Genomic DNA, 72,089 nt, shown 5'->3' with positions numbered 1-72,089 from the left:
AAGTCATAAAGAAAATAATTCAACAACTCTCATAATACAAAATTTAAAGGCAACTCATCATAATCACTACTACACATAATATATTTAACCTCGAACTCGAAGTTGATTTAACCTTAATTACCAAGGTAAGGTAACGAAGGGCGTTATGAAAAGCTATCACTTTATCCATCGACTTTAGAATAATCGAGGGGATAGTTGAAATGGTCATTGGTTCAATCACCAACAATAATTTTTTTATATTTTCAAAACTAGCGTCATATACCTCTTGATTTACGAACAAAACCGAGGGAATTTTATATATATATATATATATATATATATATATATATATATATATATATATATATATATATATATATATATATATATAATACTCATTACATTCTTTACATAGAATATTCGTAAACTAATATGTTTACAAGCTACATTGTTTGCATAGAATATTACATTGTTTACACACGATATTAAAGTAAAAATGTTGAATTTGATTCATCGTCATTGTTATCGTTGAAGAACAAATATTGGATATTGTCGCTACGCAAAAAATACAGAGTCGCCATCGGTTTTTATTTATTCCAAAAGAAAGGGAAAATATCGAGAAAACCCCAAAGAATGGTCATCGCAACCATGAGCAGGTTCGGAAGTCAGCTATGCAAGGGGAAGGTATTAACACCCCTCACATCTATGGTACTCCATGGGAACCATCTAGGATGTTACGCCTGAGTGGGTGTCGTTATCGTAATGTTTGCTTGCCAAAGGTTCGCAACGTGGAGGTAGAGTTTAAATTAGTGTGCTCGCCAAGGATTTGGGTCCTCGTGCCTACGTATGCCCACTTGTTGAAGTGAAAAATCAGAGCCCCGTAGTTCGTGGATAGAAAATGTTGTTTGTTTTGTTAATTTTATACCTTGAAAAAGAGTTTTCGATGGTGACGCCCTAAGGCTCAAACAAAATGTTTGAATGTGTTGAAGTTGTTTTTAGGTTTTGAGAAATGCGTTATTGATTTCGGATTGCACTAAAGACTATGGATAAAGATGAGTACCTCAAACTACCAAGTCAAATGTCTTGTGTTCGAAGCATTCAGAACGAGTGTAGGAAAGCTCCATTCTCATCCCTTCTTTACCACTTAAGGCTCGTGGCATACAATCCTAATCGTATTTATTATGTTTTTGAGTTTGATTTGAAAAGAGACCGCTTGACGTTGGATCAAGGGTTTGTTTATTGATTGGGAAATAGTGAGCGTTTCTAATGCCTAATGAATAGTTATCAAGCAATAATAAAGAAAGCGGGTAAAAGCATACATCTAAAAGGGGATGGGGTACATGTAAAGTACAAGGGAGTGCAACAAATAAAAGGTCTCATTCTCAGGTAGCCCAAGAGAAAGTCTTGTGTGTGCAATTGTGTCATAAACTAACAATCGGACAATGGAAATACAAATCATGTATCCCTAAGGTAGTGTCATGAATGCTTTCCATTCTTGCAATAAAAGATTACAAGTCATCGGAAACTCCAGATTGCATAGGTCAATCACACATGTCCAAGTCCAAATGCAAGGGTACTAACAAGAAATTTCTAAGTCCATGGTCCATTCCATTCCATGCTTAGGAGTTATTGTCTTTTTGCATTTTTTAGATCTTTTCCATTTTCAGTCCATTTTCAAGATGAAGTGAAGAATGTACAATACGTAATATAAAGCAAAATAAAAGCAAAGTAAGTAAATGACAAAAATTAAATGTTAGAAGTTATGATGCGGAATTTAAAAATTAGAAGTTACGGTACGAAAATTAAAGAATTAGAAGTTAGATGTTAGGGGTTAGGATTAATCAAAACAAAATAATAGAATATATAACACTAATGTCAAATATTAGATCCAAATCAATATATAAGAATTAACCAAAGCAATTATCAAAATCAAGATAAAAATTCTAAAATCAATCAATATCAAAGTGAATATCAAATTAAAATTCTAAAGTCAAACAATATTAAAGTTAATATCAAGTTAATTCTAAAATCAAAATAATAATCAAAATTAAAATCCAATCAAAATTCTAATATCAAAACAAATATCAATCAAGGCTATGAATCCAAAAAAACAATGGAGATTGGGTCTAATCCAATCCTAAGCCTAAGCAGAGGGGTGTACTGCATTAGAGGGAGTGTGGTAATAGACGCTGAAGGATCGGACCTAAGGTCTAATCAATCCAATACAGCAGCAACGGGATGTACATCCCTCAAGTTCATCTTCCGGTGAGTGACTCCCATTCGAAAGAAACGCGACACACACCTAAACGACTCCGTCGTGCCGGAGCTTATCGCCGGCGACGGTGAAGCTCCTGAACGCCTCATGCTCACCTCGTCACTACCGTCTCAAACTCTCAATTCCAAATCCTCAGACAATATCTCCTAATTCCTCCCTAAACATACGAACCGAATCGAAATCTCTCACGAGTCTCAAACAAAAATTCACAATCCGATCCTCATATAAAGGTAATAGAGTCTACAAGTTTGGTATCATCGCTCATCTAATCAAGTCCTATATAACGGTAACAAATGCGAGTCAAAAATAGGAGAGTTTATATGCACCTTCGACGTCGACGATGAAGCACAGGGCGAACGGTGTTTGGATATTGTTCTGGTACGGAATACTCGCTGCTCTTCTCTCCTATTATTCTTCCGCTTCAATCTTCTTCGTTGCTTTTTTGCACTTAGGATTTTGATGCTCACGTGTTCCGAATCATCCGTGTGATTGGTGAAATCACGAAGCTTACTGATGTAATGTACGCCTCAGAATGAACCTTGAATTTCGATATGGATAAAAGTAGCCAACAGACTCGTCGGAGAAGACGATGGACGCAACGATGGCGTCAACAAACGCGGCTCTCAGGTATGCTCTAGGATATTCTTCTCCTATTTCATTCTTCTTCCCATTCCTTTTGTTATGGAGAGAATTTCATTCTCTTATCTCTTCTTCTCAATTGCTCTTCTTTCTCGGCTTTCCGTTTCCGTTTTTGTTTCAGTGAGCTCTTGAGATCGAAGGCGAGTGAAATGCAAAAAAAGGTTGGGTGATTTTGGTCTGAGTCTGAGAAGAACCGAGAGACTCAATCTCCGACGACTAATGGGCTTTATAGGCTTGAAGCTCTTAACAGAGTTTAACTCTGTTAGATTCACAGGGTTCAAGTTGGTTAGAGGTTACACATCCGTTAGCTAGTCTGTTAAATGGAATTTGAAATTGAAAAACAATTAACTAGTTTTAACTTTGGTTATTGGTAGGTTGTGGTGAACTGGTTCTGATAGTAATTTGAGGTAATTATTTGGAATGCGATTGTTATTATGTTGCTTTTTTGTTTTCATTTCCGTTGCATTTTGCTTATGCGTTTCGCTTATGATGCTTGTGCGTTTGGATTGCTGTTTCGCAACTCACGCTTTGCAGCTTGCTGCGTTTTGGTACTTGATGCGTTTGGCTCGGCTTAATGCATTTGGATGCAGTTGCTGTTTTGTTGTAGTTTTCATGTAGTTCATTTGGCTTGCTTTTTGCAACTTTTGCAATGCCGTTTTGATGCTGCTGCGGTTTACTGCTATGCTTGTACTCTCGTTCACTGTTGCACCTGCTATGGATTCATCACCTGATTTATTTTTATTTCTTTATGGATAAAGAATATGATGAAATTGTACATGGGTAAATTGTATAATGGCTAATAATGGGAATGGACACAATGGATATTGGTTATGACATTGGATTTGGTTAATTGATTATGAAATGAGATTTAAAAAAATGGATATGGGCTTGATAAAAATGTGGAATGAATGGCTTATTTAGATTCACTAACCATGGCCCATTAGTGAAAACCAAAAAAGACAATTCTAACAAAAAAATGGAATTCTAAAATCAATTTCGAAATTTAAAAGGTTAACAATTTCTAAAGTTAATTTGATAAAAGAAATGCAATGCCCTTTAAAATCAATTCGAATTTCAGAGGTCAACTTGAACCTCCAAAGGCCAATTTGGACACAAACCAATTTGAACCTCCGAGATTAATGTGAAATTAAAATCAACCTTGAAATTAAAATCAATTTGAAAAGGAGATATGGCACAATGATGAAATAATGAATGTAATGACACCATGTAATGAATTGATGAATCTCAATGACAATACCTGTAGATTGAATTGAACCATGATTGAAATGAATGAATGCACATATGCAATAAGAAACATGTAACCAAGGATTAAAATGGCCAATTTTGAATGATCATGGATCTAGGAGTGAAGTGAGGTATGAAACCAAATGATCACCTGGTCAACAGGGTATGTGCTAAACCTCAAAGATCAAGGCATGATCATGCTTTATCAAATGCCTCAAGATAAGTGATTTACCATGCAAATGAAATTGTCCATCAATGTTATAAACCAAGAGATGAGAGTTTGATTGCTTGATTCACCTCAAGTTGCTGATGAACCCTAGTATCCACTAGATGCAAGCACCAAGCCACAAATTCATGTCACATGTCTCCTTGTGTTGAACCATGCTTATGTAAATGAAATGAATGGATGAAGATGATATGCAAATGTTTAAGATTAGTGACCTATATGATCAATGTGAAGGGTATGCCCCTATTTAATCAAGGTGGGAGGGGATTAAATACTAGAATGTCGAGAAATTTTCCCACCAGGAATGAATGGAATGTAATGTGAAGATAGGTCACAGGGAGATCTCTTCACTGGGAAGGACTGAACAAACTTGTCTTTATGCAGGGCAGCTACTGAGAATTGGAATGTTATGTGGTGGATGGGTATATGAGATTAGATATGCATGCCATATGTAGTATGTTAATGCAGTATGATTGATGATTTTTCGTCTTTCTCTAAGCTTTTTCTTTTTTCTCTTATTCTTTCTTTTTTCATTTTCTGTTTTCATCTCTTTTTCATTTTCTTCTTCTTTCTTTTCTTCTTTCTTTTCTTTTATTGCCTCCCCTATCATGTTTCGGCATGTAACAGGTGATCGAGGTATTCCCGCAGGATTTCGTGAAGGTAAACGAGGTGTTCGCGAAAGGCAAGTACCGGTGGACAAAAAGAATTGAAATGAGATCCCTTGCAAAAGGCAAAGAGACATATTGCTAAAGGCAAGCAACTTAATTGAGAAGTGACCTTCTCTTGCAATAGACAACAACGGCTTCTTAGCAAGAGAAACAAAATCTTCAAATTCAGTTAAGAAAAAGGATAAACAGATTTCTCTCACAAAAGGTGATGAGAACTCCTTAACAAAAGGTCAAGAAGAAAATGGGAATGAGGGACAACCTCGCATGGGGAATATGATTTTCTCGCACAACAGGTAGCAACAACTCCTCTGCACAAGAAAAAGGAGTTTCCAGACAAAAGGTTAGGAAGAAAGATGGTCGACTTTCTCACACGAAAGGTAGTGAGAACTCCTTAACAAAAGTTTAAGAAGAAAAAAGGGAAAGAGATTCTCGTATAAAAGGTAACGGGAATTCTTAGACACGGGGTCTGCTGGGGATTCTCACACAAAAGGTAGTGAGAGCTTCTTAACGAAAGGTTTAAGAAGAAAGGTGGAAATGATTTCTCATACAAAGGTAATAAGAAACTTCTTAACAAAAGGTTAAGAAGAAAGGTGAAAAGGATTTCTCATACAAAGGGTAATGAGAAACTTCTTAAGAGAGGGTTAAGAAGAAAATAGGAAAGGATTTCTCATACGAAAGGTAATGAGAAACTTCTCAATAGAGGGTTAAGAAGAAAGGTGAAAGGATTTCTCATACGAAAGGGAATGAGAAACTTCTTAACATAGGGTTAAGAAGAAAGGTGGAGGGGATTTCTCATACGAAAGGTAATGAGAAACTTCTTAATAGAGGGTTAAGAAGAAAGCTGAAGGGGATTTCTCATACGAAAGATAATGAGAAACTTCTTAACAGAGGGTTAAGAAGAAAGGTGGAGGGGATTTCTCATACGAAAGGTAATGAGAAACTTCTTAACAAAGGGTTAAGAAGAAAGGTGGAGGGGATTTCTCATACGAAAGGTAATGAGAAACTTCTTAACAGAGGGTTAAGAAGGCGCATGAAGATGAATATGATTTCTCATACAAAAGGTAATGAGAAACTTCTCAACAGAGGGTTAAGAAGGCGCATGAAGCTGGATATGATTTCTTATACGAAAGGTAATGAGAAACTTCTTAATAAAGGGTTAAGAAGAAAGGTGAAGGGGATTTCTCATACGAAAGGTAATGAGAAACTTCTTAACAGAGGGTTAAGAAAGAAATGACAAGGATTTTTCATACGAAAGGTAATGAGAAACTTCTCAACAAAATGTTAAGAAGAAAACTGAAAGGATTTCTCATACGAAAGGTAATGAAAAACTTCTCAACATAGGGTTAAGAAGAAAACTGGAAAGAATTTCTCATACGAAAGATAGTGAGAAACTTATCAACAAAGGGTTAAGAAGAAAATTGGAAAGGATTTCTCATACGAAAGGTAATGAGAAACTTCTCAACAGAGGGTTAAGAAGAAAATTGGAACGAATTTCTCATACGAAAGGCAATGAGAAACTTCTCAACAGAGGGTTAAGAAGAAAATTGGAACGAATTTCTCATACAAAAGGTAATGAGAAACTTCTCAACATAAGGTTAAGAAGAAAGGGAAAAATGATTTCTCATACGAAAGGTAATGAGAAACTTCTCAACAAAAGGTTAAGAAGAAAGTTGGAAGGATGATCATCTCATACAAAAGGTAGTAACGACTTCTTTGCAGGAGAAGATTTTCAAGCAAAAGGCAAGGGTCACTTACAAAAGGTAGGTAAGTTCAAGAATATAAATGCTTGAGCAAAAGGCTGAGGAGACTTACAAAAGGTAAGCAGCTAAGGATAACAATCTTTATGCGAAAGGCACAAAGGCGACTCACAAAAGGTAAGCTAGAAGAGGAAGACCTCCCATGTAAAAGGCAGGGGTTACTTATGAAAGGTAAGTAAAGGACAAAAGGTTACAAATATTTGCACGAGCAAAACAAAGAGTGAGACACGACCTGCTAGGTAAAACCTAGACTCAAAGGGATCTTCGATAAGAATATGGGCTTTGGCACACTCTGATAGGTGGGGAACTTTGCAAATAGGTGTGAAAACCTTATATTGTCCCTCAAGCACAACGACATGGATGAAGTTCTCGAACAATGGCTACACAAACCCCGAGACTCACCAAACCTACATAAAGCGTTTACACAAATGGGAAGCAAAGATTTGACAAAGGTACCATACTCGTGCGAAAGGCATCGAGGGGGAGACGTGATTTCGTGCACAAAGCAACGAAATAAACTCACAAAGGCAAGTTATCTCAATTATCTTATCTAAGCGAAAGGCAATGAGGGATTGCAAACAACAAAAATAGAATAGACTCCCAAAGGAAATTACTTGAAGAAAGGTCACCAATACTCGTAAAGTTCTGAAGATATTTCACAAAGCAAAACCTGAATTCAGAGAATTGGTCAAACAAAATCTGGGCTTTGATACGCTATGTCAGGCGGGGACCTTGCAGTAGGCACGGAAACTCCATATCGTCCCTCAAGCACAACAGCGGGGATGAAGTTCTCGAAACAATGGTTACCAAACCCCCTGACTCATCAAACCTACATCAAGTGTTTAAACAAACGGGATGAAAATATCTGACAGAGGTACCCTAGTCGTGCAAAAGGCAACAAGAGGGAGACGTGATTTTATGCACAAAGCAACGAAATGAACTCACAAAGGTAAGTTATCTAAAATAATCTTCTCCAAGCGAAAGGCAATGAGAGATGGCACAAGGTCGAACGGGACTTACGAAAGGTAAGTGACTGATGAAAGATTCAAAAAGGTACTTGCAAAAGGCAACACGAAGGAGAAATATTTCGGGAAAAGCTGCGGGGAATACCACTCGAGAGTTTTTATGAGAATGTTCTCACCGGGGAGGAAGAACGTCTCAACGGAGGATTCTTTTATGCTTTCGAGAAATACTTTCATGTAGTTATGCATGTTACTCTTGCATGGCGTAATGCTCCATCTTGATGGAATGTGCTACGCGCTTCATTGTGCAATGTTATGTAAAGAATGATTATTTATGCAAAATGCTGATGCAGTTTATGTAGTGGTATGGATGTATTTAGGTACACCAAGTGTGGTTGGGTTTTTAGTAAGGACTTTTGTGGGGATTTAACTTTAAAGGTTTATGAGATAACAATTGTCCTCGTCAAAGAGTTGGCGAAAAAGGAATGTGATAACGTGAAAATACATCGTATATTTGCCTTGATTTACACTAAAAAATCGTACCACTTTCATTTATATTTCGATTATTCTGCAAGTGTTTGAGTTATTTTTGCAAGTATTTTAATTCCCATGCTTAAATGAGCAAAGTATAGAAAAGGAAGGAAAAGAAGAAGAAACTGAAGAGAAAACAGCAGAAAAGCAGAGAATACAAATTATGTGCATGTGACGACCGTCACAAAGCTTGTCACGACTGTCACACCCAGCCTGTCACGACCGTCACAGACCCATCACGAACGTCACGCGGCCAAAATCAACGCTTTGAATCTGTCAACAGAAGTGATCCATCAGGCCCTCATTTCTCATTCCTCAGCCACTTTCCCGTGGATTCCTCACTCAACCAAGTCATCCTTATTTCTCTCAACCGCCAAGACCTAATGGGGAATATAAAAGGATGGTAGTTGGAAACCTACGGGCACACTTAATTTTCCTCTCGGAAGCCAGCTTTCAAGACCTTCCTCTGCACTTTATTTTTCCACAGCAATTCTGTTTTTCTTTTATTTTTCTTCAGCAACATTATTTTCTTTTACCGTTTAGAGCTTTGATTTTCCCTTTTTCCTTTCCGTTTTTCATTTAGCCAAAGTAGTAGTTTCCTACACTGGGGAACTACTACAATTTATTTAATTTAGTTTAAGCAATTATTTTGAAGAAGCAGAATTCTACCGACTTGTGGATGACTGCTCAAGTACTTCAAGATTCGGCATATTTTATTAATCTAATTTCCAGATTTTTATCCAATTACTATTGTTATTGCTTTATTATTATTATAATCATGTTTGCTTTATTGTTGATCTGTTTATGTTCGTCTGCGTTTGCGTTATTTAACATGTCCGACTAAACTACCAGTATCGGTATGTAACAATTTAATTAGACGGGATTTAATAATAATCGGTGTAAAACTTCTTTCCTCAAACAATCCTTTTGGCTGTGGTTTTTAATTTAAATTTAATTAACTTTGTCACAAGAGTGAGAAGCTATTTAATACGATTTTGCCACGAGAGTGGGAAATTAACTGAGGTGAGAACCGACAATCGCGAGAGCATGAGGGTCGAACTGGATAGTAAAAACTAGGCATTGATTTTAAAAACAGCGAGAGCACTTTAAAAGCAATTAGAACTTATTTATTTTCAAAAAGTATTTTTAACTTTAAATTGGACATCGAGAGCGTACATTTTGACTTAAAGGTATAGTCAGAATCAACAATCACGAGAGTGTGAGATAAAGCCTTTTAAATAAGTATTTTCTACAGAAAGATATTTGGTGCTTAAATTATACACCGGTGACCTATCGAATCCTTGACGATTAATGTGTTGCATACTGATATCCTTCTATTAATATTTTCTTAAAACTCAACTTCCCTTAGATTTAATTTTTGTTCAACCAAACCTCTAAAATCACTTCCTTAGCTAAACATAGCAACGTCGGTAGCATTAGTTTGACCATTAGTCCCTGTGGGTTCGATATCTTTTAAAACTAAAACGACTAGACTGTGCACTTGCAATCAAGTACCCGATAGACTATATTCTATATACAGTCACGAGACGTATCAAGTTTTTGGCGCCATTGTCGGGGACCTAATTTAGTCAAATAGTGCGATTCTTTCGTTGCACAGTATAGACTAAGGTAAAAAACTAATCTCCTTTCCCTTATTTCCCCCGATTGTATGCCAAGTACTCGCTCACATGGCGACAACTTAGCACCACCAATCGCCGAATTAGAGCGTTTCTTATATTTAAGACGCCGAATACTAGAGTACCAACGAAGGTACAATATTCCGATATCTTCTTTCCTACTGCCGAACCAGTTGAAAAACCAACCATGACTATAGTGAAACCACTGAATTGTCCTCTTAAGTTCTACGCTACCCCGTCCCAATAAGAACCTCACAGCAGCATTGTTGCCCCTGCTATCGATCGAAATGATTTCGAGTTGAAACCCTCATTGTTATCAGTTGTCCAACAACATCAATTTGCTGGAAATCCTATGGACGACCCTAATGAACATTTGACCAAGTTTGTGTAGTACGCAGATACTGTTAAGGCGAATGGTGTATCTCAAGATGCGATAAGACTACGCCTCTTTCCTTTTTCTCTAAGAGACAGAGCTTGGGCTTGGTTGCAATCCTTGCCATCCAACTCAGTTACAACATGGGAAGAACTGAAGAACATTTTCTTATCCCGATATTTTCCGCCAAGCAAAACTGCTATGTTGAGAGCTCAAATAAATGGATTTCGACAAAAAGATGTAAAATCTCTCTACGACGCGTGGGAGATATACAAATACATGATGAGAATATGTCCACATCACGGTCTCGAAGACTGGGTGATCATTCACACATTTTATAATGGGCTTCTGTATAACACAAGACTGACAGTAGACGCTGCCATGGGCGGTGCACTTATGGACAAGCCATACAACGAAGCCTATCAACTCATTGAAAATATGGCCCAAAACCATTGGCAATGGGGAGGTGAAAGAAATCCAGTAGAAAAATCCCAAACAAAAGGTGGAATGTACGAAATTAGTAGCCTTGACCACGTCCATGCAAAGGTAGATGCCCTTGTTCAAAAGTTAGACAACTTGACCATACCACCCACAGCCACCGTGGCTGTCGTGACTCCAAACCGTGAGTTATGTGGAACTCCTGGACACACTGCACCAGAATGTCAGATATTGGCAGGAGTCCCAACCGATCAAGTGAATTACACACAAGGAAACCCTTATTCGAATACATACAACCCAGGATGGAAAAACCATCCCAACTTTTCGTATAAGAATAACAACGCCCTGTATGCACCTGGCCAAGCACCCGTTGTTCCGCCTGGATATCAAAAGCCAGCTAATAATGCTCCTAACATGCCTAGGAAGTCCAACCTTAAACTAATGATGGAAAGCTTTATAGCTACCCAAGCTCAAACAAATAAAGACTTCTTGAACCAAAACATACATATTAGTGAGCAACTTAAACAATTAGCGAGCAAAGTAGAAGCCTTAGCCACCCACAACAAAATGCTTAAAACACAGATTTCACAAGTGGCTCAACAACAAGCATCTACTGCCGCTCCCGCTGGCACATTTCATGGACAGCTGTAACCTAATCCAAAAGGACATGCAAATGCCGTTATATTGAGGAGTGGAAAAGAACTAGACGGACCCGTAGATCCAAGACTCCAAAATCCTGCCATGTACCAAAAACCAAACAAAACAACAACTGAGAAGGTAAGTGAAATGAAGGCGAAGGGAGATAATACCCGAGAGACTGAAGAGAAAGAAAAACCTTACGTGTCTCCACCACCTTATAAACCACCCATTATGTATCCTCAAAGACTCGCAAATTCGTTGAACTTCTGAAGCAACTAAACATTACAATTCCCTTTACATAAACCATCACAGAAATGCCCTCATATGCCAAATTTCTTAAAGAGATCTTATCCAATAAGAAAAAAATAGAGGATAATGAAACAGTTACACTTACCGTAGAGTGTAACGCAATAATCCAAAATAACATGCCTCCCAAACTAAAAGACCCATGTAGTTTCTCCATACCCTATGTCATTGGAAAGTTAGTCATAGATAAAGCTCTATACGACCTAGGAGCCAGCATTAGTGTAATGCCCTTAACCATCTGTAAAAGGCTCAACATGGGAGAACTAAGACCAACCAAGATGTCTGTTCAACTAGCTGACCGCTCAATCGAATATCCTGTCGGTATACTAGAGAATGTCTTAGTACGTGTAGGACAATTCTACATTCCTACAGACTTCATAATCATGGACATCAAAGAAGATGCCAGTACACCTATTATATTAGGAAGACCATTCTTATCCACTGTCGGAGCCATAATAGACGTGAAAAGAGGTAAGCTAACATTCGAAGTTGGAGAAGAAAAGGTTGAATTCATCTTGACACAATTCTTACAAGCGCCAGCTATAGACGATACATGTTATCTACTTGATGTCATAGACGAGTGCGTAAGAGAGATGGAGATGCAAGAAACCACATATTCTGATATAATGAAAATCCAAATCCCTCCAATCTTTGAAGGTGATAATTGGCGTGAACCATACCAAAATGATAGTATAAGCGAATGCTTAGCACTTACACCCAACCACATGCCATGCCCGAAGAAACCAGACTTGGAATTAAAAACACTACCAAAGAACCTAAGATACGAATTCCTAGACACTGAACTCAAAAGACCAGTAATAGTCAACGCTGAATTGGGACAGATGGAAACTGAAAAGTTACTAGATGTCTTAAGAAAATATCCAACTGCGTTAGGCTACAACATCGCCGACCAAAAAGGAATAAGTCCTTCTATCTGTATGCATCACATTATGCTAGAGGCAGATTGTAAAACCTCTAGAGAACACCGGAGAAGGATCAACCCAATCTTAAGTACTGTAGTCAAGGATGAAGTAAAAAAGTCATTAGATGCTGGAATCATATACCCGATTCCGATAGTCAATGGGTTAGCCCCGTCCATGTAATACCCAAGAAAGGGGGTGTTACAGTTGTTAAGAACAAGAAGGGTGAATCTATAACACAAAGAGTTGTGACTGGAAGTAGAATGTGCATCGATTATAGAAAACTAAACAAAGCCACTCGAAAGGATCATTTTCCTCTGCATTTCATTGATCAAATGCTTGAACGATTGGCTAAGCATTCCCACTTCTGCTATCTAGACGGTTATTCAGGATTCTTTCAAATTCCTATCCATCCTGACGACCAAGAGAAGACAACCTTCATATGCCCTTATGGTACATTCGCTTACCGACGAACGCCATTTGGATTATGCAACGCTCCCGCAACATTCCAAAGATGCATGATGTCAATCTTCGCTGACTTTATAGACGACATTATGGAAGTCTTTATGGACAATTTTTCTGTTTGTGGACAGAGCTTCGAAGGATGTCTATCAAACCTTGAAATGGTACTTGAAATATGCGTAAAGGTGAATCTCGTCTTGAACGGGGAGAAATTCCATTTCATGGTCCAACAAGGAATCGTGTTAGGACACGTAGTATCTGATAAAGGAATTGAAGTAGACAAAGCTAAGATCGAAATCATAGAGAATCTTCAACCTCCGAAAACCGTACGAGAAATACGAAGCTTTTTAGGACACGCCGGTTTCTATCGACGCTTTATCAAAGATTTCTCGAAAATCACCAAACCACTTATTGGTTTATTAATGAAAGACGCTGACTTTATCTTTGATGATAAATGTTTAACAGCGTTTGAGCAATTAAAAACATCTTTAATCACCGCACCTATGATGCAACCACCTGACTAGAGATTACCTTTCGAAATCATGTGTGATGCGAGTGATTATGCCGTAGGTGCAATGCTAGGACAAAGAAAGGATAAAAAACTTCATGTTATCTACTACACAAGTAGAACATTAGATCCTGCCCAAATGAACTACGCCACCACTGAAAAGGAACTTCTAGCCGTTGTGTTCGATTTAGACAAATTTTGTTCCTACTTAGTAGGAGCGAAAATCATTATCTATACTGACCACGCCGCTATTAGATATTTTCTAAGTAAGAAGGATGCCAAACCAAGACTCTTAAGATGGATCCTACTCTTACAAGAGTTTGACTTAGAGATAAAAGATAAGAAGGGTACTGAAAACGTAGTAGCATACCACTTATCACGAATCGAAGGGAATAAACCTGAACAAATTCCAATCAATGATGATTTCCCTTACAAACGACTTATAGCCCAAATGGAAAGCGACATGTCTGAACTAACCTTAAATGATACCGAAATAGAAGAATCCGTGGAAGAAATTCACGCGAATGCAACTCTGCCATGGTATGCTGATTTTGTCAACTACCTAGCTGTTGGAGTACTTCCACCGGACCTATCATACCAACAAAAGAAGAAATTCTTTCATGATCTAAAACAATACTACTGGGATGAACCTCTTCTTTTCAAAAGAGGTACCGACGGTATCTTCCGTCGATGTGTTCCTGAGGATGAAATAGATGACATAATCTCTCATTGCCATTCCTCCCCCTATGGTGGGCATGCAGGCACATCAAAAACTTGTGCTAAGATCTTACAATTGGGCCTCTTTTGGCCTACTCTATGGAAATATGTCCATAATACGGTTATAAATTGTGATCGGTGCCAACACACTGATAACGTTTCAAGACACGATGAAATGCCACAAACAGACAGCTTAGAAGTGGAAGTCTTTGATGCGTTAGGGATTGACTTCATGGGACCATTCCCGTCTTCTTTTGGTAATAAGTACATACTTGTAGTTGTCGATTACGTTTCGAAATGGATCGAGGCCGTAGCTTCTCCGACAAATGACACACGAGTAGTGATTAAGTTGTTCAAGAACATAATCTTTCCTAGATTCGGTGTGCCAAAACTAGTCATTAGTGACGGTGGCTCCCATTTCATATAGAATATCTTTGGAAAACTTCTTCTAAAGTATGGAGTCCGACACCGTGTAGCAACACCTTATCACCCACAAACCAGTGGGCAAGTCGAGGTTTCGAATAGAGAAATCAAACAAATTCTAGAAAAGACTGTCGGAATATCTAGAAAAGACTGGTCATCTAAACTAAACGAAGCTCTGTGGGCCTATAGGACAACTTACAAGACCCCAATAGGACCACACCCTTTAAATTAGTTTATGTTAAATCATGTCATCTCCCTGTGGAATTAGAACACAAAGCTTATTGGGAAATTAAGACCCTAAATCTAAATTATACTCCCGCAGGCGAAAAGCGAATTTTGGACATTCACGAATTGGAAGAACTTCGACTAGACGCCTATGAGATTACCAAGATATACAAAGAACAAACCAAAAAATGACACAATAAACGTATATCTAGGAAAGAGTTTAATGTCGGCGACATAGTGCTACTATTTAATTCGAGACTTAAGCTTTTTCCGGGAAAACTTAAATCTAGGTGGTCAGGCCCTTTCGAAATCAAATGATGATCTTTAAAAGCGGTGTGATAGAAATCAAAGGTCGAAATAGTGAATCGTTTATGGTAAACGGGCAGTGATTAAAACATTATCATAGTATTGACAACAAAGACTATTCAAATATTCTAAGACTTATAGAGCTGCCCGCTCAACCCCAAAACTAGTATATCGCAATGTTACTGTCGAACTTACGACATTAAACAAGGTGCTTAGTGGGAGACAACCCGCCTTTTCTTTTTAATTTGTTATCTTTGTTTTTAAGCGTTTCCCTTCTTTGACTTTTATCTGTATTTTGCTCCCTTTCATTGATTTTATGCAGTAATGTACTTGTTGCTTCTAGTTACTAACTTAGAAATATTGGATACTGATTAACAGGCGAAATATAACTAGTTAGTCATTAACTTTCATCATACAACCAGTAGATACAGTTTTCAGAGGCAGAGTTTAAAGAAGGCGTTATGATTACTTAGGTCAGAAGGATATGGCTTTATCCATATATTATGATGGACCTACCCTGGATAGGTTAGGTATCCGAGATAGCATCTTGTTTATGTTTAACCAGCTAGGATGGGAGAATGTTGCTATAAAGAGAAGGTTTGTCACATACCGTGAACTCACCCTAGAATTCCTTAGCTCCTTAGTTTACAACCCCGAGCATGGTTACGGACTCAACAAAGGGTTGATTTCCTTTAGGCTATTTAGTATGAACTTCACTTATAACCGTATAGACCTTGCTGACCTCCTAAGATTTCTTAGTGGCCCATTTGTTTTCACTACCCGCCAGGAGGAATTAATCAATGACATCGACCTAGATTACTTTTGGGGTAGTTTAAATGGAGACTACCACCCTAACCCAAACGACATGCACTCCCAAATGATACACAACCCTGCTACCCGCTACTTCCACAAAATACTAGCCCACACCCTGTTTGGAAAAGAAGCAAACAATACCATAGTGTCACGAGATGAACTTTTCATCTTACTCTGTGTCGACCAAGGTCGGCATGTCAATGTTGCGACATTTATGATGGAAAGATTCGTTCACCTAGCAAAGAACAATCGCACCCCAATCATAATAGGCGGCCTAGTAACCATGATAGCTGATGCCATTGGACTTAGACGCCCATTTTACGAGCATACACCTTTTGGACACATCCGACCCATGGATATTGAATTTTGCTTTAACCGTAGAATCATAGGAAACCTTGGTCCGGACACTTTTGATTACCTAATTAATAAAGAAGTTGTCCAGCTATTTACCTTACCAAACCATGAGAGAACAAGTGTTCATAACCGAAATAACTGGCTTTATAATTTAGATGAACACCACATTGCTCCACCATCACCTCCTGAGACACCGCATATATATGAGTATTTAGAGGACCCTATCTCTATTGATGAATCTGACCCTGAAACCCCTCTAAACTACTATAACATAGATGAACCGGAACTTCTATCCTATGCAGAAAATCTAACCATAATCCTTACCCGTCTGGATGGTTTCCACACTGACATTACCAATGTGAAAGATGAAATAAAGAGCATACGCCTTGATGTCTTAGGCTTAATGGATGTCGTCGTCGAACAGTTTGATCACTTGAACCAGGCTGTAGCTGCTTTGGGACAAAACCGTGGCTGATTACATCGACCGCTGACCTCTCCTACACACATTAAAGCAATGAGGACACTGATATGTTTTAATGTGGGGAGGAAGCACTTTTATTGCTATTATTTCTTTTAATGTTACATTTAACTTTAGTCTTTTAATTTAATTTAAATAACATTGTTATTTCTTTTTGCTTCTACAATAAATTTAATTTACCTCTGTCATTTTATTTTTTACTGCTGTTAATTCCATACTACTTTTATTTTATTTTATACTGTTGTCATACTGTTTTTCTGCTATCATTACTACTGTGTTACTACTGCTAAAATTCTTATACTTTTTGGCATGTTTTCCAAAAATTGTGAACATTGCATGTGACGACCGTCACATGTAGTGTTACGCCCGTCACAGAGGCGTGACGCCCGTCACAGATACGCTACACCCGTCACACATTAAGTACATGACCGTTACACACGACCATTGCAGATGATTGTTACGCAAGACCCTTACGTGTGACGACCGTAACATCCCTGTGACGATCGTCACGGATCCAGAAGGCGCGCCTATAAAAACAGACGCACTTCCTTTCTTCTTCCTCATCTAATCATTATACTTTCCTTAACCATCCCACTCGCACCACTCTTTTCTCCATTAACCCTTTCTTCATATCCTTTTAAGCAATAAACGTGTGAGTACCTTATAACTCACGAAATCCATCTCTCCCACTAAAACCTATATTTTCAAATTCGCACACTAAATGGCCCGTCAAGAGAGAGCTGCTCCCGACCTCTCAAATATCGTATTCAGAGAAGGAGAAACCGACGAGCGACAGAGAGACAACTACCTCAGGTTCTATCAACGCTCAGTCCAAGCTACGAGGTATGTTGATAACGACTGTCTGACGGAGCTGGGACTTTCAGATGGCGTAGAATGGATGCTGAATAACTCTAGTTTGACGCATCTTTGCACCAACCCGCAACCAACTTATGAGGCGCTGACCTTGGAATTACTAAGTTCATTCTCCTACATTACCCCTCCTGGTGCAACTCAGTTTCTCACGGAGCCGCCATATTTAGGATATTCGGTACCGAGTATTCCGTGAACCAAACTCAAATAGTGCGAATGCTTGGCTTCCGACATGGAGAGGGAGTTCACTACTGTATCCCTGACGGATGTTCAGAAATAGCACTTGGAGTGTGGCATAGCCTTACCAACATGAACGTCACAAGCTGGGATGCGCTCAACGCAACATACATCCACAACCCAGCTATAAGATATTTCCACCGAGTCTTAGAGCACACAGTTTTCGGAAGAGTCAACAATCACAAGGTAAACTCTAAGGAGCTCTTCTTTCTTCACTGTGTGTTCACCCCAGTGGCGTTCAATGCCACCCCATTCCTATTGGACAACATACAAGTTGCATGCATGAGAGGCAGTACAACATTATGTTTTGGAGGAATCATCACCTCCATAGCATTAGGCTTAAATCTGGGGGATAGGCTCGCCGACTTACCTGCCTTGCCAGTCGAGTTCCTCAACATCGACTATTGTCATTCCTCACACCTCATCAAGGCCAGAGACGACGGGAAGTACCATCCTGTGGTTAGGAACAAGATAATTCGAAGCATCATTATGCCCAACAAGAACCGTACAGATCCGCAGAATATGGCGAATTGGATTTTTGATCTGAATGCTCCTGAGCCCAACGAAGGAGATCCTAATAATGGAGCAGATGAAGTCGAAGAGGAACTTGACCGATAAATGCCATAACCACCTCCTGAGTATGCTGCAGAGACATCTTCCCGAGGGCAGCGAAGAAATGAGCGACGACCCGTCACCATGGAAGACATCTATGTTGAGATGCTGCGACACAACCAGAGGATGGAGGAGCACCAGACATAAATGATGCAAACGATCCAGTAGATACAGAGGGATCAACATGACTATGCGAATTGGCACGACCAGGGGATGGCGGAACTTTCCGAAGAGATGAGCGCCCTGACACATCGTGTTGATGTCATCCGGGAGTACACTAAGCATGTGGGGTTGGATCCTACCCAGCGTGGAAGAAGTGAGCGTGCACGAGCAAGAGCTAGAGTGCGTGAAGCCCAATGTCATGACGACGAGTAGTGATCTTCGTGTGTCTTCCCTTTTCTTTATATTGTCGTATTGAGGATAATGCTTAGTTTAAATGTGGGAGGAAATCCTTGTCTTTCCTTTACTTGTTTCTATTTTTAGCCATAACAATTTTTTTTTGTCTTTATCCAATCGTTCGTTCATTCATATCTAATTTGCCATAACACAATTTTTGTTTTTTTTAGTTAAATGCATACCCTACGAGTATATAGGTTGCCTTACAGAAGTTCTGTTGGGAAATTGAGAAAAATCTAACAAGATTGATATCGTCCTAACACCTTAGATCTCTCACTTTTACGAGATTAGTTTGAATACCCATTATACTGATATCTAAAGTCTCCATTCTAGATTAACCCCTAATAGTTTATACTAGCAGTCAGCATCATCTTAAACACAAACCATGTGAAGAGCCGATGAATATAAGTGATTGATGCCTACGAATTAAGAAGATTCTTCATACTTTTGCTATCAAGAAATTGAAAAATGCACCATATAAATGGTTGCAAGATGTACAAAAGAAAGGAATAAAAAAACCCGGCTGATTGGTTCAAAGGTACCTGGTACTGGACTTGGTAGGGCAAATTACGGTTCAATCCCCCACAACCTTCAAATGTGATATATAAAGGGTTACCACACTAGTGTACCAGACCCCGTGCTAAAAAAAAGGATAAAAGTCACTAACCGGCTGCTTCACTAAGTGCTTGTAAAGGCAAATGGCTTAATGTAATTGCGCTAGAATAAAATCGGGTGAAATAGGAACGAGAAGCATTAGGTTGAGCTATAATAGCATGATTCGAACTGGTTTGTATCAAAGGAAAGATCTACGTTAATGCTTATTGCTTGTGTCGTCACTGTATCTTTAGTGTTTTACTTGAGTATCTGTCATCTTAACGAAGTACCTAACAACCACGTACGAATTGGAAATGTGTTATGTATTCGTGTTTAACCAGTGTTTTCAAATTTTATTTGCTTGAGGACAAGCAAAGTTTCAAGTTTAGGGGAGTTTGATAATGATCGGTCACCATTTCCATGGAATTCCCACCTTTGATCCGATAGATTTTCATCACTTTGGTAAGATTTGTAGTTGTTTATAGTTGTTTTATAGTCAGTTATCATGTTTTGTTAGTTTATTATCGCATTTCATTTTGTTACAGGTTTGTGTCAAAAAGTCTCCTTTATGCTTCGATTTGGTAGTGTTATTGTTACAGATTGTTGCACAGGTTTAAAAAGACTAATAGTTGATTGTTAGATGCTCAGAAAGGAAAAAATATGAAGATACAGCAGGTCAACACGGGCCCCCGTGTGCATCAACACGGCCCGTGTTGTTTGTCAAGAAAAGAGACTTCAGAGAGGTAAAACAGAAGGTTAACACGGGCACCCGTGTGAATCCACACGGCTCGTGTTGATGCCCCTGTAGCCTGCTCTGAAAATACATATGTTGGAGAGCACACACGGGCACCCGTGTGAATCCACACGGCCCGTGTTGATGGGCGCGACTAAGAAACTTCACTTTTTGTCATGTGGATCTATTCTGCTCATTAAGGGTATTTTGGACTTTTTGCTGGGAGAAAATCCATCTGAAGTTATTAGAAGACTTGGGAGAGAAAGGGAAAGACACTTTTTGACGTACGAAAGAAACCATTGCACTAGAGAAGATAGCTACTACGGAGGATTCGAAGACGGCGAGCTTCAAGGGCATCAACCATTGAAGATCAAAATCTCCTAATTCTTTGTAATCCTTAATTTACACACTATGATTTCTTTGAATACTATGAGAGGCTAAACCCCCAATGTTAGGGGGGTGGTCCTGATTTTATCGTACGTTATGAATTCGAATAAATGATTTCCTTATTACAATGTTACGTATTTCAATTTAATTGTGTGATGTTATTATGCTTTTGTATCAGACAAATACAATTAGATCTATGACTATCAATAACAGGATTGTGATTGTTAGGGTTTTCACACAATTGGGGTTATAATTGCATCACCTAGGACTGAGAACTTTTGTAAATCACTGTAAACCTTGATATTGTTTATGATTAAAACCAATGATTAATTGAATGGACATTTGAGTAAGAATTGGTCGTTGTCATACCCCAAAATTTGCCCGGTGATATTACAAAGCATTCCTTAAGACCCTCCGACTTGTTTTGCAAGGCACTGACTCTAAAGGAACGAAAGCCCAGCTCACAACAGGCCCAATCCAAAGACGGCCCAAGATAGCTTGCTCGCTAGGCGAGCAATTCCTTCGCCTAGCGAACACTTCATCATGACACTCACCCAGCGAAGCACCAGATCCAGAAAAAAGCCCAGAATGGCTTGCTCGCTAGGCGAGCAATTCCTTCGCCTAGCGAAGCTGGCGAAAATCTGAAGTTTTGGACCTCATTTTAAGCCCATTAGGTCACCTCTACCACTATAAATACCAGCTCCTCAGCCACGAAAAAGACAGACCCAAAGGGAGAAACACAGACACAGACGGACGGACACCGAGACGGAGAGACCAAGACGAAGGACGGAAACCCTGGTGCAAAAACCCTGCTAACCTGAAGGCAGCCCCTCCGCGCCGAAACTACCGCCGCCTCCAAGCAATCAGTCCCTTTCAATATCGCAATCGCACACAGGTTTGCGTATCATCGCTGTTTTACGTTTCCAATTGATATTCTTTACACACATGATGCATTTCGATTAAAGTTTTGATATGTGATTTGATTTCGTATGTGAATCTAAGTATGAACATCCTGTATAATTGCCTATGCTATGCCTGTGATCAAATGCCATAAGAGTGCAGGTTTTCGGAAGTCATGCTGCTGTCAAATTCCAAACCCGTGGCCGCTCGCTAGCTCATCGCTAAGCGAGCCTGCAGCGAGCATTCGCTGAGCCTTCGCTAGGCGAAGCAGAGGCGAACGGGGCAGTGGCTGCTTTGTCTCTTTGCTGTTCTATCTTATGTTTATTTAATTGCGATTTTTGCATCACCTGGCCTGAACTCATAACTGTTATGTCTATTTTATGGTGCAATTGTCAAATCATATTTTATCTCAATGCTCTAACCCGTGTGTTGAATGGTGTAAAGGCTTCCATATCCTCAATGAAGCGGCCGGCTAAGTATTCCACTTTACGTGTGAGAGACCTTCGTGGAGATGGATTCTAAATTACTTCACTTTAATGTGAAGATTCATATTGATTGCCTAATTAATTTTAATGTATTAATTTTTAATGTATTGATTTTAATGTGTTGATTTTAATGTGTAGATTCATCATAATTACCTAATGAACGTTAAAATATGGACTTTAAATAAATGGTATCGGACCTCTCTTTGTTACCCCCCGATTACGTAATACGGTCATGTCCCGCGAATGTGGGGATACACTTAGCAATGGCCCTTCGATTAAATCATCATAAAATAAATCATGGTCCCTCGGATGTTGCCTTCAAAAATACGATTTTGTCCCTCGATGACCCTCCGGTGTAGCCTATGGCCAAATGATGATAGTCCCTTCGAATGCTAAGGTATCCTTATAACTGTTGCCTTCAATGACCTATTGATGACCCTACGATGACCCTTCTACATCCCAAGGATAAAACTACTTACTTCTCAATAGTAAGGACAGTTTTACCCTCACAAGGATAGAAAATGACGGTAAAGACCTCGGACAGGTATAACCCTTAATTGCTCATTCATACCCTAAAATATTTTTCCCACCTTACACATTTCAAACATCCCTTTCGGAAAATCACCACTTAGCATACATCCGTACTAGGATCACTGTTGAGTTATATTTTTCTAAATGACTTTCAAATCTAAATGAGATAACCACTTTGTATACATTCATGCAAGAATCATTACAAAGTTAAATTCTCCTTTCCCAAACATTTCCTACACATTTCTCAACCACCTTTTTTTTCAAACTAGGAAAACATAAATGATTGAGCAATTAAGAGCCCATGGATAACCATGGATACAAAGGGTGCTAACACCTTCCCTTTGTATAAACGTACCTCCCGAACCTAAGAATCTAAATTAAGGTCTTTCCTGTTCTTTTCCACCTTTCCTTATGGGATAAAAGAAAAGTCGGTGGCGACTCTTGCTAACCGCGACATTGCGACTAAAAACACATTAAGGTCAGTTCACCGTATGACAGAACTGGCGACTCTGCTGGGGACTTACAAAGAGAGGTCACCTTAAAAATCATTAATGTTTTAAACTGTTCCTTCTTTTGAGGGTATTTTATGCTTGAGTGAAAGATCCTACACCCGGATCTAGTGTACCTTAGGTAAGTAGCAATAGATCATCGCGACTATCCGGCGTATACTGGAATGGTTAAAATGATGGCTACGGTTAATGTGACACTTTGGATGTCCTGATGTTCCTCATGTTTACTTGAGGAAAAATTTGGCATTCACGTGGTGTCATCAAAGCATTAACCAGACCTTTAGAACCCTAATTGACTCATCCTAGCCATTAGAAAGTAGTGAGATAACTGACTTCGGTTCCGACTGGGGTTGGTTGAGACTCGATACTACACTCTTTGAGATTGGACTTTAGGGAAGCTTCGGTCAACCACTTGGTGTTGCACTGAAGTGGACTTAAAGAAAGGTCGATGATCTGAGATCCTTCTAGAACCCGGTTACTATTCTAGGACAGGTTGAACCGACCAAACTTCAGTGGGGAGGGTACTTACCTGTAGAACTCATGCAAGCCTTAAAACCTAGGAATGATTGTTGTGTGACATGTCTGTGCTTACATAACATCATAACATCATAACATCATAACATCATAACATCATAACATCATGGCATTATACTAACCGTTTCAAGGACTTAGGGATTTAGCTTTGCTCTGTTGCACAGGTTATGGCTTCCAGGAAGGCTATCCGGATTAATCTTGTAGCAATCCCTCCTCAACTCAAGGATTTAGTGTCAGAACTTCCCGATCATGCTCAGTTCAACAAGAAACATGGTCATCTCCTCAATTTGGTTACCACGGGTTTCAAAGAAGATATGATGAGAGTCCTATTCCAGTTCTTCGATCCTAAACATCACTGCTTCACTTTCCCAGATTATCAGTTGGTACCCACCTTGGAAGAGTTTTCCAAGCTGCTTGGGATACCTATCCTTGATCAAATACCTTTCAGTGGTCTGGAAAAGATTCCGAAGTCTGAAGAAGTTGCCGCAGCTTTACACATGACAAAGTCTGACATTGAGACCAATTGGATAACAAGGAGTGGAGTGAAGGGCTTACTTGCCAAATTTCTAATAAGTAAGGCCCGAGAGTTCCTAAAAGTTATGAATGTCCATGCTTCTGAAGATGTTCTAGCATTGCTAATCTATGGTTTGGTGTTATTCCCTAATCCAGACCAATTCATAGACATGAATGCTATTAAGATATTTCTCACTCATAACCCTGTACCTACCTTGCTGGGAGACATTTTGCATTCCTTCCACACTCGTACCATGAAGAAGCAAGGGACTCTCATGTGCTGCATACCTTTGTTGTCTAGGTGGTTTATTTCGCACCTTCCTCAATCAATCTTGAAGAATGATCAAAATCTGAAATGGTCTCAAAGGATAATAGCACTCTCCCATTCAGACATCCGGTGGTGTTCTAACCTCAGAGAAGATGTTATCATCATCGACCGTTATGGAGAATTCCCTAATGTACCACTCATGGGGATAAGAGGAGGTATTACTTATAATCCTGCCTTAGCCCTACGTCAGTTTGGGCATGCTCGAAGAGATGGTCCACATAAAATGATTATTCAAGGTATAGTGTTTGACTATGACAATGACTCTCAAGGTCTCCGCCAAAGGTTTGTGCGAGCTTGGGGCATGGTGAAAAGAAGCAATTTAGGAAAGAAAAATTCTATTCCTATGGAGCCCTATCTCAGATGGGTACGCGCCAGAGCTCGTGAACTTGTCATGCCATATCTTGCAGTCGGACCATTGATTGTTGAATCAGAGGTCGAAGGAGGTACTGCCCAGATCATTCCTTATCCAGATATGCCTACTGATGTTGAGGAATTGAAAAGATCCTGGACCCAGTTGAGAGAGGAGAGGGATACTTTCGAAACTCAGTTCAATGCAGAAAGGAAGAAAGTATTAGAGCTCACCAGTCAGCTTAATGAGGAACGAAGACTCAATGCATATCTTCGCCCAAAAAGAAGTCGCCCCTGGGAGACTTGAGCTTTCATTATACTTTACTATTATTCCTTTTGTAATGAACATTGATCAAAAAAAAATTAGCAATAAACATTTCTCTCTTGTTGGTGATTTACGCAAAGTTAAATTCCAAAAGTCCTTGAAAACATTTCATGCATTGCATCGCATAACATAACATTGCATAACAGGTATTCTAAAGGACTATATTCTCACGGTCTGCCTCTTACACAGAAAAATGGATCTCGAACAAACTGTCAAAGATCTCCAGACTCAGAATGCTCAATTCAAGGAGATGATGCTAAGCTTATCCAAGGGGCAGGAGGAACTGAAGGCTCTTTTGGTCGAAAAGAAGAAAGACAAGAAAGCTGTGAGTTTCATTAACCCAGGAAGAAGGCGTAAAGGACAGGCTACGGGACTCAAATTTGGAATCCCGAATGGCCCAGAAGAAGGGGCGGAGAATGATTCAGAGGAAGAGAATGCTGATTTCTCCAACCCTGAGGATGACGATGAAGAGTATGAAAATGAACAGTACTCTCCAAGAGATGATAAGTACAAATTGCTGGAAGAACGCATGCTAGCTATGGAGGGTCAGAAGGCGCCCGGTCTGGATTTCGAAAGTTTGGGTCTGGTCTCCGATGTGACCATTCCTCGCAAATTCAAAATCCCCACTTTCACTAAGTATGATGGTGCATCCTGTCCTCAGATGCATCTAAGGGCTTATGTGAGAAAGATTTAGCCGCATACCACTGATAGGAAGTTGTGGATTCATTTCTTCCAAGAGAGCCTGTCCGGCACACAGTTGGAATGGTATTATCAGCTCGAGAGTTCTGACATCCGCACCTGGACTGATTTAGCGACAGCTTTCTATAAACAGTACCAGTATAATTCTGAGCTAGCGCCTACTCGGTTACAGTTGCAGACTATGGCTATGGGATCTAAAGAAAGCTTCAAAGAGTATGCTCAGAAATGGAGAGATTTGGCCGGCAGGGTCAAACCCCCTATGACTAACCGAGAATTAGTAGACCTGTTCATGGGTACCCTGACTGGCCCATTCTACAGCCACCTACTGGGGAGTTCCTCATCAGGTTTCACTGAACTTATACTGACAGGTGAACGGGTGGAGAGCGGCATTCGAAGTGGAAAGTTACAGGCGGCTACTTCTACAAGCAGTAAAAAGTCCTACCATGGGAAGAATGAATCGAATGCTGTGTATGGTCAAAAGAATCATAATAAGAAAAATGGTGACCATGCCATTGGAGCAGTGACGATCGCAGCCCCGCCAGCTCAAAACTTCCAGCAAAGACAAGACAGACCAAGAAGGCAGTTTACCAAGCTCAATATGACTTTAGCACAAGCACTGCAAAGTATGCTAAAGGTAAACTTAATCACTCTCAGAGGTCCTCCTGCAAATGTCAACACTGCTTCGCCTCGTTATAATCCCAATGCCAGGTGTGCATATCACTCCGATAGCCCCGGGCATGATACAAACGATTGTTGGCTGTTAAAGAACAAAATTCAGGACATGATCGACGCTGGGGAAATTGAGTTCGAGCCTCCGGAGACTCCTAATGTCATCACTGCTCCTATGCCTAATCATGACAAGGCTGTTAATGCTCTCGATGACGATTCTCTCATCACTACTGTAGCGGACTTAACGTCTCCTCTCCCGACCATAAAGAAGAATTTATTGCAAGCTGGTTTATTTCCAGGTTGTACTGAAGATTGCAATCTCTGCATACTCTGGCCCGAGGACTGTTTGAAATTGAAGAATGGTATTCAACGGCTGATGGACGATCGTACAATTCTCTTTGAAAGGGTTTCTAAGGCGGAAAACCCTATTGAAGAAGTATCTGTGATTGCAAGGTCCAAGGTTCCAGTGAAGATTATTGCTCCCAGAGTACCTGTGAAGATTGTTGCTGAGCCCAAGGTAGCCCCCCTAATCATTACCGCACCTGGCCCAGTGCCGTATTCTTCAAGCAAAGCCATTCCGTGGAATTATGGAGGTGATGTTTACATCCATGGTGTAAAGCAAGTTGGTGATTCTGCTAATCCTAATGACATTGTTGGGACTAGTAAAGTTACTCGAAGCGGAAGGATCTTATCTCCAGAGATCTCACCTCCAGTTCCCGAGAACCGAGGAAAGGAACCAGTCAACCCTTCCCAGTCAGAGACACCGATCGAAGCTACTACTGAAGACGTTGCCAAACGAGAAATGGAAGAAGTGCTGAAAATCATCCGCAAGAGTGATTTCGATGTGGTAGAACAGTTGGGGCATACCCCGTCTAAGATCTCGATGTTGTCCTTGTTGTTATCTTCTGGATCTCACGCCAATGCCTTGATAAAATTCTTAAAGACTGCTCATGTACCTCAGGAAACATCCGTCGATCAGTTCGAGAACTATGTTGCTAACCTGACTGTTGACGATGGCCTAGGTTTTTCCAATGCGGACCTGACACCAGCAGGGAAGAATCACAATAAAGCCCTGCATATTTCTATTGAGTGTAAGGGAATCACCCTGTCTCGTGTGTTGATCGATAATGGCTCTTCTTTGAATGTGCTACCGAAAGCCGTGCTCGACAAACTTGACTGTAAAGGCATTGAATTGACGCCTAGTGACATTGTGGTACGTGCTTACGATGGTGCGAAGAGTGTTGTCCATGGCGAAGTGGTTCTCCCTATCAAGATAGGGCCTCAAGTCTTCAATACTACCTTTCATGTAATGAACATTCGCCCCGCCTATTCCTGCTTGCTGGGACGCCCTTGGATTCATAGGGCAGGCGCTGTAGCTTCGTCTCTCCATCAAAAGCTGAGATATCCAATAGAGGGTAAGATTGTCACTGTGGGTGGGGAAGAGGAGTATATCGTCAGTAGTGTGCATACCTTCAGATATGTTGAGATGGATGGTGAATTCTTCGAGACTCCGTCTCAGTCATTTGAGGTGGTTCCTCCGTCCAGTCCTGCCTTTAAGCCAACTCCCCTTGTGCCTGAGGTTATTCGAGCTCCTCCTGCCATGGTTTCCCTGAAGGACGCTCAAGCTGTGGTTGAAGATGGTGGCTGTACCGGCTGGGGTCAACTGATCAACATACCCTACAAGTCTGATAAATCTGGTCTGGGATTTAGCTCGGACAAGAGTCAAATTAATGCTGTAGAAGATGCTGACAGTGATTGCGACCTGGATAGTTGGATCTACCCAACAATTGGCGACGGACTCAATAATTGGAAGGCTGAAGACACTATCCCGATCTCCTTTAGTCAGGAGTAATTGTTATTGTTTATTTTAGTGTTGCAAATTTTTATTTTTCAATTGAACTTCTCCAAGCGTTGTGTCTATGCCCGGGGCACAATAGCTAAGTTGTTAAGGGTTTTGTCATTTCATAAGCATATTCATATTCAATAAATCAATGGACTTTGTTGCATTCAAATGTTGCGCTCTTTATCTTTCCTGTTGTCTTTCAAACAAGCTATGCTTTCTTACACACACTCACGTAACGCATTGCAGATCCGTGTCCACTCTGGATCCTATGGATAATAATTCCGCTACTGTTCATTATGACTTTGAAAATCCGATCTACCAAGCTGAAGATGGAAGTGAGGAAGATTGTGAAGTACCGGGAGAGCTTGCCAGACTGTTACTGCAAGAGGAAAGGACTATACAGCCGCATGAAGAGTCACTCGAAGTCGTAAATCTGGGTACTGAAGTAGACAAGAAAGAAGTCAAAATAGAAGCAGGCTTGGAAAACAGTATCAAAGAAAGATTGATTCAGATGTTACACGACTATGTAGAGATTTTTGCTTGGTCTTACGAAGACATGCCAGGACTGGATACTGATATAGTAGTGCATCGTTTGCCGATGAAGGAAGATTGTCATCCTGTTAAGCAAAAGGTTCGCCGCATGCGTCCTGAAATGTCTGAGAAAATCAAAGCCGAGGTTATGAAACAATTCAATGCCGGTTTTCTAGCCGTTACTTCTTATCCTCAATGGGTTGCTAATGTGGTACCAGTGCCAAAGAAGGATGGTAAGGTGCGAATGTGTGTAGATTACCGAGACCTGAATAAAGCAAGTCCCAAAGACGACTTTCCACTCCCGCACATCGATGTTCTGGTAGATAACACCGCTCAACACAAAGTATTCTCATTTATGGATGGTTTCTCAGGTTATAATCAAATTAAGATGGCGCCTGAAGACATGGAGAAGACTACGTTTGTGACGCAATGGGGCACTTTTTGTTACAAAGTAATGCCATTCGGTTTAAAGAACGTCGGGGCAACGTACCAGCGTGCTATGATGGTTTTGTTCCATGATATGATTCATCATGAAATAGAAGTATACGTGGATGACATGATAGCCAGATCTCATACTGAAAAAGAACATCTCGATCATTTATACAAACTGTTCGAGAGGTTGAAGAAGTACAAGTTGAGATTGAATCCGAATAAATGCACCTTTGGAGTAAGATCCGGTAAACTCTTGGGCTTTATTGTCAGTGGTAAAAGAATTGAGGTTGACCCGGCTAAAGTGAGAGCTATTCAAGAAATGCCAGTTCCCCGTACGGAGAAAGAGGTCAGAGGTTTCTTGGGATGCTTGAACTACATTGCCCGATTTATCTCCCACTTGACCGCTACCTGCAAACCCCTCTTCAGGCTACTGAGGAAAAATCAAGAGATGATATGGAATGAGGAATGTCAAGAAGCATTTGACAAAATCAAGAAGTATCTTCAAGAACCCCCAATTCTGATGCCACCGGTTGAAGGGAGACCTCTAATCATGTATTTAACCATGTTAGAAAGTTCAATGGGGTGCGTGTTGGGGCAACATGACGAGTCTGGTCGAAAAGAGCATGCCATATACTACCTTAGCAAAAAGTTTACCGACTGTGAAACAAGATACTCACTGCTCGAGAAAACTTGCTGTGCTTTGGCCTGGGCTGCTCGCCGACTAAGACAGTATATGTTGAATCATACCACTTTATTGATTTCTAAGATGGATCCTATCAAATACATGTTTGAGAAGCCCGCTCTCTCCGGGAGAATAGCAAGATGGCAGATGATTTTAACAGAATATGATATCCAGTATACTACCCAGAAAGCAATCAAAGGAAGCGTGCTTGCTGATCATTTGGCTCATCAAGCGGTGGATGATTACCAATCTATGAATTTTGAGTTCCCAGATGAGGATGTCATGCTTGTTACTGATTATGAAAAATCTGGACCGGATGAAGGACCCGAATTGGGATCCCGATGGACTATGGTCTTTGATGGATCTTCTAATGCATTGGGCCATGGTGTTGGGGTTGTAATCATTTCTCCCGGAGGTTACCATACACCTTTCACTGCTAGACTGTGCTTTCATTGTACCAATAATATGGCTGAGTATGAAGCATGTATTTTGGGACTCAAGGCTGCTATAGATCGGCGAATCAAGTTTTTGAGAGTGTACGGAGATTCGGCCTTGGTAATCAGTCAGATCAAAGGAGAATGGGACACCAAACACCCGAATCTCATCCCTTATCGAGAGCGGGTGATGACATTAATCCCATACTTTGAAGAGATTACATTTGAACATATTCCACGAGAGGAGAATCAGTTGGCAGACGCATTAGCTACCATGTCATCTATGTTCAGAGTCAGATGGGACGGGGAAGCTCCCAGGATTACCATTGAACGGTTAGATGAACCCGCATATTGCTACGAACTTAACACTGAGGGGGTACAGGAGAAACCTTGGTTCCACGACGTAAAAAGATATTTAGAAACTCAGGAGTACCCTGAGGGGGCATCTATCAATGATAGAAAATTCCTGAGGAAGTTCTCTGCTAAATTCTTTTTGAGTAATGGAGTATTATACAAACGTAATCATGACTCAACTTTGCTTCGCTGTGTGGATAAAAAGGAAGCAGAAGAGATTATGGAAGACATGCATAACGGTATTTTTGGGACTCATTCTAATGGACATACAATGGCCAAGAAGATTCTGAGATCAGGGTATTATTGGTCTACCATGGAAGCTGATTGCCACCATCACTCCAGAACCTGCCACAAGTGTCAGATCTATGCGGACAAAGTGCATCTGCCTCCTGCTCCATTGAACGTGTTGGCAGCTCCTTGGCCCTTTGCAATGTGGGGCGTCGATATGATTGGAGAGATTAAACCCACGGCTTCTAATGGACATCGCTTCATCCTTGTCGCTATTGATTACTTTACAAAGTGGGTAGAGGCCGCCTCATTTGCTTCTGTCACCAAGAATGTGGTGGCACGATTCATCAGGAATAATCTCATTTGTCGGTATGGCATCCCTGAAAGAATTATCACTGACAATGGTACTAATTTGAACAACGAGATGATTACTGAACTCTGCACGCGGTTCAAAATTAAACACCATAACTCTTCCCCGTACCGGCCAAAGATGAATGGCGCCGTAGAGGCTGCTAATAAGAACATCAAGAAGATCATACAAAAGATGACAGTAATGTGCAAAGACTGGCATGAGATGTTACCGTTTGCTCTCCATGGTTATCGCACTTCAGTACGCACTTCGACAGGGGCAACCCCTTTCTCTTTAGTCTACGGAATGGAAGCCGTCTTACCAGTGGAAGTTCAGATTCCCTCTCTAAGAATCATGAAAGAGGCGGGTTTAGGCGAGGATGAATGGATTCAGACCCGGCTCGATCAGATAAATTTGATTGATGAGAAGAGACTTGCGGCTGTTTGTCACGGGCAAATATATCAGAAGCGCATGACCCAGGCATTTAACAAAAGAGTCAAGAGACAGGTGTATCAAATTGGCGACTTGGTGATCAAGCGTATCATTCTACCACAAGGGGATCCCAGAGGCAAGTGGACTCCCACATACGAAGGGCCATTTGTGGTTAAGAAGGTATTCTCCGGTGGAGCCATGATACTTGCTACAATGGATGGCGAAGACTTCCCGCATCCTGTAAATGCGGACATAGTTAAAAAATACTACGCATAAAAAAGACCCGCTAGGTCGACGTACCTAGGCAAAAGTAAGGGCATCCCGGCGAACCAAAAGGGTTCGGGCAAAAATTAGGGATAAACATATAAAAATGTACACCCGGCAAGTCGAAAACCTGAAAAGGCGGCTTGGGCAAAAAAGGGTATCCCGGTGGACTGAAAACCTGAAAAGGCGGTCCAGGCAAAAGTTAGGGATTAAAGCGTATGACTACATCCCGTTCTCTGTCAGCTTCAACCAAGTTCAAGGGACTGAACAAACCAATCACTTCTATCCGACAGCAGGAGATGAGATGCTTGAAGACATAATGACAGTAGTGAAATTAGAATTGATAGGATTTTCTCCCGCATAGCTTTCTCTCTGTTTTCCTGGCAATGTCCTCTTACTAGGATGTCTGTCTCCTTGTACATAAGTTGCCTATTTGTAGGCCCTCTTTCAAAATCAATCCAATTTTATTCCCAAAAAGGTGCTTTTGTTTTACTTCCTCTGTTTTGATTGCATAAACGTCCATTGATTTAATTTGAATTGATATATGCATTTGAATATGATCAATGTTTATCAAAAATACATGCCTAAAATGGAAATTGCAACTACTACGAGACTTCAGGACCAAGGAGAAGGTCTAACCACGCTTTCCAATGAATCCGTTGCTAATTCGATTCCCCGGCAACGCCAATTATTTCCCAGAAGAGAGTGGCATTACTAGAAAAATGGGTCATCTCTTCCATCCCCAGCCAGGCTCTGTTCAGTGTTTCCATCGTCAGACAGAAATCAAGTATCCCTCAGCCGAGACAGGGTCATCAATACCAATGTCTCCGACCAGCAGACTGAGGTTTATCTCCCCAGTAGAGTTCCCGGGAGGAACATTTCAGACGCATAGTGCATTCATTACATCATTTTACATCACATACCGCATCATATACATTACATCATTTCGTAACATATACATGCATACAATGCTCGCATTTATTCCAGACGCCTAATTCACTCATCACATCATTTCACAGCATACGCATGCATACATCGTTCGCAGTTATTTTCGAAAGCATAAAACATCTCATACATCATGACATTGCATGAAACTAACTTTATTTTTCAGGCTAATTATCCTCCTGATCACATTCAAGATTCAAATACAGCTCTCAGATATAATCCATCTGACGAACGTTCTGACATCCTCCCAATGGTGGCATCTCTAAGCCCACCCCAGATATTCACTCCAAATACAACAAATATCATCAGATACAGCCTAACGTACAGGTCATTCTGATTCAGCCCAACATATGACTCTTTCAGCTCAGATACGGTCTAACGTATGATCCATTCTGACTTTCACCAACTCAAATCCTCAGATGCTGCCTAGCGTACGGTATATTCCGGGGTGTAGTCTAGCGTACGACTACTTTCTTCTTCAGATACAGCCTAACGTACGGCTCATTCTGCAACTCCAATACGGTCTAACGTACGACCCATTTGGACCTTCAGCTCGGATACGATCTAACGTACGATCCATTCTGATCTTCAACAACTCAGATATGGTTTAATGTACGACCAAGTTAGACCTTCATCTACTCAGATGCTACCTTAGGACAGGTACATTTCTGAATGGTAGTCTAGTATACGACTACTCCCTTTTAAGCAGATTCAGCCTAACGGACGGCTCATTCTGTTACTCAGATGCTACCTTAGGACAGGTACATTTCTGAATGGTAGTCTAGTATACGACTACTCCCTTTTCAGCAGATTCAGCCTAATGGACGGCTCATTCTGCTCAGATATGGTTTAATGTACGACCAAGTTAGACCTTCATCTGCTCAGATGCTACCTAGTGACAGGTACATTTCTGAATTGTAGTCTAGCGTACGACTACTTCCCTTGCATCGTCAGATTCAGCCTAATGGACGGCTCATTCTGCTCAGATACGGTTTAATGTACGACCAAGTTAAACCTTCATCTCCTCAGAGGCTACCTTGTGACAGGTACATTTCTGAATTGTAGTCTAGCGTACGACTACCCCCTTTCATCATCAGACACAGCCTAACGGACGGCTCATCCTGCAACTCCAATCCAGGCTATCATAAGACCCATTTGGGTCTTCAACTCAGAGACGATCTAGCGTACGATCCGTTCTGATTTTTCATCCTCGACAAAGTCATCCGCCTAACGAACAGCTCACTCTGGTATTCAGATACGGTCCAGCGTATGATCCATTCTGATCCCTTATCCCCAGCAGTATATAGCATACTCTGACTCCCCAGCGAAGTCAACAGCATGATGGATGATTCACTATACGGTCTAGCGTATGACCCGGTATGACATCCATGTCTTCAGATATCGTCTAACGTACGACACAACCTGAAGCTCCCATCACCAAACTTCCTGGATGGCATCTTTAAGGCCATCCCTATCAAGACTAATGGATAAGCGCAAATTTTCGGGGCATTCTAGTGTTCAATAATCTTTCACCTCCAGACCACGAACGACACATACCATTCTACTCTCTCGGTTCAAGAATATTGAACAGGGGCAGCTGTCATACCCCAAAATTTGCCCGGTGATATTACAAAGCATTCCTCAAGACCCTCCGACTTGTTTTGCAAGGCACTGACTCTAAAGGAACGAAAGCCCAACTCACAACAGGCCCAATCCAAAGACGGCCCAAGATAGCTTGCTCGCTAGGCGAGCAATTCCTTCGCCTAGCGAACACTTCATCATGACACTCGCCCAGCGAAGCACCAGATCCAGAAAAAAGCCCAGAATGGCTTGCTCGCTAGGCGAGCAATTCCTTTGCCTAGCGAAGCTGGCGAAAATCTGAAGTTTTGGACCTCATTTTAAGCCCATTAGGTCACCTCTACCACTATAAATACCAGCTCCTCAGCCACGAAAAAGACAGACCCAAAGGGAGAAACACAGACACAGACGGACGGACACCGAGACGGAGAGACCAAGACGAAGGACGGAAACCCTGGTGCAAAAACCCTGCTAACCTGAAGGCAGCCCCTCCGCGCCGAAACTACCGCCGCCTCCAAGCAATCAGTCCCTTTCAATATCGCAATCGCACACAGGTTTGCGTATCATCGCTGTTTTACGTTTCCAATTGATATTCTTTACACACATGATGCATTTCGATTAAAGTTTTGATATGTGATTTGATTTCATATGTGAATCTAAGTATGAACATCCTGTATAATTGCCTATGCTATGCCTGTGATCAAATGCCATAAGAGTGCAGGTTTTCGGAAGTCATGCTGCTGTCAAATTCCAAACCCGTGGCCGCTCGCTAGCTCATCGCTAAGCGAGCCTGCAGCGAGCATTCGCTGAGCCTTCGCTAGGCGAAGCAGAGGCGAACGGGGCAGTGGCTGCTTTGTCTCTTTGCTGTTCTATCTTATGTTTATTTAATTGCGATTTTTGCATCACCTGGCCTGAACTCATAACTGTTATGTCTATTTTATGGTGCAATTGTCAAATCATATTTTATCTCAATGCTCTAACCCGTGTGTTGAATGGTGTAAAGGCTTCCATATCCTCAATGAAGCGGCCGGCTAAGTATTCCACTTTACGTGTGGGAGACCTTCGTGGAGATGGATTCTAAATTACTTCACTTTAATGTGAAGATTCATATTGATTGCCTAATTAATTTTAATGTATTAATTTTTAATGTATTGATTTTAATGTGTTGATTTTAATGTGGAGATTCATCATAATTACCTAATGAACGTTAAAATATGGACTTTAAATAAATGGTATCGGACCTCTCTTTGTTACCCCCCGATTACGTAATACGGTCATGTCCCGCGAATGTGGGGATACACTTAGCAATGGCCCTTCGATTAAATCATCATAAAATAAATCATGGTCCCTCGGATGTTGCCTTCGAAAATACGATTTTGTCCCTCGATGACCCTCCGGTGTAGCCTATGGCCAAATGATGATAGTCCCTTCGAATGCTAAGGTATCCTTATAACTGTTGCCTTCAATGACCTATCGATGACCCTACGATGACCCTTCTACATCCCAAGGATAAAACTACTTACTTCTCAATAGTAAGGACAGTTTTACCCTCACAAGGATAGAAAATGACGGTAAAGACCTCGGACAGGTATAACCCTTAATTGCTCATTCATACCCTAAAATATTTTTCCCACCTTACACATTTCAAACATCCCTTTCGGAAAATCACCACTTAGCATACATCCGTACTAGGATCACTGCTGAGTTATATTTTTCTAAATGACTTTTAAATCTAAATGAGATAACCACTTTGTATACATTCATGCAAGAATCATTACAAAGTTAAATTCTCCTTTCCCAAACATTTCCTACACATTTCTCAACCACCTTTTTTTTCAAACTAGGAAAACATAAATGATTGAGCAATTAAGAGCCCATGGATAACCATGGATACAAAGGGTGCTAACACCTTCCCTTTGTATAAACGTACCTCCCGAACCTAAGAATCTAAATTAAGGTCTTTCCTATTCTTTTCCACCTTTCCTTATGGGATAAAAGAAAAGTCGGTGGCGACTCTTGCTAACCGCGACATTGCGATTAAAAACACATTAAGGTCAGTTCACCGTATGACAGTCGTTTAATAGTTTCTTCGTTAAGGACTTAAGGAAGAGCATTCTGAGGTTAGGTAATTGAATGTTTCATGTGTATTAAGGAAATCTGGACTGAATTCATAACTGGTTAAATTGACCACTCACCCTAACATGTTTTATCTTAATCGATTATTTTTACTATCTTTTTGAGTTTATTGTTATAAATTTCCAAAACCAACCAAACCATTATCTTTTTGTTCAAATAGAACCAGAAGTGAAATAAGTATTTCCTACGTAATCCCTGAGATCGATACTTGGAAATAAAACTCCTTATTACTACATCAGTAAAAATAATACACTTGCTATTTTTCCGATCAGATAACGTGAAAATACATCGTATATTTGCCTTGATTTACACTTAAAAATCGTACTACTTTCATTTATATTCTGATTATTCCGCAAGTGTTCGAGTTATTTTTGCAGGTATTTCAATTCCCATGCTTAAATGAGCAAAGTATAGAAAAGGAAGGAAAATAAGAAGAAACAGAAGAGAAAACAACAGAAAAGAATAGAATACAAATTATGTGCATGTGACGACCGTCACAAAGCCTGTCACGACCGTCACGCCCAGCCTGTCACGACCGTCATAGGCCCATCACGAACGTCACGCGGCCAAAATCAGCGCTTTGAATCTGTCAACATAAGTGATCCACCTTGTAACACCTCAAAATTCGCCCTCCTCTTTTGGGACCAGCATTAACATATTTGCATATCATTTTAGGACATTAGGCATTTCATATTGCATATCATGTGGTTACATAGTGCAAGCCATCTTCCCAAGTCTTAATCAGGAGATGAGGAAGTTCAAAGGTGCAAGCTAGGGTTTAATGACTGATCATGGGCCATCTGAGGATTGGGCTGTGAATTAGGGTTTTATGATCCTCTAGGGTATTGGTCTTCATATTGATTGAATTGATACATCATCATCATCATGGTTGGATGTCATCAGAAGATTGAAGAAGATTCCTTGAGATTAGGGTTTTGACCACTGGTCAACCCTAATCAGTTGTATTGGGCCAATCAGGGCTGGATCAGGAGATGGGATTTGTGCTGGATATGAGGTTCATTTTGTGATTATATGGTGATTATTGAGGCTAGGGTATCACCCTTGAGCCATTTCAGTTGAAGATTGGGGCTCAGTTTGATCTATGCATTGCCAGATTCATCTATCAGATGAAAAGTCAACTGTGGTCAACTGTACATGATCTGGTGGATTTGGAGGTGGAAATGAGTTAGACACACTTCATTCATGTTGGAACAAGTGTTATATGACATCTCAAAGCTTAAGAATGAAGAAAATCAAGTCAGGACAAAAACTGCCAAAAATAGAAAGTGACTTGTAGCTGAAGTTTCCAAAAATGGAAAGTTTTTGACCTCAAAAACAGAAGTCCAAGGAAGCTTCAAATGAAAAATTGTTCAACATGACAGATGTAGATCTTGTTCTCACCTTTCCAAAAAGTCCAAGAACTTGAAAATCCAATGTACGGTTTGCAAGATATGGCTCATTGAATTTCAGAAAAGACCGTAATCAGGAGGCCATAACTACCACATACTTTGTCCAAATTGCAAGTTCTTTATATGCACAAACTCCATTTGACATGTACTTTGAGGGTGCATCATTGGATTTTCCCAAAAATGGCCAAGGCAAAAAGTCACTTTTCAACTGGACAGCTGAATTGGACCAGGGGCAAAATCGTCCAAATGTCAAAATAATTGGAATTTTTGAATGGGACTTTTTCCAACACCTCAGGAATGGCATTTAGAGTGTGTTTGAATATTCATTTCATGGCTAAGGCATGAGAATTGGATTTTGGCTTGAAAAGTGAAATGATGAAAATTGGTCATTTTGCATACACATGGTGAGTTTGAGAAATACATGACCAATTGCAATGGGAATTGTTTCTACACTTCACATATGGTGTTTTGGACATGTTGGAACCAATTGTGAGCTGGCATGTGCTGTCATTGTGTATTGACCAATTTGCCCTCATTTGCAAAAATTACATTATCACTTAATTAAGCCAAATGCTAATTAACATGATTAGTAAAGGATTAAGACCACATATATATTCATAATCTTCTCCTAATCATAACAGAAAACTCATTCACCAAAAACCAGATCAAGAAACTCTTCATTCTCTCCAAACCCTCAAGAACACAAAAACCTTCATTTCCAAAATTCTCCATCAATTCTACACCAAAGTTCGAAATTCTTTTTGGTTTGAATTCACATAATCATCCTCTCAAGCTGTTTTGATGATTTGGAGGGAGAGGAGCATGAAATCGCAGCTGCATCTTCAAGTGTCATCCATGGTGAAATTGAATTTTGAGCATTAGGAGCAACATTGATCGAACCTGAGCTTCGCATCTTGCTTCCTCATCATTATTCAACAACTGTTTTGAAGAATCGAAGCTCAAGGACCTCACCATAACACTGCCATTTCCAGGTTTGAGGTTTTTTCGAATCTCATAATTTGCTGCAAGTTCATGTGCGTTTGGTAGTGCATGCTGTGTAGGTCACGAATATGCTTGTGGTTTATGAAATAGTGAACTGAGTAGGGAGAAATCTTGAATTGAAAGTATGAACACAAACCCTAAGTGAGTCGATTCGAGAGATTTAGGAACTTTTAGGATGTAATAGTATGATATTCATGTTCCTCTTGAAGAGACGGTTCGAACGGATATGACCATGTCCATTTTCGTTAACTTTTGATGTTCATCATTTTTCTCATTTTCTGGAAAATTCTGAGTTGAAAGTGATGATAGAAAGGCTGTTTGATCCAAAAAAGTGGTTTGAAAATTCAAATAGGGAGTTTCCCGCTCCCGCTCAAAATAATTACAAAAGTGCTATTGGTTTAATTAATTATTTCATTTAATTTCTAAAAATATTTTAACACATTAAAAAATTCATAAAAAATAGTAAAAAATTCCTAAAAATATGGAGATTTTTTCCTTGACTTTGTTGACTTGTGTAGGATTTTTTTGACCTATTGGTCAAAGTTGTGCTTGGCAAATATTTTATTTGGCATAGGCTTTTCTAATGTATGTCACATTTTGATACATTTTGGCAATTTGATCATGAAATACTCATATCATAAAATAAATGGCTGAAAATTTTTGTGGTGGTTCTTGACTCATTGAGGATTATTTATATGTAAATTTCATGAATTTTTGATACCTGGTTAGAGAGCAGCAAATTCTGGAACTTAGGTGTGACAATTTGTGTCACACCTCTTGATGTCAACTTGTTGAATTTAATTGGATGACCTATGCATGTTGGAATTGGCTGAAATTTTGCATGATGACTTGTTGACATGTTAGGATGCTTGATGAATTTTTGTAGGATTTTACATTGCATTTTCAATTTGATCATGATTTTTCATTTCTGGTGATTAAATTTGCGAGTCCATGTGACATAGGTTGGTAGATTGATTGGGAAATCCTCATATTGTATTGTATGGCCATGAAATTTGATATGCATGAACTAGACACATGTTAGGACCTCCCTGTTTTGGTCTCATCCATTTCTTTTTAGTTTCCAATGAGATATGAATTTTTGAAGTGGATGTATGCATTGATGGTGTGAATTGGAGCATGAAATTGTGTCTGTTTTTGTTGATTTTCATTGACATGGTTCCATTTGCCCAATTGAGCTCAAATTTGACATGGTAGACCTTGATTATCCCCTGTTTAGGTGTATTTAATTTGAGATTTTTTTGATGTGTTTTGGCATGGCTTTGAATGCAATACTTCTGTTTGTATATTTGGTGCTTCATTTGAACCAATATGGATTGTTTTGTGTATGAATTGAATATGATGGATGATATAAACATGAGACCAATGGTGTTTGCTCTTGTTTGATGTTAATTTGAGATTGGTTGGTGAATGCCTTGCTGTTTACCATTTTTTCTTGCTTTTGGACCCTAGGCTTGGCCTAGTGGTCTAGTTGCTAATGTTTGCTTGATTTTTCAGGATCAAAAAGCAATGCACATGGATAATGACCCAAATCAATTTTGATTGATGTTGTTGATGTTTGTATACTAACGTAACTTGGTTTTGTAGGTGTTGGAGCTTGGGCTTAAGCCTTGAGCTTGCTTTGTGTTGTATTGTTTAAACTGTTTGATTGTTTGCTGTACAATTTGTCTGATTGAATACTGACTGAGTTTGATTGTTTCCAGGTACTTTAGTTGCTCAGTTCCTTGTGAACTATTGCTTTGCTTTGCTTTGCATAAGCAATTTGCATTGAGGTAACCTACTAATCTTCATGTAGTCTGGAGACCCGGCTGTTACCGGGCCGGGCAAATTGTCTGAAGTCCTCCTTAAGAGGCAATGCTTGTGTATGTTTATTTTTAAGCCAAGCAGGAAAAGCCCTTCAAAGAAGGCAATTGGTGGAAGGTAGGGACAAGCAGTCTGTCCCCCACTATTCAGTGAGTCTTCTCCTTGCTCCCATTACATGGTTGTAGCATCGAGATCAAAAGCCCAAGATCCTGTGCAGTGCACATTGTGTCTGAGTCATCGAGTATAGAAGGGTTCCCCTATTCTGGACCCATGCTCATTTGTCAGCTCTCCCTGGTTAGGGATAAGAGCTGTGAGGTCTGATCCTCACTTCATCCTATCATCTTCTTCACCTTAGCCTCGTAATGGCAAGGTTAAGAGCAAACACAGCCTGTACAGACGATTGCTTAGGCAGTCAAACCTGATTGATTGAGCCCCTTGTTTGGCTATAGTGCGTGTTATGTGGATATCTGATTGACATGCTTGTTTGAGATACCTGTTCTCATTTGATGATATATGATTGTATGCTTGTGTGCTAGCTTCTTTCCTGGTTAGGTTAGTTTGCTTATGCAAGTAGGATAGAAAACCGAACTTAGGGTGACTTTGCATGACAACATTAGGCTCGAGTCTCAGCTCCCTAGTGTCGTGTTTTCCCCTCGGTTTCTGGTTAGCAATTTAGTCCCTTTCAGGGGAACTACATCGCCCTGATCCTCGTTCCAGACGAGGTATGTAGGCAGGTGGTCGTGCGAGACCGCTCCGGGCAACCTTTTTCTTTTTTGCGTGTGTTTGCATGTTATCTGACTGTGTATGTTTGGGTTCGGATGCCGACGTAAGCCCAGTGATTGGCTGTCGGGCTCCACGTTTGCCCCTTTTGAGTGCGTTTTGGTTCGGATGCCGACGTAATTCCATCCAGTGGTTGTCGGGCTCCATGTTTGCCACCCTTGCATGTTTGTGTTGTTTTGTGTTGTTTGGCGTGCGTAAGCCGAACTACAGAGGCTCTGATTCTTGTTCCAGACAAGATATGTAGGCATAAGGTGCGATACCTTATCGAGCCCGTTCCTCTTAACCCCACCTGCGTTCCCCGTGTGTGTGTGTGATGTTTAGCAACCTTTTCTTTTCTTAGAACGTGGATCCCTAGGAGTACCTAGGACGTGAGGGGTGCTAATACCTTCCCCTCGCGTAACCGACTCCCGAACCTTTTCTCTCTGGTCGCGAGACCATGTCTTTCCAGGTTTCTCTGAGCGTTTCCTTTCCCTATCTTGGGATAAATAACGTTTAGTGGCGGCTCTGTGTGTTTTTATTTTTTAGGCTCGCCGGTTGATTTTTCGCAGGATGCGACAGCTGGCGACTCTGCTGGGGACCCTGCTGATGTAGACCTATGCTGGTCCATCGTCCCTAAGCGAGTCCTTCCTAGCGTTCTAGGATTGGTTTTGGTTGCTTGTATTGTGTTATTTATTGCATTTATTATTCTAACCATTATCTATATTTGCATTAATGTCTGCATGCATCATACTATCATGTTGTTGCCATCTTCCTCTGCAGGTGGTTCTGTTACTTTGGGGTGGGTGTTCTGAGTGGGGCTAAAACCCAGGCCCGAGTATACACCTAGGATTAGCGTGGTCTCACGTCGCTCATGTGTCGGTTGGGCATATTGTTGCGACGTGACATACCACAAGTCGGACGAGGTTCATCTGAGAAGTGCTCTTCCAGTGGGGTTCTCCACTTTGGTTGGGTTATCTCTTTTGAGCTGTTGACTCTGGTGACCGATCATTTCCCGGATCTTTGGTTTAGACGATCTCAGGAGAGCTACAATGGCACACCCGAAAGGGCAAACCCATTGAGTATCTCTGCCCGATTGTCGAGACTATTATCCGCCTTAGGATGACCTGTTTAGAATTTACCTGTGAGGGGAGGGTGATTCTTTCAGATGCATAATCAGATGGTGACTTTTGTTCCGTGGGTCTTATTTATGAGTCGGATTTATGGCCGTTTATTTCAGAGACGCCGGAGTGCTGTCCGTGATTTATCAGCGGGGATCCGTTTATTTCAGGATTCCCCGGGCCGAGATATTTATCAGTGGGGATCCGTTTATTTCAGGATTCCCCGGGCCGTTTCAGATGATTGTGGGTGTCTGCTCAGAGACTGATGGTGATGATGATGGTGTATCTTTCTTCTGTTTATTTCGGAACCCGTGGGTCAGATTTGTGGTTACAGTTTCCTCAGATGGTTGTGATCAGTCCAGGGATCCGAGCTGTAGTTCAGAGCAACAGATGATCAGATGACTTGGAGGATGGCACTATGCATTGCACACATCTGCATCATTCTCATTTTGCATTCATCTGCACCAAACTCACGTCTAGCCATATGGGGAGTATTATGGATTGAGAATCTGGTTGAGAGACATCTGGATGTCAAAATGTTATTGGTGAAATATTATCTGTCTCAATGAAACCAGAATCGAAGGACAGAATTTTCCTCATATGGGTAGACGTTGCATTCATGCATATTAACCTGTTTGCTGTTTTGCAGGAATCATTGCTCGTGCTCGCAGAACTGTACCTTTGCACTCAACTCGTCCTCACAGATACTTCACCAGACGCAATACTCCTCGACTGATGGATCCTCCCAACGCCGACATCCTCGAACTGAAAGAGATGGTGAGGGATTTGGTCAGTGTTGTGCAAGGGCTTGTCTTGGGGCAGAAAGCTATGGCCGAGAGATTAGAAAGGATTGAGGGCTGGATGATCAAAGAGAAAGTTCAAGGAAAGGCTCCGTTATCTGAAGTAACAAATCCCTCTGGCTCTGTGGTGAAGAAATCCTTTGACAGTGGTCAGCCCAAGAAGAAGGTTGAATCAGGTGGTGCGCAGACTAAAAGAGAATGCGGTAAGGATCGTTATCACCCTTATGCTGCCACTGCAACCATTCCTGTTGGTGGTTCATCTGTACCACCGAGACATCCGTCGCCTCGCCCGGGAGCACAGAGAGCTGGGAACCAGGTAAGAGGAAAGGGGGTTGATCGTCAATTTGATAAGCCACCCATACCGTATGCTCTTCTGTTGAGGAAGTTGAAAGATCTCGGAATGGTACAATTGAGGACATTAGCTCCATTAGAACCTGATCAGAGGCCAACCAACTACGATGAGAATGCTAAGTGCGAATTCCATTCGGGGGCGTCTGGGCATAACATTGAGGGTTGTAGAGCTTTCAAGCATGCTGTCCAAGACCTGGTGGATTCCAAGGCCATTAATTTTGCACAATTTCCCAATGTTAATGCTAATCATATGCCCGCGCAGGGTGAGGTGGAGATGAATGCAATTTCTGAGGATAGGAAGACGATTGGGTTGGTGAATGGGGATCGGTTAAAAATGCCGAGGCCTGTGGTCCCAAGACCTCGGAGGAAAGAGGGAACTTTCCCTAGTGTTGATACTTGTTGTATGGCCGTCGCCACAGAGGGTGGTGTACCGATGGGGGATATGATCCAGAAGGTGAAGGAACTGGACGGTGGAGAATTTGAAACACCCAACCTGGCAGCTGAAACCGTCAAGGTGGAAAATGCCATTGGTGTTGAGAAAGAGAAAAAGCCGTTCATTTCTTCTTACAAGCAGGCATTGGAAGTGGTGAGAAATGGAGGGATCCCAGGCTGGGGACAGATCATAGGCATCGTGGTAAAGGCGGATATGTTTGGGATTGGTTATCGTCCAGGTCAAGACTCGTCTGAGCAGAACAGAGGACGTCGTCCGTCGTTCACTTTTGTCAGTGCCGGAATGCTAGATTCAGATCACGCCTGTACAGTGGGTAAAGAAACTGACAGTGACTGGGAGATTGATCAATGGATAAAATCGTGCGTACCAGGAAGCTGGAAGGCTTAAAAAGATCAACATTGTTACTCATCTGGAAGAGTATTATTTCTTGTTTTCAGTTTATATGCATGAAAGCCATACGTGTTGCCCGACACGTAATGGTTCATTGTAAGGGCCACCTCATGTTTAAATTTGCATTTCTGCATCATTAATAAATGGATGTTTTTCAGTCAAAAAGCGGTGTTCCCTGTTTTTCATTTATTTTTGCAGTTTAAAAACAAAATAAAAATGGCAATGTTTATTTTCTGTTTTTTCCTTTGTCTCGTCCCGACTTCAAAAAAAATTCTTCTCCGGATCTCATTGATAACAATTTGGTTACCTCTCATATGACTTCGACAAACCGATCTATCTTGCTGAAGAAGAAGACGAAGAAGATTGTGATCTGTTGGGATTGGCCAGATTGCTGAAAACAAGAGGAGAAGGTGATTCAGCCGCCTGTGGAGCAGATTGAGATTGTTATTCCACGCACCGCCGAGGTCAGGAAGGAATTGAAATTGGAGCCGCCTCAGAGGCAAGTCAAGAGCAGAATGGTAGCCCTGTTAAAAGAGCATGTGGATATTTTCGCTTGGTCGTGGCAGGATACGCCAGGGTCGAACACCGATATCGTTGCTCACAAGCTACCACGGAGAGAAGACTGTCCTCTTGAGAAGCAGGGCGCCGATGCCGCGTATCAGGGTGACTTTGTTTCATGATATGATTCATCATGGAATCAGATGCTATGACATGATAGCAAAGTCCCAAGCAGAAGAGGGGCATTTGGCGGACCAGGGTCAGTCGGTTGACCGGTTGAGATAATTCAAACTGAGGTTGAATTCAAATCAGGGCACTATCAGAGTGCGATCCGGTAAATCGGTGGGGTTCAATATAAGAGAGGAATCGAGGTTGCTCCTGCTTAAAAAAAAAAAAAAAAAAAAAATGCCTGAACCGAGAAAGAAAAAGAGAGGTTCGTGGTTTCTTAGAAAGATTGAACTACCTGTCATGGTTCACATTTCATCTAACAGCCACGTGTGAACCCATGTTCAAGAGGTAAAGAAAAAAGATCAAACGGTCAGGTGAAATAATGATTGCCAAGGGGCATTGAAAAATAAAAGAAAGTTGCAGGAACCTCGGATTCTGACATCTCCTTGTGGAGAGAGACTGTTAATCTGTGCTTGACGGCCTTCGAGGGGTCTACGAGGTGTATTGGGTCAGCATGACGCGTCTTGTCGAAAAGAGCATGCAATTTACCTTAGCAAAAAGTTTACCGACTGTGAAACAGTACATTCACTGTTCGAGAAAACTTGCTGTACTTTGGCATAGGCTGCTCGCCGACTGAGACAGTATATGCTGGTTCATACCACTTTGTGGATTTCCAAGATGGATCCGATCGAGTATGGGTTTGAGAATCCAGTATTGACCGGACGGGTTGCGAGAAGAGCAAAAGAATGTTGACTGATTTGTGATCCGCTCAGAAAGCGATCAAGGGGTGTATTGTCTGATTACATTGCTCCGCAACCTATTGAGGGTTATCAACCGAGGACGTTTGAGTTCCCTGATGAGGACATCTCGAGGTGCTCTAATCGAAAGATTGAGAGTAACCGATCCCGGAGGAGGGGCCTGACCCTGAATCCGAACGGATTATGATGTCTGATGGGGAGGTTAAGGTGAATGAGCTTTTGTTGCCCGGATAACGTTTGAATGCACCGACGGTGCGATTGTGTAGAAGATGGTGGTAACCTACAGAGACTGGCATGAGATGTTGCCGTTTGCATTGCATGGGTATCGAACGTCGGTACGCACATCTACTGGGGCAACTCCTTTCTCATTGGTATATGGAATGGAGGCTGTGTTACCTGTTGAGGTTCAGATTCCCTCGTTGAGAGTCCTGATGGACGTCAAGTTGCAAGAGGCTGAATGGGTAAGAACCCGGTATGAAGAGTTGAGCCTGATAGAAGAAAAGAGGCTAGCAGCCATCTGTCATGGGCAGTTGTATCAGCAGAGAATGAAGCGTGCTTTTGACAAGAAAGTACGACCTCGGGTATATCACGTGGGTGATATGGTGCTGAAAAGGATCCTTCCTCCTCAAAACGATCGAAGGGGCAAATGGACACCGAATTATGAAGGTCCATTCGTGGTCAAGAAGGTTTTCTCTGGAGGAGCCTTGTTGTTAACGACCATGGATGGCGGAGATTTTCCATCCCCTGTGAATGCGGACGCAGTTAAAAAATACTTCGTATAAATTGACCCGCTGGACGAAAAGAACAAAATAGTCCAGGCAAAAATGGGCATCCCGGCGAACCAAAAACAGAAAGAAAGGTTCGGGCAAAAATTAGGGATAAAAATGAAAAATGTACACCCGGCAAGTCGAAAACCTAAAAAGGCGACTTGGGCAAAAATGGGTATCCCGGTGGACTGAAAACCCGAAAGGGCGGTCCAGGCAAAAGAGGGATTGAAACGAACAACTGCGTCTAGCATGATCGTTTGTACTTTGGTTAAAGCATCATGGATAATACCCGGTGGGGATCAATCAGAATTGTCTTATTCAGAAGGCAGAAAGCACGAAGAGTCTGAGGACATATGGGGTGTAACCGAGTTGGAACTCGATGAGATTACGGGTTTCACATTGCCATTAGGATAGATTTTTCCTTTTGAGCGCAATTACCTCTTTTCAGGAATTGCTTCCTTTATATTGCTCAACTTGAGCCACCCATTTTCAAATCAATAAAATGCACATTCAGTCAAATAATTTTGTTTTTGTTTTTCATTACCGTTTTGATTGCAAGAACATCCAATTATTTTTGATAAAGAATCTTTGCATTTTAACACATACAGGTTCCTTTCGATGCATGTTTATAAGATTGAGAGCTTGAAATCTTATTTGGAAGGTTGAGTGACCCAAGTGTTGAAATCTTGACACGCCTGGGGCACGGTTTTATCTAACGATCTGTTTTGCAGGAACTGTTGGATATTCCTCACTCACTTGCAGGCTGTGATGTGGAAGCTTTGTCACAGATCCCCAGAGAGTCCGACCAGGAACGAATGAATGTGAAGGGATGACGAAAAACGTTGAGGCGTACGATGATCCTTGATGTTAATTAAGAAGACTCTTCAAAGTCGGAAGACTTGAAAGTGTGTAATTCCCCGCAGAGTTCGATCAGGGACGAAGGAGGAACGGTGGAGAGACGACGAGAGACGTCCGACGACCCTTGAAATTAATCAAGAAGACTCTTCAAAGTCGGAAAATTGAAATTTATGTATAAATCCCAGGAGTACGTCTCTCGTCGAGCACGGGGCAATTGGGAATACAAGATGATGGAGCAGAAAAGGTCCAGACGAGTCTGGAAATTCCTCAAAAGTGGAAAGCTGATGCGAGACTGGAAGGTAGATACCGTGGTTCGACGAGTCGACGGGTGTTCTGTACTAATTATTCTCATTTCCCAGCTAAGTCCCCAAGCAGAATCGTAGGACTAGCTCCCCAGCAGATCCAATGTCTGTGGACTTCTCCAGCCGAGTCAGGATGGTTGTCCCCGGCGGGTTTACGATGGTGTCTCCTCTGCGGCCAGGTCTGAAGGTTGTCCCCGAGTGGAGCGGGTTCAAAGAAATATATCTCCAGCAGTTCCCCGAGTGGAGCGGGTTCAAAGAAATATATCTCCAGCAGTTCCCCGAGTGGAGCGGGTTTCAATGAAATATATCTCCAACAGTGTTCATCCTACCTGTGGATCGGACAAGTTCCCGTAGCGGACGGATTTTTGCATCCCCAGCTGAGTTAATTCTAACTATGGATTGCGTGGGTTGTCCCCAGCGGAGTAGTATGCGGTTCCCTAGCAGGGTCAAGGAGGTTCTTCCCCAGCAGGTGATGTATTGATGTTCCCCCAGTTGAGCCTGGAGGTTGCTATTCCCCTAGCAGAGTCTCTGTGAGTGTTTCCCCAGCGGAGTCAGCAGGTATCTGTGAGGGTTTTCCCGAAGCGGAATCAGGATTGATATCCCCAGCAAGTCAAGATTGTTGTATCCCCACAGAGTGTTGGTGGTGCTTATCCCCAGCAGTTTCTCGAGCGGATTGGGTGCAAAGGAGGTTCTTCCCCGGCAAGGGTTGCCTTTTCCCAGCAGCAGTTTTATTCCCCAGCAGGGTGGAATTGGAGCGGTGACGAATTCCTCAGCAGAGGATCTCGTATTCCCCAGAGAAGTCCCTTGAGGGGGATGTTTTTGTTTTTATGCATTCATCATGTAGAGTAAGCATAGCATATTGCATAGAAAAAATAATAAATCGCGTAACATTTCCATAATTATGGAGCATTACGCAGAAAAAGATCATGCATCATTGTTGCAAGCATAGAGCTAGTCTCAAGCCGTGGTTACCGTTTGAGAGGTGGTTTTTGCCAGACAGCGAAGGTGTTATTCAGAGGAGTTTTAGCCTCAGGATTCGATCATCAATGTTCCCCAGTAGTGCGATACTGGAGGGTACTTTTTCCGTCGGGCAGAGATGGAAAGGTTACGCGATCAGCGTGATTCAAGTTGTGGTTACCGCTTGGGATTTGGCTTTGCCGGATAGTGAAGACGATACTCCGAGGAGTTCAGCAGCGGGATTTTGGAGCAACAGTATTTCCCAGTCATCAGTAAGTGTCTGGTCGAGCTTTCTTTGGTGTCAGTAAACATCATCATTCGATGTCCAGTAAACGTCGAGTTATTTCCCAGTCATTGTTTAATGTCTGGTCGGTCCTTATTTGATGTCCTGTCAACATCATTGTTTGATGTCTTGTCAACATCCTTGTTTGATGTCCTGTCAACATCATTGTTTGATGTCTTGTCAACATCCTTGTTTGATGTCCTGTCAACATCCTTGTTTGATGTCCTGTCAACATCCTTGTTTGATGTCCTGTCAACATCATTGTTTGATGTCCTGTCAACATCCTTATTTGATGTCCTGTCAACATCATTGTTTGATGTCCTGTCAACATCCTTGTTTGATGTCCTGTCAACATCCTTGTTTGATGTCCTGTCAACATCATTGTTCGATGTCCTGTCAACATCATTGTTCGATGTCTGTCAACATCATTGTTCGATGTCCTGTTAACATCATTGTTCGATGTCCAGTAAACGTCGAGTTTCTTCCCAGTCATCAGTCAGTGTCTGGTTGAAAGTGTTACTCTGAGGAGTGTGGTACCACGACGTCAGATCAGTAGTGTTCCCCAGTAGTGCGATATTGGAGGAAATGTTTCCGTCGGACAGAGATGGAAATGATATCAGAAGACGTTACGCGATCAGCGCGATTCCGGGGTTCAAATGGAGAAAAGGAGATGTTGCGACATTTTCTGGAGATCGGGGTTCGATCAGAGAAGAGTATATGCTGAGGCATGTTCCGGGGTTCAAATGGAGATAGAGTTGAAGATTATATCCAGGATGAGGTCCTTGGGATTATCTTCTGTTCATGTGTCACCTTAGACTTTGGCGGATGCCAGTGGAGGTCGTTACGGGTGTCTTCGGAAGAAGAGATGCACATGTTACCTTCCTTATGTGAAGGTGTACCCTCTGATATGTCGCCCTCAGAGTGGTTTGGTGTTATTTCCGTCATTGCCAGCGGAATTATCACGGGAGAATGGAGAAAAGGATATGCTGAGGCATTTTCCTGGGGTTCAAATGGAAAAAAGGAAATGTGGAGACATTTTCTGGAGATGGGGTTCAAATGGAGAAAGGGAGATGTTGCGGCATTTTCTGGAGAACGGGGTTCATATTGGCGATCGAGAGTTATCGTCAGGCGACTGGGGTTCAAACTGGAGATCGGGGTTCATTATGTTGGCAAAAAGGAGTGCTGAGGCATTTTCTGGGGTTCAAATGCAGAGGTCCGAGGATCGTTTGCGCAGAGAAAATTTCGGGGTTCAAGAAAATAAGAAAAAGAAGCAGAGAAACGTTCGGGGTTCAAGAAAATGAAAAAGAGATAAGAAAATTTCGGGGTCCAAGAAAAGCAGAGAAAAAAAGGGAGAGGATGATAATCCCGAGTGGATGTGTGGGGTTCAGACCATGGTTATCCCTGTGTTACCATTTATTTTGGTATCCAGGTCGACATTTCAAGAGTTTGTTTCTTCGCCGCTGCTGACAGGCGCTGTTAATTATTATCCCATCAGAGTGCAAATTGTTCGTCTGTTCTTGGTATTCAATCACTCTTCATCCTGATCATCCGAAAGCCGAGGCTATTTCGTATCGACAGGTTCACAGTGGATTGAATAGGGGCAGCTGTAACACCTCAAAATTCGCCCTCCTCTTTTGGGACCAGCATTAACATATTTGCATATCATTTTAGGACATTAGGCATTTCATATTGCATATCATGTGGTTACATAGTGCAAGCCATCTTCCCAAGTCTTAATCAGGAGATGAGGAAGTTCAAAGGTGCAAGCTAGGGTTTAATGACTGATCATGGGCCATCTGAGGATTGGGCTGTGAATTAGGGTTTTATGATCCTCTAGGGTATTGGTCTTCATATTGATTGAATTGATACATCATCATCATCATGGTTGGATGTCATCAGAAGATTGAAGAAGATTCCTTGAGATTAGGGTTTTGACCACTGGTCAACCCTAATCAGTTGTATTGGGCCAATCAGGGCTGGATCAGGAGATGGGATTTGTGCTGGATATGAGGTTCATTTTGTGATTATATGGTGATTATTGAGGCTAGGGTATCACCCTTGAGCCATTTCAGTTGAAGATTGGGGCTCAGTTTGATCTATGCATTGCCAGATTCATCTATCAGATGAAAAGTCAACTGTGGTCAACTGTACATGATCTGGTGGATTTGGAGGTGGAAATGAGTTAGACACACTTCATTCATGTTGGAACAAGTGTTATATGACATCTCAAAGCTTAAGAATGAAGAAAATCAAGTCAGGACAAAAACTGCCAAAAATAGAAAGTGACTTGTAGCTGAAGTTTCCAAAAATGGAAAGTTTTTGACCTCAAAAACAGAAGTCCAAGGAAGCTTCAAATGAAAAATTGTTCAACATGACAGATGTAGATCTTGTTCTCACCTTTCCAAAAAGTCCAAGAACTTGAAAATCCAATGTACGGTTTGTAAGATATGGCTCATTGAATTTCAGAAAAGACCGTAATCAGGAGGCCATAACTACCACATACTTTGTCCAAATTGCAAGTTCTTTATATGCACAAACTCCATTTGACATGTACTTTGAGGGTGCATCATTGGATTTTCCCAAAAATGGCCAAGGCAAAAAGTCACTTTTCAACTGGACAGCTGAATTGGACCAGGGGCAAAATCGTCCAAATGTCAAAATAATTGGAATTTTTGAATGGGACTTTTTCCAACACCTCAGGAATGGCATTTAGAGTGTGTTTGAATATTCATTTCATGGCTAAGGCATGAGAATTGGATTTTGGCTTGAAAAGTGAAATGATGAAAATTGGTCATTTTGCATACACATGGTGAGTTTGAGAAATACATGACCAATTGCAATGGGAATTGTTTCTACACTTCACATATGGTGTTTTGGACATGTTGGAACCAATTGTGAGCTGGCATGTGCTGTCATTGTGTATTGACCAATTTGCCCTCATTTGCAAAAATTACATTATCACTTAATTAAGCCAAATGCTAATTAACATGATTAGTAAAGGATTAAGACCACATATATATTCATAATCTTCTCCTAATCATAACAGAAAACTCATTCACCAAAAACCAGATCAAGAAACTCTTCATTCTCTCCAAACCCTCAAGAACACAAAAACCTTCATTTCCAAAATTCTCCATCAATTCTACACCAAAGTTCGAAATTCTTTTTGGTTTGAATTCACATAATCATCCTCTCAAGCTGTTTTGATGATTTGGAGGGAGAGGAGCATGAAATCGCAGCTGCATCTTCAAGTGTCATCCATGGTGAAATTGAATTTTGAGCATTAGGAGCAACATTGATCGAACCTGAGCTTCGCATCTTGCTTCCTCATCATTATTCAACAACTGTTTTGAAGAATCGAAGCTCAAGGACCTCACCATAACACTGCCATTTCCAGGTTTGAGGTTTTTTCGAATCTCATAATTTGCTGCAAGTTCATGTGCGTTTGGTAGTGCATGCTGTGTAGGTCACGAATATGCTTGTGGTTTATGAAATAGTGAACTGAGTAGGGAGAAATCTTGAATTGAAAGTATGAACACAAACCCTAAGTGAGTCGATTCGAGAGATTTAGGAACTTTTAGGATGTAATAGTATGATATTCATGTTCCTCTTGAAGAGACGGTTCGAACGGATATGACCATGTCCATTTTCGTTAACTTTTGATGTTCATCATTTTTCTCATTTTCTGGAAAATTCTGAGTTGAAAGTGATGATAGAAAGGCTGTTTGATCCAAAAAAGTGGTTTGAAAATTCAAATAGGGAGTTTCCCGCTCCCGCTCAAAATAATTACAAAAGTGCTATTGGTTTAATTAATTATTTCATTTAATTTCTAAAAAATATTTTAACACATTAAAAAATTCATAAAAAATAGTAAAAAATTCCTAAAAATATGGAGATTTTTTCCTTGACTTTGTTGACTTGTGTAGGATTTTTTTGACCTATTGGTCAAAGTTGTGCTTGGCAAATATTTTATTTGGCATAGGCTTTTCTAATGTATGTCACATTTTGATACATTTTGGCAATTTGATCATGAAATACTCATATCATAAAATAAATGGCTGAAAATTTTTGTGGTGGTTCTTGACTCATTGAGGATTATTTATATGTAAATTTCATGAATTTTTGATACCTGGTTAGAGAGCAGCAAATTCTGGAACTTAGGTGTGACAATTTGTGTCACACCTCTTGATGTCAACTTGTTGAATTTAATTGGATGACCTATGCATGTTGGAATTGGCTGAAATTTTGCATGATGACTTGTTGACATGTTAGGATGCTTGATGAATTTTTGTAGGATTTTACATTGCATTTTCAATTTGATCATGATTTTTCATTTCTGGTGATTAAATTTGCGAGTCCATGTGACATAGGTTGGTAGATTGATTGGGAAATCCTCATATTGTATTGTATGGCCATGAAATTTGATATGCATGAACTAGACACATGTTAGGACCTCCCTGTTTTGGTCTCATCCATTTCTTTTTAGTTTCCAATGAGATATGAATTTTTGAAGTGGATGTATGCATTGATGGTGTGAATTGGAGCATGAAATTGTGTCTGTTTTTGTTGATTTTCATTGACATGGTTCCATTTGCCCAATTGAGCTCAAATTTGACATGGTAGACCTTGATTATCCCCTGTTTAGGTGTATTTAATTTGAGATTTTTTTGATGTGTTTTGGCATGGCTTTGAATGCAATACTTCTGTTTGTATATTTGGTGCTTCATTTGAACCAATATGGATTGTTTTGTGTATGAATTGAATATGATGGATGATATAAACATGAGACCAATGGTGTTTGCTCTTGTTTGATGTTAATTTGAGATTGGTTGGTGAATGCCTTGCTGTTTACCATTTTTTCTTGCTTTTGGACCCTAGGCTTGGCCTAGTGGTCTAGTTGCTAATGTTTGCTTGATTTTTCAGGATCAAAAAGCAATGCACATGGATAATGACCCAAATCAATTTTGATTGATGTTGTTGATGTTTGTATACTAACGTAACTTGGTTTTGTAGGTGTTGGAGCTTGGGCTTAAGCCTTGAGCTTGCTTTGTGTTGTATTGTTTAAACTGTTTGATTGTTTGCTGTACAATTTGTCTGATTGAATACTGACTGAGTTTGATTGTTTCCAGGTACTTTAGTTGCTCAGTTCCTTGTGAACTATTGCTTTGCTTTGCTTTGCATAAGCAATTTGCATTGAGGTAACCTACTAATCTTCATGTAGTCTGGAGACCCGGCTGTTACCGGGCCGGGCAAATTGTCTGAAGTCCTCCTTAAGAGGCAATGCTTGTGTATGTTTATTTTTAAGCCAAGCAGGAAAAGCCCTTCAAAGAAGGCAATTGGTGGAAGGTAGGGACAAGCAGTCTGTCCCCCACTATTCAGTGAGTCTTCTCCTTGCTCCCATTACATGGTTGTAGCATCGAGATCAAAAGCCCAAGATCCTGTGCAGTGCACATTGTGTCTGAGTCATCGAGTATAGAAGGGTTCCCCTATTCTGGACCCATGCTCATTTGTCAGCTCTCCCTGGTTAGGGATAAGAGCTGTGAGGTCTGATCCTCACTTCATCCTATCATCTGCTTCACCTTAGCCTCGTAATGGCAAGGTTAAGAGCAAACACAGCCTGTACAGACGATTGCTTAGGCAGTCAAACCTGATTGATTGAGCCCCTTGTTTGGCTATAGTGCGTGTTATGTGGATATCTGATTGACATGCTTGTTTGAGATACCTGTTCTCATTTGATGATATATGATTGTATGCTTGTGTGCTAGCTTCTTTCCTGGTTAGGTTAGTTTGCTTATGCAAGTAGGATAGAAAACCGAACTTAGGGTGACTTTGCATGACAACATTAGGCTCGAGTCTCAACTCCCTAGTGTCGTGTTTTCCCCTCGGTTTCTGGTTAGCAATTTAGTCCCTTTCAGGGGAACTACATCGCCCTGATCCTCGTTCCAGACGAGGTATGTAGGCAGGTGGTCGTGCGAGACCGCTCCGGGCAACCTTTTTCTTTTTTGCGTGTGTTTGCATGTTATCTGACTGTGTATGTTTGGGTTCGGATGCCGACGTAAGCCCAGTGATTGGCTGTCGGGCTCCACGTTTGCCCCTTTTGAGTGCGTTTTGGTTCGGATGCCGACGTAATTCCATCCAGTGGTTGTCGGGCTCCATGTTTGCCACCCTTGCATGTTTGTGTTGTTTTGTGTTGTTTGGCGTGCGTAAGCCGAACTACAGAGGCTCTGATTCTTGTTCCAGACAAGATATGTAGGCATAAGGTGCGATACCTTATCGAGCCCGTTCCTCTTAACCCCACCTGCGTTCCCCGTGTGTGTGTGTGATGTTTAGCAACCTTTTCTTTTCTTAGAACGTGGATCCCTAGGAGTACCTAGGACGTGAGGGGTGCTAATACCTTCCCCTCGCGTAACCGACTCCCGAACCTTTTCTCTCTGGTCGCGAGACCATGTCTTTCCAGGTTTCTCTGAGCGTTTCCTTTCCCTATCTTGGGATAAATAACGTTTAGTGGCGGCTCTGTGTGTTTTTATTTTTTAGGCTCGCCGGTTGATTTTTCGCAGGATGCGACACACCTGGCCCTCATTTCTCGTTCCTCAGCCACTTTCTCGTGGATTCCTCACTCAACCAAGTCATCCTTATTTCTCTCAACCGCTAAGACCTAATGGGGAATATAAAAGGATGGAAGTTGGAAACCTACGGGCACGCTTAATTTTCCTCTCAGAAGCCAGCTTTCAAGACCTTCCTCTGCACTTTATTTTTCCACAGCAATTCTGTTTTTCTTTTATTTTTCTTCAGCAACATTATTTTCTTTTACCGTTTAGAGCTTTGATTTTCCCATTTTCCTTTCCGTTTTTCATTTAGCCAAAGTAGTAGTTTCCTACACTGGGGAACTACTACAATTTATTTAATATAGTTTAAGCAATTATTTCGAAGAAGCAAAATCCTACCGACCTGTGGAGGACTGCTCAAGTACTTCAAGATTCGGCATATTCTATTAATCCAATTTCCAGGTTTTTATCCAATTACTATTGTTATTGCTTTATTATTATTATAATCATGTGTTGCTTTATTGTTGATCTGTTTATGTTCGTATGCGTTTGCGTTATTTAACATGTCTGACTAAACTACCGGTATCGGTATGTAACAATTTAATTAGACGGGATTTAATAATAATCGGTGTAAAACTTCTTTCCTCAAACAATCCTTTTGGCTGTGGTTTTTAATTTAAATTTAATTAACTTTGTCACAAGAGTGAAAAGTTATTTAATACGATTTTGCCACGAGAGTGGGAAATTAACTAAGGTGAGAACCGACAATCGCGAGAGCGTGAGGGTCGAACTGGATAGTAAAAACTAGGCATTGATTTTAAAAACAGCGAGAGCACTTTAAAAACAATTAGAACTTATTTATTTTCAAAAAGTATTTTTAACTTCAAATGGGACAGCGAGAGCGTACATTTTGACTTAAAGGTATAATCCGAATAAACAATCACGAGAGTGTGAGATAAAGCCTTTTAAATAATTATTTTCTACAGAAAGATATTTGGTGCTTAAATTATACACCGATGACATATCGAATCCCTGACGATTAATGCGTTGCATACTGATATCCTTCTATTAATATTTTCTTAAAACTCAACTTCCCTTAGATTTAATTTTTGTTCAACCAAACCTCTAAAATCATTTCCTTAGCTAAACATAGCAACGTCGGTAGCATTAGTTTGACCATCGGTCCCTGTGGGTTCGATATCTTTTAAAACTAAAATGACTAGACTATGCACTTGCAGTCAAGTACCCGATAGACTATATTCTATATACAGTCACGAGACGTATCAGAATGTCGTCATCAAAGAGTTGATGGGACAATAATTGTCATCGTTAAAGGGTTGGCGAAAAAGGAATGTCGTCATCAAAGAGTTAATGAAAATGGGTTGGCAAAAAAGGAATGTCATCATCAAAGAGTTGATGAAAGACTGTCGAAAAAGAAATATCGTCATCAAAGAGTTGATGAAAAAGGGTTGAAGGAAGGACTGTCGTCATCAAAGAGTTGATGGGACATGGTTAATGGAAAAAGGAATGTGATCATCAAAGAGTTGATGAAAAAGGGTTGTCATCATCAAAGAGTTGATGAAAAAGGGTTTAAGAAAGGACTGTCGTCATCAAAGAGTTGATGGAAAAAGGAATGTTTGGTATGCCTATGATGCATGTTAATTTGATGCAATCTTTTCGTATCGGCGAAAGAACTCTTTTGATATGGAACTTCCTACTGCGACAGGAAAGTCATGCATGTATGTTGTATGCAATGCATTTGGAAATGCGAGCTGGTAATTAGTTATTGGATTGGTCTTTCTTTTCTGAAGGTAAGATCTTTTGAGTACCAGTATTGATTGGATTTGAATTGGTGATGATGCCAACAAAGTGGATTTTGGAAATATCATCAACAAAATATGGAAGATAAGGTGAGTAATGACATTTGGTCTCAAACTTCAACTTTAATAACAAATAAGATAATTATAATCAATCCTCTCAACATGCTTAAGAATGCACCACAACAAAATTAGTCTTATGACTTCAACATAAATATATAATAAAATTAAATCAAGCGTCCCCAACCCGATGTTACATGATCATAGCAAGACGTTACTAAATAAAGCGCTAAACTAAGAAGCAACTCTATGAGCTGGCTTCCACTTACTTTAACAATGATACTCCTGAGTATCTGCGCGATGCCCATGTAAAGACAACATTCAAACAAAATGGATGAAAATTCCTTTCAATAATAAATGTTATAAAATGAAGAATAAAGTACCACATTTACACAATCATGTTCAACAACATATCACACTCTCACATCCAATCATCATGAATATCATACACGACAACATCTCAATTATTATCAACATCATACGCAACCACACCTTAATTATCATTAACATCAGACACAACCATATCTCAATTATCATTAACATCATACTAACAACTTCTCAATTATCATTAACATCATATGCAACAACATCAATATAAATGCAACACTTATGCAATATACTTAACACCGATTTGACATGCATGTGGTACCAAATATGAACACCCAAGTTTATTTATCTCCCCGATCCCCACCATATGATCAGATTCCCTATTAGAGCCGGAATACACCAAATCACTACCATCATCATAGGTAACGCTTCACTAATCCCCCATAATAGGAATTAACTACTCTCACTCGATCCATCACCATGGGATCGAGGCTCACAAAAACTCGTTACCATAACCATAAATAGCACTTCATTAATCCCTCATAATAGGAATTAGATACTCGCACCTGATCCATCATCATATGATTGAGATTCACTAAAACTGGACCTAAGTCCATACACCATGATGCATGTGTCTCAAATAACATGCATTAATACAACAAGGTTCACCAAAAGGATCCACACACATATCTCATAATTTATGCATCACACCATTCATCATGAAATAATCAATTTATGTTACCACATCAATAATATCAACAAACAACAACAACTCATAAACACCTTAACATCACTATCATAACATCATCGACATAACAACATCATTATCACACCACGATATTACAACAATACAATGATTCATCAACCAAACATATAAACCAATATATTTATCAACATATTAGGAAAATGAATAATATTCAAACATATCACAAATCGTTACCATGTTATATATCTGAGTGTTAGCTTTCTAACGCTTCAAACGACATCACAATCGGACTTACAGAATGAAAGTTATGACCAAAATCGTCGGGATATGTCAACAATTTATTAACCCAACATATGAACAAAAAATTCACTAACATAGTAAGAATAGGAATAATAATCAAACAATTAACCTATCATTATCGCGTTATAAATCTAAGCATTAGCTTTCTAACGCTTCAAACAGTATATCATTTGGGTATATGGATCAAAAGTTATGGCCAAAATCGTCGAACCGTTGAAAATAACATTATGACAGTTATGTGTCGACACATGACTCGTACAAGTCGGCTCATGATCTTTTCAGGTCAGCACATGACCTTCATAGGTCGGCACATACTACGAAAATTTCCCAAAAATCAGTTTTTAAATCATTCAACACTTTCTCACGTGCTAAAAACTTATGCTACGAAAATTTATCAAATAAATCCAATTTATCATGGTTATAACTTCCTAATTCATCATATACTCCATAGTTTTCATGAATCAACATCATATTACAACACATCATCACACTCATCACCTATAAATCACCAATAACACAATCAAAAGCAAAACCTTCAAACATCAATCAATGACATAACATCATTAACAACATCAATACAAAATATATGCATACATAGGGTACACCAATTTCACACCAATTTCAGAATACAATCAACAATTATAACAAAAACATCTGAATTGAGATTTAAAACACCCAATCCTAAGGAGGTTAAGGGTTCCTCCATTTTACCCTTCCATCACACCCCTTATTATTGAAACAATTTCTCACCCTTACCTCAATCCTTAGCATAAATTCTGGTTTTGAGGTGTTTTTCTTTCCCAAAGCTCTTTAATGGAGTCCTTCTTATGCCTTATGTTTTGCCTCCTTCTCTTCTCACAAAATTTTGATTTTTTCTATGTAAAAATTCTTCAACCTCTTACTAACCTTTTTATCATTAACCTAATCTCTCTAAATTATATTTTTTTTACCATTGTCATCACTTAACCTCTTATTTATCGTCATGCCCTTCTTGACTCTAATTTTATTTTAATAAAAATAATACTAATAATATTCTCTTTTTATTTTATTATTTCATTCAAATAATAACACTAAAATATTATTTTAATCCATTAAATAGTTCTAAATAAATCTACCTACTTCTACTTACCCTCCACACTCTCGACCTAAGGGTCACCCACCCTTGTCGCCATAAAACATCCAAATTATCACGCAAATGATAATTAGATACACAAAAAAAATTTCTAATTAATTAATATAAATAATTTTTAGAAAAATAATGTGTTACAATGTACCCCTGTGATGTTAGATTATTGGATGTGTAGAAGATTCTTTTAGATCTCGAGAAGAGGATGAAAAACTAATTGGTCATAAAGTACCATATCTTAGTGTAATTACACACTGATCTATCTTGCTAATTGTACACACCACAATATATCAATTAGCGAGATATAATTCTTCACCTACCTTAGAGTTGAAAGTTCCTTGTAAGATCCTCATAATGGTATCTCACAAACATGTCACTGATATACTTGAGACGGTACAATCATTTCATAGAGATTTGTGAAACAACCCATGACAATACCTTTATGAAATCAAGCAGATACGTTAACACTACATACGTCATTATCAAATAGAATTTTTAACCAACTATTACAAATATTACGTTGAATATTAAAATAAGTTTGACTTTTACTTTTAAAACCTATAAAATAATGCAAACGAGTGATTGTGATGAATCGATAGGGTAAATTTTTTTAAACTGACTGTGCATACTAATTAATCCCGTAAAATAAATATTAATTTGTTTTTACTTTTCCTACGACAAAATGACCAAAATGGGTTCACTCAATTTTTGTTGTTGCAGTATATGAGTAGGGTTTCAACCCATTTTTATCGAGGTAACTTTGATTCTGCATATTAGATTAAACTCTCTCCCAATTGGTAAAAAAAAATGAAACTTGATTCCTCTTCTCAACATTTGAAGGCGGTGTTCGAATAATTTCATTCTAATTTTTAGTTGGTTCAATTCATCCAATTGAAACTGAAACCCACAAAATTGATGAATCATTGAGTCCATTATCGTTGACATATGGTAATGGGTTTGCCAAGGTTTGGTCGTCCAAAGAACGCTGATGAACTGAGCTCTAATCTATTCGTGGCAAATTGTGGACAAGCCGTGGGAATTTCCGATAATGATATTGTTTCTGTTTTCTGCAAATTTGGGGAACTCAATGGAGTTTATGCAGCTGATGATAGTGGCACACGTGTCATTGTATCTTATTCTGAAGTTAGTTCTGCACAATCTGCTCTAATGGCATTACATGGAAAGCCATGTCCTCAACTTGGAGGTCGTTCTTTGTATATTCGTTATTCAGTGCTTCAGCCAAATCCACAGGTAGTAGTTAGATAGGTAAATAAATACTAGTAATTTGAATTGCAATGTTTCACGCTTATGTTCATGTTCATGTTACATGTTCATATTTATATTTAGGTTGATTTTAGGCTATGTTTGGATATTGTTAAAAGAACGAGTGGAGCGAAACAGAGCTGAATGAAATAAAAATGTCATTCCATTGTTTGGATATTTCATGATGGAATAGAGCAATTTTATCATTCTGTCCAAATCAGAGGGTACAAAAAAGGATGGAAAGTGGTGGAATGAGATGGAATGCATTTAGATTTAGGAAATGTCTTAAATGGGATGCTTGAAAGTTGTTCGAAACTCTAACAATGAATGATGTGTTCCCTTTAAGTAGAAGCTCAGGTTATTACTCGTCAACACACGACTTGGATGGCGACCCAATCGTTTCGATAGAAACAATGAAAACAAATACTAGTACCTCAAAATTCAATTAATGTATGTTTTTTGTTTTGTTTTCTGTAATCAAACACTGATTAGGTGATTGTTTCAGTTGTAAAGACGTGGGTGGAGGAATCTGAACTTCTACTTAATTTTGGTGATGTTTGTCATCATTGAAATTTTAACTTTTTAAGTGATATTCATGCATGATGCATCGGTCTGCCATAGACCACACGAGACACTTTTCCATCCTAGCAATTGTGTTATATTTATGTTTATTCATGGATTTACACTTTACATTGTTCAGGATCAAGTGAAGGACTTGGTTTCTGTATCTATGACAGCCTTAGATCTGAACATTCCCGGACTTTACCTAGTTCACGACTTCGTTAGTGCTAAAGAAGAAGAGGTTTGCTGGTCTTTTCCTTTCATATCAAAGCTACATTGTTGTTGCTTCTAATGGAATTTGTTTACAAATGATGTCATTTTCCATCTTCTCAGGAATTGCTCCAGGCCGTTGACAGTAGGCCTTGGAATTGTCTTGCCAAAAGAAGGGTTCAACACTATGGTTATGAGTTTTGTTATGATGTGAGTTTTAAGGATTATTTGGGTGTCCCCTGTTATTTCTGGGTCTATGTATACCTAAATTAGTGTGGAATCCAAGCTTGTTCCAGCTGAAGAAATAATAATTCTTTTAATACAATTTATGATCTTAATCTGAACTGAACTAATTGGAAATTTGTGTTATAGATGAGAAATAAGTTGCAAAATAATGTGAAAGTTTTGATTCATCCGGACTCTCCTTTCTACTTTGTGCAGATTCGGAATGTTAATACCAAGCGATGCTTAGGTGAGCTTCCCTCATTTCTGTCTCCAATACTTGAAAGAATATCATCATGTCCAACTTTCAAGAATGTTGACCCTGATAGCATAGTTTTGGACCAACTTACGGTATTATTACTCTCTACTGTACTAAATCTTAATGAATTTTTAATCTAATGATAAAAAGTTATTGTGTTTTTTTTGTTCATTCGTGAGTTGGTATTATTTTAACAGTATCCAATGCGTTGAGTTGTTATCACTGTCTCTTTATGTTCAAGGTTCAGTGTTTCAATGTTGCTTTGTTAACAGGTAAATGAGTACCCACCTGGAGTGGGTTTATCGCCTCATATAGACACTCACTCTGCATTTGAAGATTTAATTTTCAGCCTTTCATTAGCGGGGCCTTGTATAATGGAATTCAGACGATATGAAGACGGCGACTGGCGCCCTAGAGTTGCCTCAAGCACTGTTACAAAAGTAGAAAGTCCAGAAGATGGCTCAAATTGTATTAAGAGGGCTATCTATCTCCCCCCTAGATCTTTGCTACTTTTATCCGGTGAAGCACGATATGCATGGCATCATTACATTCCACACCACAAGGTTTAATGTTTAAGAATTGTTCATTTTCTTTCTACCCTTGCATGCTGAAAGTAGGTTATAACCTAACTAAAACTAAGATACTTTCGTATGATCGGTCCTCTGCTTCAAGTGCATTTACGCGTGCCTTGATATATATTTTTGCACCTGAATATATTTTTATCCCTACAGATTGACAAAGTGAATGGAAGAGTCATCCGAAGGGCTTCAAGAAGGGTATCTTTTACAATTCGTAAGGTGTGTTGATGGCATGTTTTTTCTTGTCTACCTATAAACCCATATTAAAACTAGGGATGGCAAACGGGCATGCCTGCCTCGCAAAAGCCTGCAAAAAAACGAGGCAGGGCAGAACGGGCATTGTGTAGGGCGCGGGCTTAAAACTTTGGCCCACCCCGCCCCGTGAAAAAATAGGGGTGGGGTGGGCTGCGAGCATGGCACCTTTTTAGTCTAAAAATTGCAAAAACTTATGTTAATGCCCGCGCCCGCAAAAGCCAGCGAAAAAACGGGGCAGGGCGGGGCAGGCATATTTGAGGGTGCGGGCCTAAAACTTTGGTCCGCCCTGCGAAAAACTGCGGGCAAAACGGGCATGCCCGAAGGGCCGGGTCCGTTTTGCCACCCCGAATTAAAACCCTTGGTATGTTTTACTTATAGTGATTCAATATCTAGTTGTTCAGCACAGCATATAATAAAATAAAATTCTTATTGACAAGTGATTTAATCCCATCAGAGTCCCTTCTCGATTATTCATTAGCAGCCACGTCTGTTATTGTGACTCATGAACTCCATTCGATGCTGTATTTTCATACGTACTTTTCCGTCATTTTCATTTTGTTTCTTTTCAGTTAATTTGATTTGTTTATATTCTAGACTCTAACTTTCCTGTACAATATTCTTGTAATTTCAATCATTAGCAGTTTTGAAAAATGATAGCCTTCAATTTTCAAACCCCTTGGGATCCATTTGTATGCTCAGGCTTCATCATTAGTGTTTATGAATCAATGTAGCCGGCTTAAGTTATTGGATAAAGTACTTTGCATAGTTCTGCTGGAATGTCATTGTTTTGTTAGAAAAATGGAAGTAGCAAGGGGTTATGATACTAATTTAATCAGGTGAAAAGAGAAACATATATATTATATTGAAAACCATGTATTTAGACTACATTACAGACTTGAAATTTATATAAAAGATGTAGTAACTACAATGATGAAATTCATAAATTTTAGTATTCTTATGTGATACAATGAACCTAGACTATTTACATAATAATATGCATTTCTGATGGTATTGAAATTTTAGAGATACGTCGATGCTTGCAACTTTTTACTTATAATAATTAGTTAATAACTGATTGTTTGTTCCGACATTTTTCTTTCCTGTATTCAAATTCTCATGTTAAAAACAAATTGTGTATACCAGGTTAGAGCAGGTTTGTGCAAATGTGAATTTCCTCAGTATTGCGACTCTCAAAGATGATGTTTTACCAAAATTGCAAAGAAGATTAAAACGTAAAGCGTCAAATATCTATCGTTGAGAGTTGCAATGAACATAATCTGAAGGTACACTTTCTGTTTGACCATCCATTTAAATATTTTTGATCTAGTGTTTTTTATCTCATTATACCAGTATACTCACTTTGAATGGGTGCACAATAGACTTTCCCTTTATTGTGTGAACTTGAATCTGATATTTTGTACATCGAATTTTGTTTAAGTAGGATTTCTTGTGGTCATTACATAGGTTAATAGGTTATCTTCCTGCAGACAATCCGGTTTTACTCGAACAAACATGCAAGCATTACAACCTAGAAAGGAAATCAATAGTTGGGTGGGCACTCATGCTGGGAAGGACAATATTTATAAGCTAATTTTCCACCGAAAAATATTTAGGTGTCACTTCATTATCTTGGTTCTGTCCTACCATTTTCTTGTTGTAGCAATACAGGACTCCAGTTATATATTAGCTTTCAAGGAACATATTTATACCTATTTATGATTCTCCATATTCAATATAGGTCAATTTTGTACCTCAATTTTTTCTTGCAAATTATTTTGCCATCTGTTTGTGTAACATAGTTCAGATGGTGTATACTAGCCTAATTTAGCAACAATACAAAAGGAATATGAATGACAGTCTGGAATCCAAATAATAGCTTTGTTTTGTTAAAAGTTGTGTTATATTCAGAGCAACAAATATGTTGGTGTGCTATTATGGTTTATGCAGAATCTTTACACAGGGTGCCATAGGCATGCCATTACCTAGGTTGTCGATAGGGTGTACTATAGCAGCGCAGCGGAATCGGCCCTCATCACGACTCTTTTGGACTGCTAAGCGCTATTTGCGATAATGAGAATAGCAGGCGCTACTTGTGGCGTCATGGCGGCGCTTTTGCGGCACATTTGTAAATTGACCTTTTTAAAGGACAAATTGGTATTTTTGACCTAATAAAAAAGTTTTGCTCTAGGTCATTTCACGTAGTTTTTGCCGTTGCTCTCTTCCGTCGGGTGTTTGCATTTCAGAAGTTTATCTTTGCAAAACTTCCTCGCACAACTTCTTTGACATTCTTCGTAAATCTGCAAGCCATCTTTGGTCTTCCAAAATCATCACCGATCTTCACCTATTCATATATTTCTCCACCTTTCTCGTCAATTCACAGTTGATTTAGTTGATTTCTCTTCTGTTTTGTGACTTCTTCTCTGTTTTGCTTTGTTGCCATGTTTTTCCATGTTTTTCTTTTATTAGTAACCATGACATCATCTTCCGCTAGTGTGACACAAATTTAGGTTCGTAGTGGAACTCCTATAAAGACCGAAGTAGAAAACAAAGATAAGAAGCATCAATTGAGAATAAGGGAAGAAGTTAAGCTCGTGGGAAAATGCCGGATTATTAGAATTTATTTTAAGTGTTTATGTATTCATATTAAGTATTTATCTTTCATTTTTAAAGCTAATAATACAAGTCATTCTCCTTTCTGCCATACCATTTTAGGGGTTCGGGAGAATAATATCCTAGCCCATTATGGTATCCTAGATGTTTCTAATGCACCATATGAATTTTCACAAATGTCCTATGATTCTGGAGATGCATTTTCAAACACATCCCAACACACACTCAATAAATATTATTTTGAGTTAAGTCTTTTTTTTGGTTTATTTTATTCTGAAGATGCATTTCTGGAATGATTCTGGAGCTACATCTCCAAAGAGATATACAAGTATCAGAATCAACAGAAAAAAAAAATAATTTTTCAAAATAAAATTGACATTCTTATAGAAGGCAAAGATCAATATGGACCACTCATTAACTGATATATTGATTTCGGTGATATATCTCCGGTAGGGGTGGCAAAATGGATTGTCCGTCCCGCCACACCTTAAGTCCGGAAAAAAAGGGACGAGACAGGCAAGTCCGCCAAGTGAAATTGGGCTTGAAAATCTAACTCGTCCGTCAAGATGGCGGGCGACAAACTTATCCGTCTATTTTTTATTATTATTTATTTTTCATTTTTAATAGATTAATATACTTATTTTTATATTTTAATTAGACTTTTCACTTTTAAATAAATTTTATTTAAAAAAATATTTATATATTCACTAATAAATATATAAAATAGAATCATCACCCAGAGTCATTAAAAAATATTGCATATATTCACTAATAAATATATAAAAATTATATTTTGAGTGCTTGATAACTAGGTTGGCGGGCTGATGGACCAACCCACCCATTTTTTGGCGGACTTAAGACGGAGCGAACTTAAAGCAGGGCGGGCTGAGTGGGTACACGGACACAAAATGCCAACCTAACCCGCCACTTTTTGGCGGGTGCGCGAGTCGGCCCGACAGACCACGACCCGTTTTGCCACCCGTAATCTCCGGAACTGCAACCTATTGTCTTGTTCCGGAGATGCATCTCCGAAACTTGTCATGAACCCGTTTCAAAACAAAACACATTTCCGAAACTTGTCTACTGAACCGGTTTCGAAACAAAATATTTAAACATAATTTATTTTTTCATTGACAAAAACACAAAAACACAAATGTTATCATGAGAAAGATAAAAAATGCATAAAGATAAAATATGAACAAAAGGTGAATATATAATACTTCATTTATATCGAGACACAATTACATACAATTATTTGTCGGATTAAACAAAAAATTAAAATGAATCGAAACATATGTCGCCAGCTAAATCTATAGGTGGTACTCCCTTGGAATTTTTATCTGAAATTCTACCTTTTTTTTCTTTCCCTATGATGTAATGAACCAAAATGATAGAGATTTAAAGTGAAAAAATAGATCGAAAATGAATGATTTTTAGGGTGAAGGATTTGGTTGAAGCCAAGTATGTTAACAATGTATTTAAAATGATTATTTTTTAACTGATATTCCATGTATATAACTCTTAGATTACGGTATTTTTGTTGTTGAGAAACTTAGATTGTTTATTTACATAAACCATGTCTTGAAGCCTATAAATTTTATACACATAGCAAATGTTGTTAATGTTGACTTTGCGCTGCAATAAGATAAGACAACTATGTAGTCGCAACAGGTAATTACACTCCTAAAATGGCCTAGGTAAAAGTAAAATTTGTGATCATTGTCGGTGACAAGAGTTTGATTTCGTAAGTAAAATGAAAAACATTATAATAACAATTGCTAAAAAGACAAACAATATAAAACTTTATAATAAGTAACAACAAAATAATAATAATTGTGTTGCTTGCTTCTAGTAACAGTTTAATAGGGCCACATGGTGGCAATACTTACTACTACTAAACAACCCAATAAGCATTATTGGTTGAGATTTGAGACATGTCACGTGAATGTGGATGCATGCAAATAATGACTACTAACCTAATGTCTTATATTCATTTTGGCATCAGATACACGAGCCAATCACTAAATTGGGAAATCAATTGAAATAAATAAATTATGAATCATGCCATTTATAAGTGGGGATTAAATATGCCCCACACTCAAGTTCCATGCCATTTTTCTATAACCTTCTGGTATCACATTTGAAACTTTCTTATAAGTGACTTTATCCAATTTACATGTTTCTAATTTTTTCTTTTATAAAAAAAAATTAGGTTAGTTGAAGTCTCTCTTTCAAGTGAGTCAGCTTCTTACAAACTGGACAAATTGTGGTTGGTCAATTTACATGTTTTGAAACACACCCAACAAATCAACATTTTTCAAATTATAATTTAGAAATAATAAAACATCAATACCATATTGAAATTGAGATGGTTACATTAGAAAAAAATTGTGACAATGTATCTAAAGTAAAATTCTAAATATATTTGTATTAAAAGGGTTACCATAAAAAATATAATTTTTTTTTATAGATAGCTTACAAACCATTATTTTTTGGAGTTGACAGGGATGGATTTAGAGGGGGCCAACATGGGCTCCAGCCCCCTCCCCTGCACCATTCATATATTAAAAATTGTTTTGTTGGATGAAAAATCAAGAAGAATAGATCAAAAGTCAAGACAAATGGAACAAGGGAACCAAAATACTGAAGGTCAAATTCAGGCTAAATTCATTAGGTGAATTTTCCTTGATTAGCGATTTTGAACTAAAAACTTAGATTACAAAAACATAGTAAATTTGCTATGCGTGTCACATTTCTCCAACGAATTTAAAGCCAAAGATTTCTTTAGTGTGAAGGAAACTGAGAAACTTAATTCGTTGGACGAGTTAACCTTCGCCCAACGAATAATGGACGTATTGAAATTTTATATAAAGGGTCTTAGGATGTGAAAGAAAAACATCTTGCATGTTATACAAAGTCTTAGTTTTAATTTCATATAGTTTTAGTTTAGAATAATATTGTTAGTTGTAACACCAACGAGAAAGAGCTTGAGTGCTTGTCAAGCTGGAGGCTTGTTGAAGTGGATTCGACTTTAAATGGTAGTGATGAGTTGGTCACTTACATCAATTTTAAGTATTTTTTGATTGAGTAGGTTTATGTTTGACAAAAAAGCAAAGTTTTAAAATGGATTTGGATAGATAAACAATGAGGGTCTTAAAGCATCCAGACACCAATTTTTTTATCTTATACTCCTACACATCTACATCTGCTCTTGAAGGTTTTGAAAATGACTTTCGGTATATTTTTTTTCCTTACCAGATGATTTTACAAAAGATATCTGATTTATACTTAAATAAGTTTCGGAAGACTTGTTAAATGAGTTCCTATTTTGTCTAAAAAATGTATTATACTGGAACATTTTTCAAATGTGTTATGATTTACATGTTTAGAATGCTTGTAGACAAGATATCCAGTTTATGATTTTTGTGTACCAGAACACAATTATCAAGATGTCAGTTTGCTTTTTTAAATTTATTTTTTTACAATTTTTTTATGTCGCAAGTATGGAAATTTCTTGACAAATATGTGATAAAAACCAAATATGTGATAAAAACCAAATATGTGTAGATACTTCTGATGCATTTTCAACTACTCAAATATTTGTTGAATATTTTTGCTATTGTGTTAGTTATGGACAACACCTATAAGTCAAACAAATATATACAACATCTGTTTGAAATTGTTGGCATGACATCAACCAAGTTGATATTTGCTGTCACATTTGCGTACATGAAGTCCGAGCAGACATATAATTTTTGTTGGGTGTTGAATACACTTAAACAATTGTTTCTGAAGAAAAACTTATGTTCACCAGTGATTTTGACGGATAGAGATCTTGCTTTGATGAAAGCAATTGAAACTGTGTTTCCAAGGACAATTAATTTTCTATGTTGATTTCATATTAACAAAACTGTTAGTGCAAAACGCAAGCAATATGTGATGAATGACATGCAAAAGATGATAAACACACTATGGATGGAAGTTGTATGTGCTAGTGATGAGGTTGAGTATGATCAACGGTTGTAAAAATTTGAGCAGACATGTGTTGATTGTAGTGAATTTTTTGATTATGTGAAAGGCACATGGTTGACTCCATATAGGCAGAGGTTTGTTGGAGCATGGATTAATCGAGTTCTACATTTGGGTAACACTATGACTAATCGATATGTATTTTTATTAGTATTTTTACTATGTATTTTTTTAAAAATTATTTTTACTATGTATTATTTTTAGTATTTTTAATATGTATTATTTTTAGGGTTGAGTCTGCTCATTGAAAGTTAAAGCAGATGTTGGGGAACATTATAAGTAACATGGTTAAATGTTGGGAGGATATGAATAACAACTTGAAGTTACAAGGGCAACATTCAAGCTTCTTTTAAATTTTTTTAATAAAGTTGAGCACACACACATAAGTCCATTTTATGGTAATCTACGTGGTTCAATGTCTCGAGCTGCTTTGATATACATTGCTGAAGAGTTATTAAGAGTTTATTATATTAGAACTAATGGGAGAATATATGGTTGTACTCTTAGAACATCATAAGGGTTACCTTGTGCTTGTGAGTTAGGAAGATACACACTTGATGATATATCGATACTAATAGACGATGTTCATGTTCATCGGAGGAAACTAAGTGTGAAAGTTGAGTTGGAGGTGGATGTAGATAATGGATCAGATGTGGATATTGTAACACCCTATTTCTCCAATACATAATTATAATTAAATCAAATATTTTTCAAACTATTCACACATAGGATGTTACACATCTTGAAACACATACTGTTGATAATGTAAAACTTAATTTAAATAAACATGCAACACCTATCATCACATGCTCACCTTCACTTAGGATATTATCGCAATAAAAATACCAATTAGAATACACCAATTTAAATCTCATCATAAATCTCATGTCATAATTAAAAAGCACCGACTCGTAAGTCTTCTCCAAATGCTTATCATACCAAAACATAAAATACGAGAGCATATACGGTCTCTCAGAAATCTCAACATAAAACAAAGAAATCACCCCCAGTGTTACATATCATATCATAACCCAAAGCTAAAGTAAAGGAATTAAAAGAAAATCTCCAAGAACAAGCTCCCACTCATAGCAAGGACTCTATTCTTGAGGATTTGCATGATTCCTATGTAAAGACAACATTCAAACAGAAGGGGAGAGAAATCACATTCAATAATAACAGGCATATACTGTAAGGTGGGATATCCACATATAGCATAATATACACAATCTCAAATCATAGTATATCAAATACATTCTCACACTTACTCATCAATTACAACTAAATCACACACCAATTACACACAACATCAATATCATATACATTTATCTCATTATGCATCTCATACTCAAAATGCAACTTGATGCAAATATATGCAACTCAATTCATATGCATGTGGTACCAACTCAATATTTGATTCTCTTTGGAACCGGGTCCCCTATATGAACCCATGAGCCCCTTCTCTGAGCTTGAGACAAACCACAAGTCCCCTCTTTGAACTACCAGACATGTCTCTTGACACAACTCTTATGATTCATAATCATATCATCAATATCAATGCGTTAAGACCCATATCCGATCCTAACATAAATGCATTGATAACTCAAATAATCCCCTCTTTGGATTACAACACACTCAAAACCATAAAATGCACATTATCAATCAGCAGTACAACACAAGCATGGTAATAATTCATCTCAACAAAATTATATTTCAAACATGCAACAATACAACACACATAACTCAAAATGATCCATATTCACAACATTTCCA

At 39.4% G+C, this 72,089-nt stretch overlaps 1 protein-coding gene and 1 long non-coding RNA gene across 5 annotated transcripts; both read left to right on the top strand.

Annotated features, from left to right (window-relative positions):
- Positions 1-1,808: 1,808 nt before the first annotated feature.
- LOC127119897 (uncharacterized) lies at positions 1,809-3,634 on the top strand. 3 transcript variants are annotated; one of them, XR_007802930.1, is made up of 4 exons: positions 2,050-2,881; positions 3,015-3,185; positions 3,268-3,300; positions 3,428-3,634. It is a non-coding gene; the product is annotated as an uncharacterized LOC127119897 (long non-coding RNA). The 3 variants fall into 3 exon arrangements; XR_007802929.1 differs by having other exon boundaries at positions 2,049-2,881; positions 3,015-3,300; XR_007802928.1 differs by having other exon boundaries at positions 1,809-2,881; positions 3,015-3,634.
- Positions 3,635-61,067: 57,433 nt separating this feature from the next.
- LOC127119896 (alkylated DNA repair protein ALKBH8 homolog) lies at positions 61,068-65,436 on the top strand. 2 transcript variants are annotated; one of them, XM_051050261.1, is made up of 8 exons: positions 61,068-61,583; positions 62,296-62,397; positions 62,490-62,576; positions 62,808-62,939; positions 63,120-63,410; positions 63,579-63,644; positions 64,824-64,963; positions 65,145-65,436. In XM_051050261.1, the coding sequence occupies exons 1-7, from the start codon at positions 61,278-61,280 to the stop codon at positions 64,878-64,880; spliced, it is 1,041 nt and encodes a 346-aa protein (XP_050906218.1). In that variant the 5' UTR covers positions 61,068-61,277; the 3' UTR covers positions 64,881-64,963; positions 65,145-65,436. The 2 variants fall into 2 exon arrangements, with proteins under 2 accessions (XP_050906218.1, XP_050906217.1); XM_051050260.1 differs by having other exon boundaries at positions 61,069-61,583; positions 65,168-65,436.
- The last annotated feature ends 6,653 nt before the right edge of the window (positions 65,437-72,089 follow it).

Source organism: Lathyrus oleraceus, chromosome 2 (genome assembly GCF_024323335.1).
Source record: "Lathyrus oleraceus cultivar Zhongwan6 chromosome 2, CAAS_Psat_ZW6_1.0, whole genome shotgun sequence".
Classification (NCBI taxonomy): domain Eukaryota; kingdom Viridiplantae; phylum Streptophyta; class Magnoliopsida; order Fabales; family Fabaceae; genus Lathyrus; species Lathyrus oleraceus.
The sequence above is the reverse complement of the archived record's forward strand: the minus strand, read 5'-3'. Positions and strand labels throughout refer to the sequence as shown.

Excerpts from the sequence above, each read along its gene's own strand:
- LOC127119896 (XM_051050261.1), top strand. The coding sequence starts at position 61,278 with ATGGTAATGGGTTTGCCAAGGTTTGGTCGTCCAAAGAACGCTGATGAA. Across the intron at positions 61,584-62,295 it reads TGCTTCAGCCAAATCCACAG|GATCAAGTGAAGGACTTGGT; the intron begins GTAGTAGTTAGA and ends TACATTGTTCAG. Across the intron at positions 63,645-64,823 it reads TATCTTTTACAATTCGTAAG|GTTAGAGCAGGTTTGTGCAA; the intron begins GTGTGTTGATGG and ends TGTGTATACCAG.